At 43.8% G+C, this 72,089-nt stretch overlaps 1 protein-coding gene across 5 annotated transcripts; it reads left to right on the top strand.

The window, feature by feature from the left end:
- Nucleotides 1-34,831: 34,831 nt before the first annotated feature.
- LOC144108902 (THAP domain-containing protein 11-like) lies at nucleotides 34,832-66,868 on the top strand. Of its 5 annotated transcripts, none has more exons than XR_013309542.1 (5): nucleotides 34,834-35,092; nucleotides 35,171-35,338; nucleotides 39,450-39,594; nucleotides 63,272-63,469; nucleotides 64,183-66,868. XR_013309542.1 is itself a non-coding variant. In XM_077642136.1 (4 exons), exons 1-4 carry the CDS (start codon nucleotides 34,947-34,949, stop codon nucleotides 63,407-63,409), a joined length of 597 nt encoding a protein of 198 aa, XP_077498262.1. In that variant the 5' UTR covers nucleotides 34,833-34,946; the 3' UTR covers nucleotides 63,410-66,868. The 5 variants fall into 5 exon arrangements, 3 of the variants coding, with proteins under 3 accessions (XP_077498264.1, XP_077498262.1, XP_077498263.1); XR_013309541.1 differs by having other exon boundaries at nucleotides 34,835-35,092; nucleotides 63,272-64,326; nucleotides 66,660-66,868; XM_077642136.1 differs by having other exon boundaries at nucleotides 34,833-35,092; nucleotides 63,272-66,868.
- The last annotated feature ends 5,221 nt before the right edge of the window (nucleotides 66,869-72,089 follow it).

The raw sequence follows: 72,089 nt of genomic DNA, 5'->3' as shown, positions 1-72,089 counted from the left end.
AGGGGAGAACCTCGATGATCGACAACTGCCAGGGAAAAGGCGTCTCTGTCCGCATGTTCTGCCACGTCCACATGGGCCGTGTCTTTCTGAGCTGAAAATCTTTCGTGAAGTTTTTCTGCCCTAGCCTTATTTCTGTCCGTATCGTAGTGTGGATGCATGTTTTTGCGCAGAGGATGTACTATTAAGTGTTCGTGCACGTGCCCTGGAATTGGCAAGGTGTGTGCACGGATTCCTTCATATTGTATTCCTGCCTTCTTTAGGATGAAACGTCCCGTTTCAGTGCCTGGCAGTCTTTCCTATTGTGCGGTGAGGTGTGCTTCCATCGCTTCCGCTAAGGTGTTATGAATTCCTAACTGTAGTAGTTTTTCATTTGAGGTATGACGGGGGAGGTTGAGCGCAATTTTGTAGGATTGTCTAATTAGAGCATCCAGGTCGTCTCTTTCTCTGACTGTGAGGGTGACGTATGGTGTAGAGTAGATGACTCTGCTAAGAACGAAGGCTTGGATTAGTTTCCTGGTCTCGGCTTCTTTAACTCCTCCTCGCCTATTCGCGATGCGTCTAATAAGGAAGGAATTTGGTTGACGGTGTTTCTCAGTATCTTAATTAGTGTGTCGTTTTTTGTTTTTGTTTTTTTTTTTGGGGGGGGGGGGGCTGTCGTACGATCGTTTTAGAGCGGCTTCCGCCAGGCCCGCTTGGCGAGCGGGCCGCCCGTTTTCGGCCGCCAGGTGGACGTGAGGGGGAAAGGTGTTGTACGATCACTTTGGCGCTTGGGAGCGAGGCGCATGGTCCCAGCATACCGATTGGCGCGCCCGGCATTGCGGTCTGTCCAATAGCCTTATCTGGCAGATGGCAACCTAGCCGGCGCGAGAACGTGGTCACGTGGTACTTTTTTCTGTTCCTCGGTGATCTGCACCTAGGATGAGCCTCGGCATCGCCATGGCGTGCGTTTTGAAGTTCTTGCTGTTGTCGGCGGCTCTCGTCCGTTACCAGATGAGTAGCCCTTGTGTAGAGATTTTGCGTGGTTACATGGCCAACACAAACAGGGCGAACTGGCAATTAGTCGCACAATTCGTCGCTGCCGACGCAATCGTCCAGCTGCAGCGTAGGCATAGGCGCAAGCCTATACGACGTCTTCTGCGAGATCGGCGCCAACTGGGCGAGTACCTCACGTCCGGGACATGAGAGATGGAGATGGCACAAACTTCTTCCAGTACTTCCGGATGTCTGTGGAAAGGTACAGTGCGCAAGTCCATACCGTCCTTGCCTTTTTCGTACGTGTGTTCGCGTTGTTGTCACATGGACGCTTTCGACGGGTGCAAATGCTGATACTCGCGGTATTGCGGGAGCGGGGAAGCGCGTTTTCGCATCATGTGAACACTTTATAACAAGTAAATTTAGTGTAAAGAAGCAGGCCTAGAATGAAAAACGTGTTCACGCGCGCAAACATTTCTAATACATAGGCATTGACGTCTTGGCATCGTTAAGTTTAGTGGAGCACACACCGCGTGGGCAGGCCCGAGAGTGGTCCTCATGGAAAAAGACCAGAGTTGGCAGCGGTTCCTTAAGTTTGTTGCTTTAATTTCAAATTTTCTGGCTTGGCCGCGCTGACACGACATCATGCGTTCAGCAGTGCCGCGCGGCTTCAGCAGTAATAAATGTGGGCTGATACGCGGACGATATAGCGTGCATACCAGTGCATTAATTTCGACACTCGTTGCTGGGTGCATCATACAGTCCACATATGCGGTATTTGTCTGCAGAAAATGCTTCATTTAATCAGTTTAATTTTGCAGCCCAGTGTTTCATTCCGCTCATGTCATTGTGCAGGTTTGACCGTCTCATGGAGCTGCTTAGACCCCTAATCGAGCCACGTAGAAGCAAAGTAGTCAGTTTGTCGGCCGGAGAGAAGCTGGCATTCACATTAAGGTGGGCTAGTGTTACATTTCTTCATCCTTTTGTACAGTGCCGTGAAATATCGTGCCATGAACAGTACATATTGCATAATGAAAACTTAAGACGAAATGCACATTTCGGGCCTTTCCTGTAGTGTTCCGCATGTAGGTAAAAATTGTCATTTATTGTCCACTTCTGGCCGACAGATGACAGTAGACAATGTTTAAAATGTTTTGTTCTGCTTGCGTCCTACATACATACAGCTGGAGGTGTAGCCTTCCAATGGCAGCCGGTGTATACTTAACAACTGCATTTTTTTTTAACTGTTGCGATGTAAAAGTGCTCACAGTATGATTGTTCGAACATGCTGATGATTAGCTCCTGTGAGCTGCCTAAGTGTGCTCATTCTTCAGCCTTCCAACAGCTTTAGCTCAGAGCTAAGACTGCAGTAACACTGTTTTCAGTCAACTGCCTTCGTTTTATCATGTTTACAAACCAGTTTCTCCATCACTGTGCTCACTGCGCATTCTAAAGTGCCCTCATGTGAGGTTAACGTAGGGCTTCCTTTTCCTCACATCTGCGAGTTGTATCTGCTTCAGTCAAGGAAGTGCAGTGCTTGTGTTATCTCAACCCCTCAAAGTGGTAAATGAAATCTGATGCATGACTATTAGCACAGATATTTTTTTGAGTGATCTGTGTTTGGGCATTGAACCTTATGCATCCAATATCACTGGAAAACTTTGCTGGGTTCTCGTCCTCGACCGCTTAGCCCATGTGTGCACTGGTTTGTTCAGTAGCAGACCACTTCTGTGATGTGAGGTAGAGGTAAAGCGGGCAGCAGTGAGCTGCAAGAAGCCCAACAAATCAGTCCTATATTGCAGATCGTGACAAGGCTGCTGAAGTAGTAGTCTGGTGAATACAAGAATAATGCTGCTGGAGGTGTATTTTATGCTCATCTGACTTGTTTGAGACTCATCTGAAGGTTGGCGCCATGCATGTGCTTGTCTTGCTTACACCCTTCAACAGCATAACCTGTCCTTGTTTATTCATTTAGGGACATATGGGCTTAAATATGTGTTTAATGTAGGTTCAGTGTTTTCGATTCATCCTTCTCACTAAGCTTTCTATACTTCCAGGTACCTGGCACATGGTTCCACAATGAGGATCACAGCAAAGTCGTACAGGATCTCGGACAGCATGGCTAGCCGCATAGTGAGGCAAACCTGCCTTGCCTTGCGGCAAGTTCTCGAGCCCTTGTACCTTCCACACACAACAGCTGCCGACTGGAGACGTATAGCTGCCAAGTTTGAAAGAGAGTGGAACTTCCCAAACTGTATTGGAGCAATTGACGGCAAACACATTGATATAGAGGTGCCTAGTAACTCTGGAAGTCTATTCCATAACTACAGCGGCACTTTCAGCACAGTCTTACTTGCTGTGTGTGATGCCAAATATCGGTTCACCTTAGTAGACATTGGAGTGTGGTTCTCGTGGGGGCACTGGCTTATTCAATGATTCTGACTTTGGGAAGAAGTTAAAAGCAGGCCGCCTGTCCATAACAGAGCGAAGACAGCTCCCAGGCACTTCTTTAGCACTTCCCTATGTCATGGTCGAGGGTGAGGCCTTCCCCCTCTCTGAAAATCTCATGGGGCTTTTCCTAGGAGCAAACCTAAATTCATGAAGAAGGATATTTAACTACAGGCTTTCTCGAGCTAGGGGAATTGTAGAGAACGCATTTGGTACTTTGGCTACCCGGTGGAGGATCCTTCGTCAGGACATCAGGGCCTCTACAATATCGTTGGATGCTATAGTATATGCCGTTGTAGTTTTGCACAACTACCTGAGGACACTAGATGACGAAGAGGACACCATTTCTCAGTATTACTCTCCAGCGGATGTTGACACGGTGGGAGAGGATGGGCAAGTGATTCATGGCCAGTGGAGACCTGATGCCTACACAGGTCCCTTCTTTTCAGATGTCTGGCAGTGCGGCAGCAACATCTACACAGTTCAGGCGAAAACAGTGCGAGAGCAGTTCATGCAGTACTTTCTCAGTGATCAAGGCCGTGTACCATGGCAGGACAAAATACTCGAATCTGGCTTTGTACGTCCTAAATAGCAGGGTACACTTGCCTAGAACATGAATTCTGTTGCCGCTGCCATTTGCCGGCCTGCGCCTGGTTCAACGGGCTCTTTCAGAGGCGCTTGGATGGCCCAGGTTCAGGCCAGCCGGCCACATTTGGTGCCCTGGCCTGGCTGCAGAGCTCGCACCATGCTGTAAATAGCCATCTGCATTAGTTCTGCGTGCTGCATTTAGGAAATCAAGCAATGTCTGCTTTGCAGTGGCAGCACAGTGCTAGGACGCTACATGTGTGGAGCACTTGTAGGCTGGGTTCCCATTTCTTCAATCCTTAACGGTGCTGTTGTTCTGCTGCCGCCACCAGTTTTTGGACTGAGCCTGGTTCAACGGGTCCTTTCAGAGGTGCTCGGATGGCCCAGGTTCAGGCCTGCCAGCAACATTTGGTACCCTGGCCAGGCTGCAGAGCTCACGTCTCGTGTAGATGTGCTTATCAGTCTGTCTTGTGAAAGTTGCCTTTAGGTTTTCATCTTTTTCATGTGGCATGCCTCATAGCATCATTTCATTTGTTTCATTCCTTTGTCGGTTTGTACCTGTGTCTGTCGGTTTGTACCTCCGTTTCTTTTCGGGCTGGTGGCAAAGGTCGCTGTAAAGCTCTATGGAGGTGTTGCAGTAGACAGTGCAGCCATGTGCATATCCTTTTCGGAGATTGTTGCCAATGTATATGCCACTCCTCTTGATCTTTGGGCTTTGCCGACTATCACCTTGGCTGGCTCCATTGTTTATGTTCCATAATTATGTGTTTGTGTGCTTTACGTTTCCGCCTTCTTATCCTTTCAACGACTGGGAAACCAGACCATGCAGTGGCACTCTCGGCAGAACCTGCCTGCTAGAGAGCACAGTCCCCAGGTGGCAGATAGGGGACCTGCTGTACGGCAGTGCAGTGACAAGCACAGTCTACAGCAGCGGTGCTTGCACCTCGCGGACCAACAGGCAGAAGCAGTTTCCCTTAAGAGTGCCACAGGCAACCATCTTACGGAGTCCTCTCGCCTTACAAACTGAATAAACATGCAGTTTGCAACACTTATTGCACATGTTTCAGATTGTTTCTTCTTTATGAATGAAGCTTTGTGCTCTGGTTTGCTTTAGTGACACCCGTTTAGCGTCACATGTGCCCGTAAGCTTTGGAATACTTCGCATAGTGAAGCTTCCTTATAGTGGGTGTGTACAGCAAAAAACCAATTCAAGAGAACCTTGTAAATGCAGAACACTCCTATGAGTGTATACATAACAAGTGTTCCAAGGTTCTGCATTGTGGACTGGGCACGTTTGTGTGGCCATGAGCAGTGCATCAGCCTTTTGGTTCTTTTGACACTGCCAGCTGGGAGCCTGCTAAGGTGTTCAACTGCTATGCTCATAACGTACATAAAGCCATTGCAGTCACCTTGCACCGTGCCCTTTTCAAAAGATGCCACAGTGATGTCATTTTGCTTTATGTTGCAGTACATTTCCAGCGAGGGTAGTGACCTGAAGTTATTTGTGTGCAAACTAATGTTCTCACTCTGTAGCACCAACCACCATAGGCTGCTAATTTCTGCAACTGTAGTGTCATACCTGCGCCACCAAGCTTGGTGTTTTTGAAACCAGAAAATGTACACTACACCCCTTCCACATTTATTGAGTCTGCGAGGTGAAAGCAGATTGGCTTGGGTGTTAGCTGTTTTCATGCATGTATGAAGGTCGCACTGATAAAATGAATGGTAACAGACTACAAAGAGGTGGCACATGCAATGTATTCAGTTTTAAATTTCAGAACAGCTTTACCATATGTCAACTGAAAGGGGTGGCTTGAGCACTGCAGTGTGCCTTGGGCCTTATGTCTCGTCATGTTGACACTGTGCAGACTGGTAGAAATTTTTAAGTTCTGTTGTTATGGCTGCAACTTGGGTGGATGATTATGAGCACTTCACCTGCTATTACAAATCTACCCCACCTTGGGGGGGATTCCCCGGAAATATTGCACGAATCATGGTTTTGTGTCAATGATTCCATGTTGACAATTCTACATAGGTTCATGTTGTCTTCCGGTTTCTATTAGTAATACACATACATCATTCAGAATAATTTTAAATTCATATGGTTTCAACTGAACCTAAACTGACTTGTGATACAGCGACACTGACAGACTTGTGACATGCAAGACAATTGGTCTTTCTGCTCTCTTGGCTCTCCAATAATGGGTGAAATGCTAGAGAAAATAATTTTTCAGACATGCGAGGTCAAGAATGAGAAGCATTAGTGCAGTTATTTCCTTCAAATAACATGTACTGAAACATCTTAGCAGGCACCAACCATGTGCTCAATGCCAGTGTGATTTCAGCACCTCTTTGACAAGGCTTTCCTACGATCTCCAATGTGACCTGTTATGCATCTCTCACACTGAAGCATTTTTTGGGGCGGTATGTTCACTTCATGTACCCATGTAACAATGTAGCACCCCAGTGATATCCCAAATGCCTTCAGTGGTGGCATCGTTGTAATGGTGTTTAATGTGGCAGATGAGAGATGAGCTTTGTAAGGAAGGCAATTTGTAATTATGCTTTTGTGTACACTAATAGACAATACAGTTGCAGGACTCATTTGGCATCTTGGGTTCGGATGTGAAGGTATTCCCTGCGGACCTCCGCCTTAAGAATTTTCCAAAAAACAGACCCTATGGCATAACTAATGATTATATCTGATAAAGCTTGTGTACAAACCCAACCTGCCAGGGTCTTTCGAACAGATCCCATTAGAGGGGTTGCAGTCAGTAGATAGCACGTTGAAATATATGGCCCAGGCAGCTATGTTATGCATGTTTTGTAAGAGTAAAAGCAAAATGCTCATACACTTTCAAAATAACGACACGGGAGTGCGGAAATAGCCCACGTAGGTGATAACAGCACACAGCAAAGCATGTCAGCCATATGCAGTTCATAGACCTTTCTGCCGTTGCCTGACTGCTGCTCAGCAGCTTAAAGAAGGTTCCTATAGGTTTGCTTCTGACATATTTTGTTGTACCAAAACTGCAGATGGCGCGCTCGCTCGCACTGGTTTTCGAGAAGCCGGCTGTCTGGGCGTAAACGCATGCGAGCGTTGCATGATTACTGGGTGCAAGCCATGAATGAGTGAATAAGGAATGAGTGAGCATTGGTATTGCAGAGCCAACCACCATGCAACAGTGTATAGCACATTTCAAGGAATTAAAAAAGCCTTGTAACTGTTGTTTGAGAACATGTGCAGGAATAGTGCTATCATGACCATGAAACAGATGTGATCCGATAAGTGTTGCAGGCAACTTATCTGATAAGTGAGGAATGTACAATTTTGAATTTACTTATGAGCAAATAAATTTCGGCTAGTGGAAAATGCTAGGAGGGCTAAGAAAATCTCGGAAGCATATATTGCCGACACAAGTTCTTGCAGGCAAACTAGGGCTGTCACTCAGCAAGCAAATAATCGTCTTCATAGGCAGTCAAAAACAAATTGAGGCAGCAGATAAACATGCAAATGTGCATGGATTACATCTCTTGCTGGAGGCTTCGGTAATGCCTCATCAAATAAACTAATGCAGCTGATAGCACTAAGCGCTGCTACTGAACAACTGCTCAGCACTGACAAAATTGAGTTGGCAAACAGGCCTCCAACAAAAGGTTAGAGACAGCTTAATCCACTTTGGTACCTTTTATTTGTGGCACAGACACACATACATACAAAATGACGGTGTCCCTGAACTGACATTTGCACTGCGCACCGATTTTTTCACACAGGCTACATAATGCCGCTGGCACACTGTCTTAACCTGCGCACCCATGATCATAAAACGTACTACTGTATGGTGCACCAAGACACATAAGACTGGCGACGCTGCTGTTGACGCAGCAGAAAACACTGTGATGGCCGTGCAGCCAAGATCGTGTCAAGTCGCACACACAGCATTCTCAGGAAAGTAGGGCGCACAACGGAGCGGAGGCTGCCAGGTTTTATCTACAGCTGTACCACTTGCACCGCAGGAGGCAGCAGCTGTTCTCTATTTTCATTTCTGCTGCACTCGTGTGAAGATCAGACAAAATGCAAAAGCTAGTAATGTTCTAGGCTCTGATCTCTGCAAGCAGTTTTTTTACATCTTAATTATCACATCTGTTCGAATCGTTCAATTTGACCCAGAGTAGTGGGCTCGATCCTGGCCATGACGGTCGTATTTTGATGGAGGCGAAATACAAAAATGCTCGCGTGCTTGTGGGTCATTCCACACCAAACTTCCCAGACGTTGCGCTCGACCATCTCCAATTTATTCACAAAAATTCATAGAAACTTATCCTAATGTGTGTAATGAAAACGTGAAATATTTTTGCCGAAAAAAATTTATTCGTGAGGTGAGGGCAGTTTGAATACTTAGAAAAGGAGAGAAACCAGCTAGGCACTGCTCAATAATTAATAACAAGTTCAAATTTTAGAAAACACTTCAAAAATTTTTTCATTGACATTTGCACAGATTCTGTCTTCCGATATGATTCGGAAGGTGCAGCTTTACATCGCATAAATATTTTTTTAAAATCGAAAAATATGAAAATTTACTATTTTTCTCGTTTTTTGTTTTAAATACCAACTTGCTCTCGGAAATTCAGAACTAGCCATTTTGTTCCCCTAGATGTCTAGTACCTATAATAAATGTTATAGGTGATGACGCTGCGTACACAGAAGTAAAAAAAATACTAATGTTGCAAAAAGTGCGTTTTAAAACACTGGTTAATTTCACCCTGAGGTGGTCCAAGTAAAAATACAAATGGCGGGTGACGTAGTGCGGTTTATTACCTTTCATTTCAGAAATTTTCATCGAAGTAATTTTTGTTTAAAGCGAGAAAATAATTTTCGAAGATGAGCTCTTGCGCCGCAAGTTGCGTTTGCTTTTAACGCCTCTTCACCGCATAATACGGCAACTGGCATGGCACGACACTTATGGCCAGATAACTTCGTTTGCTGTCGTTCGCTGTCGTGCATTTTTTGGGCTGGAGCTACAGAAGATATCGCTCGACATTCGGCGGATGGTATGCAATAAACGGGATCGTTTTCGCTTTCGAAGTTCGAACAGACCCGCTTTGGTGCGGGATTGCCAAGAGAAGAAAAACAAGGGCATTCAACGTGCCGTCTCGCATCGGCCACGGGGAGAGCTGACCAGCTTGCATGGCAGGCGCATCACAAGTGCTTTATTTATATCTGAATAAGATCTCGGAAAGAGCGCGCCACGGAGCGCATGCACGTGAAGGTGCGAAGTGCACACCGTTCTGGCGAGTAACGCGAGACGCTCTGGCGGTGAACGCGGCCCGCTCGCGCGTAGGTGTCTCACATGAAGGTACTTCGCGAGCATAGTGGCAGGAGCCCCTGACAGCCACAAAGGTCAGGTACCACGTAGCGCTGCTGCGTTGCTGATTGTTTCAACACCGGATCGTTCTGGTCATTTCCAGATCGGCGTCTCACAAGCTCCTATGCTGGTGGTTACGTCTGCCATGGCGCCGACAAGAATGACTGACTGCGACAGAACCACACCGAACAACTAGCTCACTTGGGCATGAGCCGCACTATCAACGTTAAGAAAATCTTTTCCCACGAATACCTGTTCGACTACTCAACGTTCCCATGCTTGTCTGCAGTGAAAACCTCACTTAAGGACAAGAACTATAGATTTCGAGTGGCTACAGTGTCGGCAGTGTCGTGCTCTGCGGTGAAGAGGCGTTAAGAAACGACGCAATTAACTTGCGGCCTGAGAGCTCAACTTCAAAAATTCTTTTCTCTCTTTAAATAAAAATTACTTCGATAAAAAAATTCAGAAATAAAAGGCAACAAACTGTTCTACGTAACCCGCTATTGTTTGTATTTTTACTTGGATTACCTCAGGATGAAATTACCGAGTGTTTTTTGGCTCAAAACGCACTTTTTACAACTTAAGTATTTTTATTTTACTTCTGTGTGCGCAGTTTCATCACCTATAACATTTATTATAGGTACTAGACATCTAGAGAAACAAAAAGGCGGTTTCCGAATTTCCCAGATATAGTTGGTGTTTAAAACAAAAAAACGACAAAAATGACACATTTTCATACTTTTTTCATTTTTTTAAAATATTTATGCCGCGTAAAGCTGCATGCTCCGACTTATATCTAAAGACGAACTATGTGCAAATGCCAATTAAAAAATTTCTGAATTGTTTTTCTAATTTTAACTTAATTATTAAGCAGTGCCTGGTTTCTCGCGTTTTCTAAATATTCAAAGTGCCCTCACCTCACGAATAAATTTTTTTTGGCAAAAATGTTTCAGGCTTTCATTATGCACATTAAGATAGGTTTCCACGAATTTTTTAAAACAAATTGGAGATGCTCAAGCGCAACGACTGGGACGTTTGACGTGGAATGACCCTTGTGTGAAGTCAGCTCACTTTAATGACTCCCAGGTAACCTAAATTAATCTATAGCCTTCAATTTCGGCGTCTCTCATAGCCTGATGCACACGAACATTAAAATTCCATAATGCAATCTCGTGGTTCAGTTTGAACGATAGTGCAAAATTGCCTAATCAGTGCAATCTGGAACACAAATTTGGGCAAATAATGCCTTCCAGTACGCTGAAAAAGAACTGTACTTCAGTTTCGTAGGTGTTTTCTTTTTTCAGCTGTATGAGGGAGCATTTTTAAACTTCCCGTGAAACCTGTCGACGCGAAGCGATCAAGCGTCCAAACTAACATAAATTCATGATGCACCAACCTGTCTAAAAACCTTGTCTTGCAATGACCCTGTGCAGCAACAGCGGTGTTGTCCAGATTTCCCAGTATCTCCAGTTGACTTTGTAGATGCAAGCGACAGCTTTTTGAGAAGATGGCTTCCATTCTTCTGATTTTAGTTCAGACAGAGATGATTGCTCCATCCAGCCCGGAATCAACAGGTGCCCATCTACAACTTTTGTTTCCTCCATTGTCGAGATTTCTGAGCCTCTCTCTGAATGCACCGGGCATTTCTGAATGATTCCGTCCTCAGCAGCCCAGCAGTTTGCGTAATGAACAGAGTTTTCTCCAAAGTGGCAAAGGGTCGAGCTGGCACTACACTGCAGATGCCCAAAATGCTTCGCACAAGCAATAATTTTTTTTTACTAGTGCGAGAGTTTAGCACGAAGAGTTCAGTAACTTTGGATATTCGTTTCTGACTTTCTAACACATATTCTAGATTTTTCTCCTGAATTCTAGCTGAATGTGTTTAAAATTTTATGAATTTTTGTGCATCTCAAATTTCGCTGATTAGATTTTTTTCGCAAGCAGCAGATATCCTGTTCCATTCTGTGTCACTAAAAAAGGACTTTGTTAATTACACTATAATGTGCTGCAATAAAGCAGCTTTTTTATTTTATGGGTGAATAACTTTTTAGGCACAGAAACCAAAAATTTGTTTTCTTGCAGCTACTTCAAATTTTGACGCTGTTTTCATTGGCTCATTAAGATGCATCATTATAAATTTCTGTACATAACAAATAAAAACAAAAGCATGCAGTATTTTTCACTTCATTGGAGTACCTACTGTTTAGTTTGCAAGTTCTTCATATTCACAGCATAGAAAACCACAAAAATATTAATGGAATAATAAAAGCTCAAGCCACTCATGAATTTTGTAGCAAATTCTTTAGCAATGATGCATAATGCTTTAATCATTTTGCTACACACTGCAGCTGTTATTTGTACTTAATTATTTGTTCCTTTCCCTTAGAGAAAGCCGGAGCAAAAGCTAAAGGCTACCATGCCTGACAAAGCCTTTCACTTCAGGTGACGTTTAACATGCAGGTAAAGGAACGTATTAGGACAGCACTCAACAAGAGTACTTCTAAACATAAACACAGATTGACACTGGATCATACACAGAGCCACAGAATTACAAACTAAACAACTAAATAAGAAATTTAATGAGACAACATTGTGGATTGCTTTGCAATAACGAACCGTCAGAGAATAACTAAACAAAATAAAGGATCAAGCAAACATTGTAGTATAGGCGATTTTAATTTAAAAAATTAGTGGTACTTGGTAGTACAAAGAGCAATTGTCATAAAATTGTACACATTTTAATGTACAGCAAAACAGAATGAACAATGCATAAACTATACAAATGCAATATTATGCTTTAGCAATGGGACTCCAAGAAAATTTTTGGCAACTGGTTTGCAAAAATTTACAACCATATCAACACGATTCAACAAGAGTATGTGGTAATAAAGTATGATGTTGCCAGCCATAGTTTGTTCTTGTGATATGTGTCCTTCTGAGTCGTCCGCAAAGAGAATATCGAGAACTTGGCTTTGGATTTTTAGTTATATAATGCTTATTATTTCTTATGTACTGTAGGAGCAAACAATAGCCATGGGAAGTTCGCACACATGAAATCAAGTGCTTCTGTTCTATGCAGCACAAGACTAGAGCTAAATCACTATCTCAAAAAGACTAGTGCAGTAGAAAAACAATAATCTATATAGTGACCTTCATACCGAGGTATTTTTAAAATGCACTTGCATTAGACTGTAGAGAAAAAACTGAAAACAACACTGTTCACAACTCTCGCAGCATGCTCAACACAGTGATGCATTTGAAGATAAACTATCCGAGAACGAATCTGAATGGCACTCATTGCCATTCCAGGATAAATTCTGTAAAACAATCATCTGCACACCTTCAGAGCAGCCCGGATACAATATGCAGTAGCAGAATGCTCACCCAAAGAACAGCTATCACTATATGCCACTATATGTATAACTTAACCTGTTTTCTAATTAGTCACTACTTCAATAAATCATAAAATAAATCATTCAATAAATAATATGCTTGCATCAATGCTTTTTGATAACACATTCTATAAAGATTTGCCAAAAACCTTTGTGAGTGTCACCATGTCACATAGAGCTTTTTGGTGATTTGATTAAGTGCGTGCTCTTTATTTTCTGCAACTGGAAGGAATCAAAGAACACGTCACAGATACAACTTGAATAGATTATGGTATAGAGAAACTCGGTGGTTTCCATGAAGCTTAAGCAAGAACCGGCAGTCATATATGGTCCCTTCAAGTAAGTATGGAAGTTTGTACACTTATCGATTGTGAAGAAGTTGTGATGAAACGAGAGCGTGCCATCTGGGTCAGTAGAGCTTCCTCATATTCATGGCATTATTCAGCATAATGTCCTCTTTGGAATAAGAAAATTACTGCATATGAATGTGCCACACACTATAGTAGCTGCAGGTAACTTCTTGCTGATTTGCCTTTACTTATTTAAAGTGTATACGCTTGTGACGTGCCAAGTTCTGAGAGTAAGGAGTAGAATACAGGCAGAAATTGCACTTAAATGGTTTTGAACCGGTATGAATACTCTCGTGACTTTGCACGTGTTGTTTCAATTTAAACCTACGAAAGCAAAAGCTGCATTCGTATGGCCTTTCACCAGTGTGAACTCTGAGATGTTCTCTCAGATGACTAGAAGCGTCTGTAGAGTACGTGCAGAAGTTGCACTGAAACTGCACTCTTTCGCTCTCAGCTACCATGCTCTTTGGAGCTTCTCTCTGTTTTCTGGGTCTCCCTGGCTCGCTGCTGCTGCAACCATTGGCACTGGAGTCCAGGAATAAAGAGGACACTGTGGCGCTATATGGCCTCCTTTCCGGCTTTCCAGTGTTGGACTGCAACTCGTCACTTGAAATACCTGGTGGCAAGCAGGAAGCGAGTGTTTTCAAACAGTTAAAAATATTTCTCAAACCATAACTTCAATAATTGTTCTACATAACCATTCCAGCTTAGCTGTAGGTCTGCAACAGAAGCACTTCACCTGTTAGTAATTTGCTGGATGTGGTATGCACACTGTCCCAATTATGCTCAAGTTATTTACATTCGTGTATAATGCAAAAGACCTGCATGAAAAAGATACTACTAGTATACCATATAAGGCACGTAGCAACTTCTGCCAGAAGAGTCTCTAGTTTATATATCACATGTATAAGATAAACGTCAAATTGCCACAGTTTTGACAACCTGGCAAAATCAGGATAAGTGTGCGTTAGCAAAAAACACAGGTACAACTCTGCCGACTTGCAGGATCAAGTCAAACTGCATATAACATCCTTTCCAGTTGTAAACATTGATCTCAGTTCCCAAGAAATGCTAATCCTTCATGAAGCTTGAATTTCTTGCAATATACATCCAACTAAGGCTAATGAAAGCCATTTGTGTTATAAGCACCTGATCATAGTTTGTTCACCCTGTGCTCATTTTGTGATTTGAGTGAAAACAGAGCAAATGTGCTGTATTTACATGTATATAACGCAAGAGTGCAGTATGAGACCTCACAAAAATGAAAAGAAAAATATTACGATTATAACGCAATCTCAGCCTGTTATAGCCAACTACAGCCGAGAGCATGAAAAAAAAGACAAAGATGGCACGTAAAAATATGAAAGCAACAGTTACGTCAGCATCGTTTGTGAGGAAACACTTCAGAAATCTGCGCGACAATATTGAGCGCAGAAAAGCCTGCGACGTGCTAATGCACGTAGTCTCCCATGCAGCAGTGGTCGCCGTCACCGTCGTGCCACCGCTGCTTTGTACTGCCCAGTCCTGCGACCATTCCCCCTTCTTCCCTTTCCCTACTCCACTTAACTCTTTCAGTTCCTTATCCTTGGCAACGGCATGCGCCACCTACTTTCCACATACATAGCCACCCTCTGATTTCTCTACACGGCCCCCCCAAGGTTGTCAAAAAGTTGCTTCTCTTAGCAGCCCGTGAACCCCATGGCGAAGACCGCTGTTGTCATTAGCAGCGAGAAAAAACAAAATTGCATTATATTCGCATCTTGGTTCCAAATTTAACGCGAGATGCGTTCTGAAACCAGTGACTAGGAGAAAAAAAAGTATTGTTATATTCGTGTAAATATGGTTACTACTAGGACGACAAAATCAACAGGACTGAAAATAAAACGGTCACTATGCGTATTGCAAATGAAAGAAATCCAAGTATGACACATGAAAGACCAGAAATAATTTCACATAGAAAAAGCACCACCTAATGAAATTATGGTACAGAAAAAGCAGCAAGAGAGCACAATCACCACATCTGAAAAAAACCATAGATTAGAAATTTATGCACAATACTGACAGTGTAATTCCTACAGCGGCAATATGTGGACTGTCAGACTCAAACCTGACAAAAGAATAAATAATGCATACACAACATGCCACAGGGCCCTTCAATTCAAGGTTATCGCTCTCTTCCTTTTTAAATCAGGGGTTAAAAATGACATGCCATCTTTTTAAGTTGAGAGAAAGAGAAAAGGCAGGGACGTTAACTAGAATGGCATTTGTTGGCTACCTTGCACTAGGGAAACGATGTAAAACAAAAAAGGAAAAGGTAAAGAGTACAATCTGTGACACAAGCCTGATGCCCTTAATTAAAGTACTAGTGCTTTGTAGGCCATGAGATCAATTACTGTAGTCCGAGGATCTAACCCTCTATCAGAGGGTGAGAATCGAGGCAGTCCAGAGCACAGCACAGCCTGTCTTCTGGTGCTAAAAACAGGGCATTCACAGAGTAGACGTTTCACTGTCTCCACACAGCCATGCACCACAAGTAAGGCCGTCGGCTTTAGCAATGTGGATTGAGCACTGCTTTGTAAAAGCAACACCGAGCCATAGACAGCGTAGCAATGTTATTTCATGCCGCAGCAATTCAAGCAGAAGATGAAGGCGTAGTCCGGGATCCAACGTATTGAGACGACAGCTGAAAAGCTCGTCCGTGTTCCATGGGCCTAGTGTGAGCTCCCGTGCCAGCCTGCGAAGCCCGCCCACTGCGTTAACACTCCGGTTCAGAATCATATGCAAATCAGGCTTCTCAAGAACTTCACGCCTTTTGCCAATAAAAATATCTCTTAGCAATAGCTGCTATCAGATATGAAAAGGTCGATTTTAGTTTTCATAAATATAGAAAAAATAGTAGTGCACACGTCAAATCAGATATACTTTTGCTTTTTACATGAGTTCATCACAAATGGCACCCAAACAATGGTACCCATGTGCTGCATTTCCATGCCTATTGTGGGAATATGTGCTTTGCACGCATGTTTCATAAAATTCACACTAACATTCAAGCAATGCTTCAATGTAGGTAGCACTTGACTCAATGACTCTATAAGGTCGTCAGGTCAGTACCTGCATTCTGGCAACTCTCTTCAGACAGGCACTTTTCGAACTTATCCTGAGGTAATGGACACCACACATGAAAAGTGATAGACAATTGTTCACAATTAAGAACAATTATGATGATCCATAACAGCGCGACAGACGGGACAAAGAAGAGGAGACACAACAACTCTTCTTTGTCCCGTCTGTCGCGCTGTTATGGATCATCGTCTGCACCAACTCGCCCAACAACTGGTTTTGTTAAAGAACAATTAACTCGAAACACTGCCTTATGCTATTACGTTCAAAATAAGACTTCTGCATGCTGATGTGAGCATTTTTCAACGACAAGTTACATTTTCTTGCAAGTGCCTTTCAGGTAGAAGACAGTTGTAATCTGATGTTAATGTAATCTTCTTTTGGCCCAAATATCTGCTAATTTTGAGATTCATCTTAAAACAAAGGGGTCTACAAAACACATATGATGAACCAAAATGCCAAACCATACAGCACAAAAACAGATAGCCATGGGTAGAACAGAATGGCAGAAAGCAGATGTGCAAAAAGTAGACGGATTTAATCAAGCTGAATGTGATGCAGCACCAAACGGTGCACTCGGACTGTATTTGTTAGTGTATAATCCACTCAGGAACGTGAAGTGTACATTCTAGACATTTTACGCATAAACAGCTACAGAGGCAGAGCTCTTTAACTCAGTAGTCTCACATAGCGGTACTGGTTTCTCCTAGCGATCTAGCAGTACCAGCTACTCGTTTGAATATATTTTGCCTAAATAAATAATCACAAAATCCTTAATTTCCAATACTGCTGACATGTACAGGATGTGGAAAAATGGGGACACATAATTCAGGAAGCCTGTGACTAGGTTTGGCATAACGAGGCCTCAAGAATTGTACCTGCTGCAGAAAGCACTTGGTCGGCATCAATCGAAAACACACTATCAAATCTGAGCTGCTGCCATTTCATGACAGGCATCATACTAACACAGAGTCTGCCAATGCACAGCTGGACACAATATAGAGAAATTGCAACATTTTGTAAGTGAATCTGCATTTATTGCAGGCATGGCAAGGCGGTATTCTGCTGTTTACAGCCCCCTATAAACGTAAGTTCCTTTTACGCCATCATAGCTATCATCACTCTTGCTTGAAACATGATGCACCTTTTGTGCCTTAAGTTTATTTATGAGAAACTACTAATTGTCTAGAAGCAAGCACATTACTTCATAAGCTTAAACAGAGTGATAAAATGCATCACTTTAGGAGAGCTGCCCCTGTTTGGCTCCTCTGTTCTTCAGAAGAGCATCTGAAAATGAAGAACACGAGATAAGCACATTATTACTAGTGACTGTGATGTGGAGACTTGTTGCAGTTGTAGTTCAAGCCACTGTTTTCATCACAAATAGCCTTCATAGCAGCACTGTTTTATCGTCAATGTTACTCTACATAAAACAGCCAGCTATTATAACAGTATAAAATCATCAATTCTATTGCACCAATACAATATCAATACTTCCAGCATTCCTTGTGACATTCGTGGCAATTACTGCTAAAAAAAGGGTATCTTGGTGAAACAAAACCTACCTCTGCTCATACTTTGAGCATGCGTAATTTCTCTTAGCAAGCACAAAAAACCATTTCATGTTGCAACAACAGTTCACTTTTTACTCAAGAACTACGCAAAAATGGCACACCAGCAAAACTATTTCCTATAACTCACGTGGTACAGGTGTAAAATTGGAACGGACATGTAAGCTATGCCTTAAAGGTACAATGCGATAGCATAATTGATTAATTCACACATGTGCAGATCACCCTCTACTTAACATTCATAGATCCCTGGGAGTCCTCACACCACTTCTGGCACAGTGCCGCAGTAGTGAAGTGAAGCGCCAGTGCCATGAGATAGCAGGTGCTCCCAGCAGTGGGCCATGCACGACCCAGGTAGCTCTTGCCCAGCAACCAATCATTAATTTAACTGCCACCTGCTACAGTGGGCAGTTTGCTGACTACCCGGTGGGCAGTTTGTGATGAGGCCGCAACTTCACGTGACCTATAAGTGGCCCATCTGCCTCCTAGGTTGTTCTCTGGATATCACCTGCCAGAGTCATGCTCGTGATTCATTGCTCACAATGCTGATGCTAACAACTCTGACACTGGATTTTCTGGGCAATGGATCCTTTAACAGTGTCACGTTAAAATCATTATGCAAGAGATCACCTATTAGCATGCAGTCAATGCTTTTTTCTTTACAGAAGTTTTACCCTGAACACATGGTTGCCACAATGGTTTTTCAAGTTCAGTGCCTAAAGAGATGCCAATGCTTAGTGCCTATCAGGCACCTAAAGAGATACCCACAACAAATTGAAGTTGGCCTTTATTGATAGACCACCGCATTCCAACAACAAAGAGGCTACTGAAACTGAAGAAGAAGGTTTTTATAAGCTAGAAAAAGTAAAAAATTAGTCAGGTTTTGCCACTGCCAGCTATTTTCATCAGAAAACTGCTGTGATGCCAAGGCAGCTTCTTGTGTGCAGATCCCCAAGGCTGAGTTGCACTGCCATTCACTTCCAAACAGTGGCCTATTTTCAAAGTACTGACGTCATGAGTTTGGATGGAGTCGTGGGAAAAGAGGCTGCATTTTTAATCCAGTTTTGTCAGCCATAAATGTGCCAACTGTTGCAATCAAACATCCATAATAGACAAGAAGAACCAAACAATCGATTTTTGCTACGAGCATAAGTTGGATGAACTTATAGTCACTGTCACTTTAGAATACCTTCGTACCTTCTTTTCTTTTTATCCCATGAATTATAGTGTTGTCAAATTATGCTCGTAACTGGCTTTAAAGCCACAGAACCTGTCGTCAGTACCAAGATGCTAAAAAATACTCACATGATAATGTGTTTACATTCCTGAACATAACTGTAAAAAGTAACTCCCTCTCACAACGACCACTGAGACCTCTCACCGCCACAGCAGCAGTTCACCTGGCAGTGCTTCCTGTAGAAAAAAAAAGGGAAAGTAATTCACATATTAAAAACACCACACACTGACATCCCTAACACATGATAAGGTGGAGGTCTATGGTGGATGCTCAGTCATAAGAGATTAAACTCTTCATTAACGCATACAAAAATGCTCTTTTTCAGCATGGTCCTTTCTGCACTAAACATGAGGTCAGAAATATCTGCCTCTTGTGTAAAGCACTAGGATTTTTTAAGAAGTCACAGTTTATAACATTTCCTTCTTATAGGAACCTAATGACTTGTGGCAGTTTTACAATAATGTTTGCTCCTAAGAGTAAGCTGGAACAGAAAGGAATATGTATGTTCATGGAGCAATGATTTTAACTTGATGGTAGCCTTGGATATCTTGATATTTTTTAGAATACAAATTAAAGACGTTCCACAGGTTACTTTCAGCTACTGAGTAGTGTACAGCCTATGTACAGCCTATGCCAGTGTTCTCACATAAACATCCAAGTTAACAAAAGGATGCAGCTGTTAGTAGGCCTATCACTGTTTTTGCAGGTGCCACTGTCTCATTCCTCGGACTCGAAGGAGAACATGCCTTCATGAGTAACATCTGCCGCCAAATTTTATGCCACCTAAAGCTGCAGGAAAAAGTGCAAAAAGCTAGAAGGCAGGGCAGGTCAACCCAGAAATCTCCGCCAAACTGCAATTCTGCACTGATAAAAAAGCAAAGTGCACGCTGACAATGAAGACAGCTAGTGAGAATGCGCGTATCCTCTCAAGACCGGGCAATTTGCCCAAGAAAAATTTGTCCAACGTATTGGACAGTGGAAACATAGGTGCTGCAGCCATGCCCTGTAAAGTTCTTTCTCAGCTAATTATATGACCTGTGCTGCTTTATAGAGTGTACGATCAAAGTTGTACCATATCCCTCCTCTTACGAAGCTTTTGAACAAGGGGGAGTCAGTGTGAGCACATAAGGTAGCAGTAAAAAACAAAAAAAAAGAAAGCAATCAGATTCACATGGACTTCAATAGGTGGTGCAGCACTTCTTGACATTTATCAGCAGCCATAATAATGCAAGCAGAACACATAAGCATGTATTTAAGAGACGAAAGCTCTAATTTTTCGTTGCACTTCAAATATTTTATAATTTTTACCATAATGGACACTTCCCAGCACATCGCCTAAGGGTTGAAACACAGCAAAATATATGTAACCCATGATTTGGGAGCAAAATTATATCCTGACTGTTTGAAAAAAAAAAATGAGTAGCACAATTTCTTATCGAGGTCTCAGGAGACTGTCTTTGCATATTGCAGGAGGACCTTTTAGATGTTTCAAACCAACCTCTGTACCAATCTAAGGGAGTTGGCCACCATTTGCATGACCTGGTTCATCTGCGGAGCACGGAACATTTAAAACATGTCCTCTGAGCTGCATGCAGTCGGCCATGTTCTACTGCACAACTAATGCGGCCCTTTTCAGAATTTATGCGCCCTCAGTTTTTCATATCCCATTCCTGGATAAACCAAGCTGACAGGCAGTGGCATGCACCAGCATGAAATATTACACTACTTTGTTCATGAGTTTCAGGCTTCTTCAGCCATTTTTGATAATTTATTGAACCATATTCAAACATGAGAATCAAGCTGGAGTACAACAATACCGAGTGTTTAAAATGTTTTTGCACTTGCTTCGTCTAAACCACCACGGTGTATGCAGCCCGACACTTAATGTGAGCCTGGGGTTTGATCTTAAGTCGGCCATGTTAAAGTCATTGAGCTCCTGCAGTATGGGGCAGTTTAGAAACAGAGTAATAGCGACACCCGCCTTCTTTTCTCCAGACAATAAGCTAAGGGTGCATTCCAATCAGTGATCCGTAACGCATACTTTCATCACTCTGAAAATGGCAACTCATGCTTGAATGAGCATCTATAGCATCTAAAGGCAGTGCACTTGCATGGTATCTAATGGATCACCTATAAATGAGTTAATGCATAATATATGTGAGATAAAAGGGTACAAGTATAAAACTCAATGCACAACTAACGCATGTCTGCAAGGCAGCTGCTGAGGACCAATCACAGAATGTGTTGCCACATCCGTGTCACAGTAGAAAGGATGCAGGAACACTATCTATGCATATGTAATAAGCCTCGGAGAGCCCGGCCAAATGGAACACCAGAAGGCTAAGAAATCTGTACTGTTTTCATTCACAAAGTTGCCAAAATATTGAAAAACAACTCAACTTATTACACCTAGATTCCATCAAACTCTGTGCAAGAGCTAATCGCATTGGCCAATACAGGCAGTGTTACCTGAAGTACGAGCACAAAGCACTGTACTAGGGGTGTGCGAATATTCGAAATTTCGAATACGAATCTAATATGTTTCATATTCGGTTCATATTCGTATTCGAGAAATGATATTCGTGAATTTCCGAATATTCGAAAATTCCCGAATACTCGTCGGCAGCGATTGTATACCGCGCCGACTTTCGTAAATCTGGTTGTTGCAAAAGCGCAATATCTAAGCAAATTATCTGAGTATAGAGTGTAAAGTTCCAGGAAAACAATATAAAGGCCCTGTTCTCTTTCTTTTCCATCGTTTATCGCGTGGACCGATCGCATTCAGATGCCGCTAGGCTTGACCTTGTGTTCAATTCCGCAAGTGCGCTTTCCCACATACCACACGTGCTGCGAACATGGGGGACGACACGCTTCTAACAATTGCAACGCCAAAGCGCGTTTATTTTTTATCCTTCCGTAATATGTTATCTAATTAATGCCCACACCCATGGCAATCGTTCTGTCACCTTAACTCTCTGAGCGTGACCAGCGCCATCTTGTTTTGGTCAACTACGCTATGCGGAAAAGCCTACTTGCGAAATTTCGCATGAGGCTCCCGAAGGGGCGAGTCGAGGTGTCGCAACAGGGCAAGCGATCCTGTAAAAATCCCGCGTATTGCATGGCGCACTGTGACCCATGCACCTCTTAAGTGGGCCTAACGGCAGGCGTGACAATGTTCGGAGGGCCCCAGTCACTATTTCAAAAAAATAACCTGGCCGCGTAGCTTTGGTTTCTGAGCTTGGCCACTCGCCCGTTACAATGCCAACTGTCGGCCCGCGCATTCGCCATTAGTCCAATCTCAGCACCGTGCCGCTTTCAGACGCTGACTGACACGTCGCTCGTCATTTTTTTTTCCTTTTTCAGAACCAGTCTCGCCATTCTGACGTCAATGCGCGTTCTCGTCTCGCTTACGTTCGCGATGTCTTCCAGCCCGCCGAAACTCTGTGCTCGTCACGGGATTAAAGGTGTTTGCACGATAGAGCTGCCTCATAAGACTACCGCATTTTCGGTATTTTCTTTTTCGGGGCCGCGGGGCATTTTAAAAATCGACCTTCAAATAACCTGGGCATTTCTGTCGGTTCTTTGAACTCCGAATTAATGAGGTTTTACTAGCCATCATGTTATTTTTGTTTCCAGTCTTGTCATGTTATGGATTGCATTTTGCCTGACCACATTACAGGTTGGATACTGTTATGCAGTTCAATTAAGTAGTATACATTTTTGCACACATCATGTTTTTTTTTATACGGTGCTCAGGCAGTCTAGTTTTGTTTATTTCAGTTGCAAAGGCCATACACTATTTTGAAAAAAAATATAAGCAACAACTTTTGCTTGTTTATCTTTTCTGAATTTATTTTTTGTGCTGACCAGATATTCAATATTCGATTCGATATTCGAAGCCATTTTTTCTTCATATTCGTATTCGATTCGTATTCGAAAATTTCTATATTTGCACACCCCTACACTGTACTGAGGCCGATAACCTTTGAATGAAACTATATTGTGTGCTTTAGAATCCTGACTTTCTCTAATTATGCTTATGATATACTGATCCAAGGGGAAATATACAGGGTTATCCAAAAGTCACAGGAAAAGTAAAAATTCAATAATTAAAAATGTAGAGGCAGTGTGATGTGGTTTTCACAGGAATGTACACAAATACATAAACTTTATTACCCCATTTGTCACCAAAAGGTAGTGCTGCAGCACCACTGCACAAACTATACTCCACGACAACTTTTTCTGGCAATGAAGCGGGCGCTATGGAATCGAAACATGCCCTTTCTTTGTATGCAGCAGAACATAGCCCCCCTTGCAGTTATTTTAGTCTGTTTCACACACCGTAGGCAACCCTATCAAAGCTAGCGCTCTTCTTTGCACTGCCCACATCCGGACAAAATATTGTGCAAAAGCACAGTTTTTGCTGGTGGACACCACCACCACGTAACTGAAAGCCACGACTTGAGGTTTCCACTGACTCATGAAGCCATTTATTTATTTATTTACAAATATCCTCACGGCCAAAGCATTATAGATGGGAGTTGATTAATACATAATTAGAGGTGATGAAGTAAAGAGTTATACAATTCTAGCGAGTTCAATTTTGTTAAATATAGCGCAACGAAAGTTATTTATGTTAGCAATGCTTACTGTCGATGCAGGAAGGTGGTTTCAGTCACGTGATGTCTTGAAAACAAACGACATTGAGAATGAGGTAGTGTTGCCTGCTGGAACAGCTCATTTGTGATAGTGGCCACGGCAAGATGATACGTAAGCTGGTGGCGAGATGAATTTTTATGCTGGTGTGTTATGATGCACGTCTTCAACTTTTTCATTGCCAATCGTCGGTGGCCTATGCTCCAGTGCTGCATTTCTGCAGGAGTGCTGTCAACACCAATGTGTATTGCTCTGGTGCTGTGTTTCTACCACAACATTGTCTGCACCAACGCATAAAGCACACATCTTTCTCTCACTATACCGCCACATAGCTAGAAGCGTGAATATTATTTTGACAATAGTATTAGTATTAGTGGATAAAGAAGATAATGTGCGATGCAGAGCGTGAAAGTGTGTTGCAGTTTAATACAAGGTGCGTTTGATTGTGGAGAGAGCCTAGTACTAGTGCTTCAACACTGGCTGACACAACATGCTCCGGACACCTGTGTACTGCGACCATGGCAGAGGCTCTTGCTGCTGTGGAAGCCATGAAACAAGGCAACCATAATTCACCTATCGATGGTGGCGCAAGGACTTAGGATTAGTCATGACATGGCACATCAGATAATCTGGGGAATCTTTCACTAATGCAAAGTTTCCGATGGGTGGGTACCAAAAAAAAAATCACAGGGACACCTAATTCCATTATGTGTTGGCAATGCGATAGCATTAGAAGCTGTTGATGCCTTTATTCAAAGTGATGTCACTTCCTGTCTGGTGATGTCACTGCCCTCCGGCCAATGGGTGAATTTTGACTGACTGCATTTTGGCCCCATGACACTTCTAAAACAATTGCATTAAAAAAAATCACTTCCAAATGAAGGAACACCATATGAAAATATTATCACAGAAGAAAAATGCTGGGTGCATCAGTTTCAGGCAGAGAACAAATAAGAAAGCAAGGAGTGAAAACTCTGCGGCTTGTTGAGTTCTGGTGCGCTGTTTCCACTCAGTAATGCATGGGCATTCACAGCCACTGCAACTACAGAGATCGCAATTCTTCTTCTGGAGTATCTTCCGAACCCAGTGTAATCATTCAACTCAGCACCTAGTGATTACCGCATGTGCAGTGGCAGCAAGTTCAACATGGACGACAAAGAGTGTGTGTTGTATTGTGTTGGGTTTTATGGCACATAGGCAGCCATCATGCGCCAAGCTCAAGGCATAGAATAAGTTTCTTGTAGAATGTTTAGAAATGTGAAATATTGTCGATGGTGCAGATGGCCTAAAAGATTGTACTGTCTAGTAATAACAAAGGAGAAGAAATTTGGAACTGGCTAATTGTAAAAGCTTTAAAGAAGGTCAGGTAGCCTCAGCGGCTATCCTTGGCTGGGAAAGGATACTGAGGCTCCCAGCCAATCAAATAAAAAAAGAAACCTCAGTTTTATTCTCAGGAATGAGAAAGTGGTTGTGGTGTATCATGAAATGAAGTGAGCTAGTGGTTCAAAACTTGTTTCAAGAACCTGTTTCAAGTTTTTCAGGTACCTTGCTTCTTTTAAAAAGCTAAAAATAGAAGGTTTGTTAACAATGGCACTATCATTTAGGAGCAGTGTTGGATGGAAAGGAATGCATTTATTACAAAACTGAGTAAAGTACCTTTTTCTTAGTTTTTCCAGTTTCACACAAGAAAATAAAATGTGGTTAACCGTGAGTTCATCTCCGCATTCTTGGCAAACAGGTTTGTCTTGTTTTGTTAGTAGGAAATTGTGCCTAAGATGCGTGTGGCCTATTCGGAGACAGCATAAGATCACTTCCTTGAAATGTTCCTGGTGCACACGACTTAAATTCACCTAAAACTGGTTTTACCAAGTGTAGTTTATTATTTACTTCACTGTTCCAAGCCCACTACCATTTTTTCCTTAGTTTCCTTTCTACTAATTTCATGCAATCATTAAGCGGTATATTTACTTTATTTTCTTGCCACGAGCTTTAGCAGCACACAAATCTGCTCTCTCATTGCCTTTTATTCCCACATGACTCGGGACCCAGCACAGTTTTATGTTTTGTCGTTGAGCTGTGGCAGTTACTATGTTGTGTATGATGTAACCAAGCAGAGGGTGCTTGCATTTTTAGAATGGAGAGCTGTAAGTACACTTAAGGAGTCTGAGTAAATAACAGCATTTTTGAGGTTCTCACTTAGCATTTTTTCTACGGCCAGATATACTGCGTAGCACTCCACGGTGAAGATGAACACTGTGGTAGTCGTACTATTTCCTCCGAATTCTCTCGCACCACTGCGCTTCCTACATAACAATCTGTTGTCGATCCATCTGTATAAAATTCTGTAAAACTACTGTATTTTTCTTCATGGGCAAGGAATTCTTGTATTATATGTTGCTGTGGAGTTTGTTTTTTACGGAAGTGTGTAAGAGTGAGGTCACAGATTGCAGGAAAATTGCACCATGGAGGCAGTCGGCCTCGTCTTTGAGCAGTGCCAGGTAATATATCCAGTACGCCGAGGTTTTGGCACATCTCTTCAAAACGCAGGAGAACTGGCCTCATAGCTAATGGTTTCTTGTTAAATAGTGTTCTAGATGGGCACTTTGTGACTATTTGGTGACAGATATGCTGAGGTAGTGAACGGATTTTTAAAATGTACGAGCATGTGAGCATGGTTCTTCTGTCTGTAAGCGATGGTTCGTTGGTTTCCACGTAAAGACTGTTAATGGGTGACGTCCTGCATGCACCGGTGGAAAGACGCAAACTTAAATTATGTACAGGATCCAGCTGTTTAAGGTACGATTGCCTCGCTGATTCATAAACTATGCATCCATAATCTAATGTTGAGCATACTACAGCGCGATGAATCTGTAAAGACAAGTCCTATTGGAACCCGAGTGTTTTCGTGAGAGTACCTTTAGTATATTCAGAGATCTAGAAGCTTTCTTTTTGGGGATGTTTATATGTGGTAGGAATGTAAGCTTTTTGTCAAAAGTTATTCCTAGAAATTTGTTATCATCTTTAACTGGTAGGGAGGGATGAGTGTGCAGTCCTCTTCTAAGCAAGAACAGAACAGCTACTGACTTTTGCATATAAAACTTGAAACCATTTTTATCTGCCTATGTTGTTAGTTTATTTACTGTCAGCTGTATTTGCCTCTCACACGATGTAACGCAAGAGGATATGCAAGCAATCTGGAGATCGTCGACATAGACTGAATACATGATAGACTTCGGAATTATTTTTGCTAGGGAATTCATTTTTACTATAAAAAGCGTGGTGCTTAAAATTCACCCCTGAGGCACACCATTCTCTTGAATGATGTTCTTAGAAAGAGTGGCACCCAGGCATACTTCAAATGAACGGTTAGTCAAAAAGTCACTCAAGCATTTTAGCATTCTACCACAGATGCCAAGGTCTCCAAGGTCCCGCAGTATGCCAAACCTCGATGTGGTGTCATAAGCTTTCTCTAAATCGAAAAAGACCACAAGATAGTGTTGCTTGTGTATAAATTCTTCTCAGACTGGGTTTTTTAGGCGGACTAGATGGTCGGTTGTAAAGCACGCATTTTTAAACCCACACTGGTGGATGTCAAGAAGATCACGGGATTAAAATTGAAACATTAATCTAATGTTAAGGACGTTTTCAAAGGATTTGGCAAGTACACTTGTAAGGGTTATAGGCCTGTAATTGCCAGAGGAGGTGGGTACCTTTCTTGGCTTCAACAATCGTACAATAATGGCTTTTTTATAAGCCTTTGGTATCTCTCCTGATAACCATATTTTGTTAAAAAATTTCAGAAGCAAGTCTGCAGCGGGTTCAGACAGATGGGTGAGCATTTTGTAATGGACTTGATCTGGTCCTGGTGCAGTCTGTTTACCGGAAGAAAGTACGCTGTTAATTTCTTGTAGTGTAAATGGGCTATTATATGCTTCGTGAGCACTACCCGTTATCGGCAGTCTTTCTTTTTTGGCTGTGTTTTTATATTTTAAAAATGATTCTGTATAGTGAGAGGAACTAGATACAAGGGAAAAATGTTCACCTAATATGTCTGCTTGTTCTTTTATATTTGTCTGTACACAACGGGCTGTCAGAAGGGGAACTGTGAACGGAGAGTATCGACCATCCAGTTTGTGTACTGCCTCCCACATTTTTTTTCGATGACACTTGGCTATTTATCGAGAAAATGAAACTCTGTCAAGATGATTTTTCGGCATTTCGACGTATGTACCGTGCGTTAGCTCTTGCTTTTTTAAAGTTTATAAGGTTCTCCTGTGTGGGGTATCTGCGAAATATACCCCAAGCTTTATTTTGTTGTTTTTGTGGTTCTTTGCAATCTCGTGTCCACCACACTTTTTGGCTTTTGGTTGCATTGTACTATTCCTGAAGATTAGGGGATAGCCAAGTGTGCGGCAGCAAGAATACAATTTGTGAAGTTTTCATTTGTTTCATTGACATTAAGATTGTTTGACATTAAGATTTTCTAATGCAATATTTTCTAATGTGGCGTCTATTCTAAAAAGCTGCCAGTCTGCTAAATTGAGTTTCTAATGCCGTGGTTTTGTCGGGGTAACTGATGGTGGGGATGACAGGCAGATTTCAACAGGGAGATGATCACTTCCATATGGGTTGTCTAAAACATCCTATTTAAAATCACTATAAACTGATGGAGAGCTAGAAGACAAATCTAAAACACTCATTTTTCCTGAACTAGGAGAGCAATAAGTACGTTTACCGATGTTCAATAAACAAATATTGTTGGATAGTATAAAATCCTCATTGACCTGACCTCTGCTATCAGTTTTCTCACTGCCCCAGAAACAAGAATGTGCATTAAAATCGCGAACTATCAAGTATGGCTCCGGTAACTGTTATAAAGGTTCTCTAATTCATGTTGTGTTACTTCGAGATGTGGTTGGAGGTTTATGCTACAAAGTGTAATGGCTTTGTAAGCAACTACAGTGGCTGCTATGGTTTCGAATCTAGTTTTCAGTTTGATCTCACGAGCTGTTACTCTAGGTTGCACAATGATGCCTAAGCCTCCCGAGAGTCTGCTCGCCTCGTCTTAGTCCTGGCGGAAGACAGTATACTTCTTTAGCACCTTTCTGTGTTGGGGTCCTAGATTGGTTTCCTGCACACTTAAAGCAATAGGGGAAATTGTGTTTAAAATAACTTTTATGTCGTTATAGTTACTTACGAGACCTCTGCAGTTCCAGTGTATTATGAAAGCCATCTTAATGTTGTGTGCGTGTGTGCAGATAAAACTAGATCGACTTTGATTTGGCCCGGTGACTTGGAGCCTCACATTTTTTGATTGATCCAAAGAGCTCCGCTGTCCGTTCGACGTGGATGGCACGGGGCTGCCCTGGGTCGTGTCCATCACCTCTACAGAGGCGCTGGGCGACCGTGCAGGACGCACACTGACTTTTGTGTTAGACCTCGACCTGTGAGAGGAGGTCTTGAGGCCCACTGACCCGGGGTTCTGCGCAGCCTGCTTTGGGGTTGCCGGAATAGTGTTAGCTACTCCACCAGGGGCCGCGGATGGCCCTGCTATAGGCTCATTGCGTGCAGACTAGACAGGTGTCAAAGCCTGGGGTAGTGTGCCATGCCCATGCACCAAATCGGTGAAGTTTGTTTTTGCAGTGAAGGAGAATCTGTTTGTTTCGGCGTATCACCTTCTTGCTTCCTTAAAAGAAATGTTTTCAGTGGTTTTCAGAGTAATTATTTTTTCTTTCTTCCAGGACTGACAAGCCCTGGAGTATGCAGCATGGTCTCCTTTACGATTTGTGCACCGCAGGGCAGCAACACATTCATCCGACTGGTGATCCTTCGAAGAGCATTTCGCGCAAGTTTTGCGGCCACGACAACTCTGTGAGCCGTGGCCGAACCTCTGGCAATTGAAACATCTGCGTTGGTTGGGTATATATGGCCTCACATTTATTTTCAGGTACCTGACTTCAATGCTTTCAAGTAGTATGTTGGTGCTGAAAGTGAGGATCAGGTGTTTCATATCTATTTCCTTGTTATCCTTCCGGATCTTTATCCGCTGAACATTTATGACATCTTGGTCGGCAAGGCCTTCAAGCATTTCTTTTTAATAGAGGTGAACAAAATCAATTTCTGATATGACGCCTCGTACTGTGCTCAAAGATCGGTGTGACATGGTGGAGACAGGAATCTCCCCTATCGATACAATGTTTGCAAGTTTCGAGTGTTGGACGGTGTGACGTAGTTCAAGCAGTAAGTCGCCACTAGCCATTTTTGATACTTTGTACACAAGGCCCAAGGTATCTGTCAGGCACTTTGCTACCAGGAACAGGGAAATCAGTCTTGCTTGTTTTTCTTCAGCTTTGCTATAAATAGCATGAAATTTTGGGAATGACACTTCTTGTTTTTGAAAAAAATCTTCATCGTTCCACATTCTTTTTAGAGAGTGATCAGGTTTGGAATGAAGAGGAGCCAAAAAAATTTAGTTTTTCAGTCACGGTGCCAGCCACCCACCACGGAGCCCAACAAGGGGACGGGACAGGAACTTGCAAGCAAATCCTGACCACGCCAGCTGTACACCATTACTAAAACCAAATATGACGAAACCCAGAGCAGTTCACCACACAAGGTTAACCCTAGCCGCCCATGAAGAAAAGAAAAAACTGGGAAATGAGGAGGAGACAGGACAGCAGTCAGAAACAAGATAGGAAAGTAAAAGATGGAGAGGACAGGAAAAGGCGACTGCCGATTTCCCTCGGCCGGGTCAGGCCGGAGGTGCCGTCTACAGGAAGCTGGGGCCAAAGTGGTGTGCTGCCCCCACCGAGGGGCCTTAAAGGTCCAAACGCTCGGCATCGGCTCAACTACCAGGATCCCCTTTCCCCCGAACACAGCGATGCCACGCACGGCTATGCGCGGGTGCTCGGGTCCGTGGTGATGCACTGTTCACCACCATCCCCCTAAAGGGATTTTCCTGCGGATGCTCACGAACCCGTGGTGTCACCACTCACCAACGCCTGCAAGCTACAGACGGCCCCCTTTGGGGAGGACGACGAAGAGTAAGAAGCGGTATATGCATGGCTGCAGAGTCAACGTGAAGAATCCTTTTCATTTGGAATCAAGGCTTCGATGAAGCAGTGGTGCACCTGCATTGAACACGCTAGGTGCTGTTTTAAAAAATGATGAAAATGTTTAGGCCTAACTGTATTTTTTCAAAAAAATAATCATGGTTACACTTTGACTGTTCCTTGAATTGGAATGCGAATTTGAGGAGCTACCGTAAATAATCACACATGGGTAAACGGATTTTTTTTAAAATCGCATTCTCCAAACGCGGGGTCGACCAATACGTGAATCACAGCCAGGGCGGGAAGCAAACCTGGCCGCAAACTCAAAGAGGGCAAAGAGAGAAGGAAGGGCTACATCAACGATGCTATTCTCAAAAATCCCGTGTTCTGGCTGCCTCTCAGCCTTCCCAAACTATGGCAGCTGCGGCCACTATTACAGTGAGAAAGGTTTCACACTGCCTGTCTTTAAGAAAGACATGCAAAGTACTCTTAGATAAGGGTGGTACAAAGCTAAGAACTGAGCCACACCACGCTGCCCATGTTCCTTCAAAGCATCATCGTTAAAAACGAAACTTCTCTCAGTAGCTCAGCATCACAGTGAGTCATGCCTTCTGAACGTGGCTGACCATTCGCATCAGAATTGAAACAAATCATCAAAAATTGAGCAACACCCAAGATTTTGATGCAGCTAAAAAGTGATTCAATGAAAAAGCAGAGGAATTGCCTTTCCGGCTCAAAGCTTCTCACAGTGCCACTGCAGGTCCACCATGTGATGTACTGTGCCACTTGCCTGAACTGCACCTTTGCGGCTCAGAGCTTTCATCGATCCTTCCAACTTTATTTTCTTTTCTGACTCCCGAAGTTAGTGGATCAGCCTACACGATGTACCGACCAATGCGTGAGGAATTAAGGTACCAAATGCATTACAGCCCCAATTATGCAATCTTTATTCTCAAAGGGGTATAGACACCAAGTTTCTAGGGGTCTGTTTTTTTGGCTTGAAAGAGGCCTACGGGCAGTTTCGGTCTCTGTCAGCACCAGCACTGAAGTGCACCTGGACTACCACATTCCTGATGATGTCGGCGTCGCCGGCTAGCACTGGTTGTTTCTATGAACGATCACTGGATTCAGTGATGTCACAATAATATGGACTGGGGCACCTTGACATCACTTGATGCAAGTGGAAATCCCGAGTGGCTTTTCAGGCGACATTAAAAACCACATTAAGTTACAGTCCACTCAACACCTGCGACTAAAACTTGCTAAAAAGCATCTCTTTATACCCATGCAAACAAATCACGTCATTACATTTGAAATTTTGTGCCTGTACCCCTTTTCAGCAACTGCAATGTCCAACCTCCTCACTTCTTCTATGGCTGGAAACATTACCAGATGCAATAGATTTGTTTGTTTATTCATTTATCAGGTAGCCAGAATGCCCTTACGCATTACAGTGGGGCAGAACCTCATGCACTAGAAGAGACAGTGTATGCAGTATTAGCAATTTCACAGTCTAGTCATACAAACAAATGAACATGAAAAGAAGAGAACACAGTAGTGCAAATAAAAAGATAGTCAAAGTTTTAACAGTGATGCCTACTCCTCGATTCGCATGCATTGCAGATGGCAGTTACTTTGTGCCTTTCAGCAATGAAGTAGTCTTTTTTTAAGACTTCTACCTCCTATACAAATTGGTTTTATGGGGTTTAAAATCCCAAATTGACTCAGGCTATGTGGGATGCTGAAGTGGCGGGCTCTGGATAATCTCGACCACACGGGGTTCTTTAACATGCACTGACATCGCACAGTACACGGGCCTCTAACATTTTGCCTACATCGAAATGCGACCGCCTCAGCCGAGATCATGCCCGCGTCTTGGGTCAGCAGCAGGGCGCCATAACTACTGAGCCACTGCAGGGGCTCCCCTTAGGCAGACTTGAATTGCAATATAGGTGGTCAGTTTACGAAAACAAGGCTTTTCCTATGCAGTGAGAGAAAATTTCTCTATGCTGCTGCGAAATTAATTTAGAGAGCGATTGGCACCATATTTACTTTTGTGAATTTATTTATTTGAATGTGAAATTTAGTGGTTACATTCGTAGTTATGATTATAGGCAACTGCTGGGTTGCAAACTGTTTGTTCATTGTGCTTTTTTTTGCTATTTATAAGCATTAAAGCTAGAACAGATATATCAGTCACTGTATATGAACTGGTGCTTCATTAAATCATGTCATAAGCTGCAACACGCATTATCGTAGCATGTCCTTTACTTGTTTGTGTATCCTGCTCTAAAGTTTAATTAAGGTTCGATGGAAGTCCATCTGGTTGGGATTAAATGTGGTACTAGTTGGAAAATCATGTGCCTAGCATAAGTATCACAACAGTGAATTCTGCTTCTTATAACTGCCTTTTATTGGGTTTGGTAAGCTTAGTTTCGCTCAGGCTTGCAAGTGGCCTAAGAGCTCAAAAGTGAACTCTGAGCAGTACACGATGAGATAAACAGAGCGATTTTTTTCATCATGCTCTTGTATCAACTAGCCCAACTACAGACTGATGTCAACACTCAAACAAGTTCTTCACCACTGATATTCATCCCGTGCAGAATACAAGCAGGTGCAAGCAGTTGCCCTTCTTGTCCTCAACAGCGTTTCTGCAAACAAACCACTGCTGCTAAACTGGACAGCTGTCAGATCGCCAATCATGACGACACCTCAACATCATTGGAGGCAGCCTTCCATGCAACACAAGCACGGATAATATTATCCGTGCTTGTGCCACATACGCCCGAAAACTCAAGCCTAGCTATTACATGCCGTGTGTGCAGACACAATCAACGCTGCTCAGGATCCGGCATCAACGTCAGGTCAGTGATTCCACATTGGCCAGTTGGTTCTTTCCAGTTGTTGGCTAAAAATTTCCCATTTTTGCCCACAAATATATTTTTTCAAAAGATATTAATTTTAGAGGGAATACAGCCAAGGTAAGAAATATAAGAATGAGTGAAATAAAATAAATACGAAGCCCATTAATAATGAACATCAGGCCTGGATTGTTCTTGATCACATCGTCAATCAACACTTCGTTATTATTAGTTTTTGCGTCAGGACGGGGACCAGCTCGGCTACTTCCATTTCCTTTCTAGCCTCTCCTGTATTGACCGTAGAAACTTTTCGGGAATTCCTTTACAACAACAAGCGTACATAGGGGATTGTGTGACTAAAGAGATGGGAGTGGTTGCAACCAATTAATGGAAGGGTCACTACCACTACAGCTTGAAGAAATCCAAGGTCGCAGCACTCGAAGCCTGAATTAACCTGAATGGGCCAGGGCTGTGTATCCAAGGCTAGGCAGCAAATTAAAGGAAAATATCAAGCCAAATTTCTTCTCGCGACACTAGTCAGGCCGCCATGATAACGGCATTTTCCCTTCATCTCTGCACATTTTCCCGAGAATGCACATTTAGAACACCGGTATTTAGCGAAACCAAAATTTCCCACGTTTTCGGTGGGTTAGTAAACAAAATTCTCTTCTTCCCTCAGTGGCTTGATTCTCCCACGATATGGGAAATTTCCCACGATTCGGCAACACTGCGTCAGGTCTAGTTGTAGTCAGGTTCAAGAAACCACTCACCGTGCCTACTGCACCCGGGAAGACCTCGCGCGCGCGCGCGCGCCGTTTCGAGCCCTTTCCCAAGTTCTCAGCATCAATACTGGGTCGGTAATTCGAAGATTCAACTACGAAAATGGACAAACGAAATGCCCAAGCAGTTCCTGCATGCGGTTACTGCGTGCTTTAACACAATTCAACCCATAGAGTTTCTTACTAAGATAGCAAGAAACTCTATGATTCAAACAGTTCAAGCTGCCCGGTAAATCACACACGTTGGTCTTCCATGGCCGCGATGTCGGCTATCATTGGCTATATGTGTAAATTCGCACGAAACCTGCCGCTGCTACAGTGAACGTTGTTGACAGCTGCCGGTACAATGCAACTGCATTTACCAATTGACTATGTCGTTCCTGACCATGTTCAACAGTAATTTTATGTCCAGACGGGCCAACTTAATTCCAGTGCTGACGAGGGCGCCTCTAGCAGCAAAGCGCAGGTTTATCGCAGGAGATTTGCGTAGCGGTCGTGTTGGGGCGTAATTGTCAATTCCGAGTGCTTAGAAATAGTGTTTGCAAATATATAGAAATATGCCCAAGTCAAACATGAATTGCTGCGTTGTGGGCTGCAGAAGCACGTATACGAACTCACCAGGGACAAAGTTTTATAGTTTTCCCAGCAGACCTTACCAACTATCTCGGCGGCAACAATGGATAGCTCTCATTCGGCGGCAGAAGTGAGTATATCAAATACAAAATTGAGTTTCAAATAAGACGAAAAACGGCAAGCGCTCCATCGATCGTCTTTTTTGCAGCGTGAATGGCACGAACTGGAAACCCTCGGCGCACACCAGAATATGCAGCAAACATTTTGTTGGAAACAAAAAAGCGAACGAACAGGGGCACCCGGCTTATCACCCTTCCATCTTCCCGACTGTTTACAAGTCAGCACGAGGATCTCTTACTCACGGCCGACGTTCCTGGTAGGCAGTGGTTGTGCATCTGTTACTTCTTTTCATTTTCCGATTTAAGTGATGAGCGCAAGTTAACGGCTTGAGGTATGCATCGCCGACAAAACCACCGCATGTGAAATACCCGCTTGCTTTCATAAGTTCTCACTTTTCTGTGATTGCGTTCACTTGGCAGTATTGGAACCTGTTTTATCCTCTTTTATTATTCTAGGAAAAGAGATTCATAAGTGCAGTGTGCGTCTAAAAAGTGAGCTCGTGAGAAAGGTCCAGTCATACTTGCGAGCCGTTTTGTTGTAAAAGTGACAGTTGCAAGAGCACGCTGCTTGATTTTCCAGCCTTGCGACCGTGCGTGGCAAACCGCTAAACAAATCGGCAGATCTTCGGGAGTGAACGAAAATTTATTCTTGATCTGGTTTTCTATTGCTGGCGGCAAACACGCAATTGGCGGGACGACAAGATGGAGTGTTTCACTGAACTTCTCGCCAATGCTTTGAAGGAGTACCGGTTTTTATTCGAAAAACAACACGCATAGTTCAAAAATAGCAAAGAGGGACCTGGCATGAGACGAAATTTATTTATTATTGGTACCCCCAGGGCCAAAGGCATTTCAGAGGGGAGTGGTTACAAAATATGCAAAGAGAATAAAAACAAAATTCAACACAAGCATCATGTTCCTGGTTATACAATTCAGAAAAAGAAGTATAAACTGAAGTGCAAGATAAGAGAACTAACAATGGTAACTAAGGTAAACAAAGGTAATGAAGCATAATAAGTACATTTGTTGTGAGCTTTAAATACAATGTTAGCTAAACTGTTACAGAAGCGCTGGTTGTCTTGAATGCAGGCGGCCAATTCGGGAAGGTGGTTCCAATCTGCTGATGTATGGGGAATGAACTACTGTGAACAAGCTTTTGTTTCGTATCATGTTATGTCGATTTTGTGAACGTGATCTAGCCATGGAGAGATGAAAGATGGAGGAGATATGATTTCATCGCATAGATTGGGACAGTTATAAAAAATTTTATGAAATAAACAACCATGAAAATTTTCTACGGGAGGCTAAAAGTGGAAGGTTAAGCGTATTTTCATGGAGATGACAATAGCAGTACAATTAAAATTAGTAGGCTGAAACGAGCATCGTTATTTTGTACAAGCTTGAGTGCATTAATTGAATTTGCATAGCTGGGGTCCCAAATTGCAGATGCGTATTCTAGTTTGCCACAGACAAGGGTTTTATGTAACATGAGTTTTAGGAAGGTAGGAAAATTGCAGAAATTCTGGCGTAGATAGCCTAGGATGCTATTAGCATTGTTAATTATGGCGTTAATGTGGAGCGACCAATTTAGAGAGGAAGATATATGAACTCCGAAGCGATATGACGTGACGGCCTCGAGTATGGTATTATTATTTAAATAACATGCCCATGTAGTGTATGATGCGCGGGAAACACGTAAAAATTTGTGTTTGGAAGAATTAATTTCTATTAGCCATAAGTTGCATCATCCTGATATAGAAGAGAGATTGTTTTGTAGAGCCCACACATTCTTAGTGTATTTAATTTCACAAAAAATTACGCAGTCATCAGCGAACAGGTGTATGTTCAAGGATATGCAACTAGGTAGGTCGTTAATATCAATAAGAAATAAAATAGGGCCTAAAACAGATCTCTGGCACTCCAGAGCGGATGGGGGTTGATGGGGAGGTAGCATTGTTAGCAGTTACGAATTGAGAACTGTTGCAAAGAAAATATTTGAGCCAGGAAAAAAGCCTTGGACCAAGGTTTAGTTTGCTTAGCTTAAAAAGTAGTAATTTATGGCATAAATTGGCATAAATTGATCAAGATGTGCTCTAGAGTGTACACATTATTGTAACTAAAATGGCAATAGACGTGAAGTCACGTTCTGCAGGCATCTGCGTGGGCAGCCCTGAACCGTTTTAGTTCCTCCTGAGGGTGGCTGCTCATGTCTACAACAGAGCAAAATTCAGTGGCAACATTGTTTTTCTCTCCTTGTTCATGCCTGACTTGCGGAGTTGCCTTGATATATACTGTATACATTCGACGAAGAACTGCACTCGTGAATGGGTCACAGCTCCCAACTTGGGAGTGATAGGAGGAAGAAACAACTTTATTGACTCCAAGAACTGGGTCAGGTGAGGAGGAGGGGATGGAGTTGGGGAAGAGGGAGACTGTGGACCTCCAGGCCGCTCTACGTGGCCGAATGCCCCTGGGATTCTGCCCCTCATGGCCCAGCGTACGATCCGGATTTGATATTCTGGCCATGAGCTGCGCAGAGCAGCCTCCATTTGCTCCTGTTGCTCAGCCTCCTCGACCAGGGGGAGTAGGGCTGTTGGGGCAATTACCGTATGTATGAATAAAGTCTGCTCGCGGGCTCGTGCAGGGATGACAATGGGGAGAAGCATCACCTGAATGAATTAGGGAATTAAGGTAATGGGACTGCATAGTGCTCATTTGTAAGTGACGCCAAACAACTTGCTCGGCCTGGCACTGGGATTTATGAGGGGTAGTGTAGTTGAGGCGGGAATTGCAGTAGTGCAAAGTAATTTCGTGGTAGGTGAGTTGGCATTCACGTGCGCTGCGAAAGAAAGGTAGACCGTTCGCTGCCATTTGACAAGTGCTCGGGCGTGTCTATGGGAGGCTGTATTCCTGGGGTGTCCACAGTGCGCTGGAACCCATAGGATGGTGATTATGCATTAGGGAGGCAGGATGAATTGGAGGATATGGTAAGTGTGGATTTGCATAGCGCATAGCAAAGTTAAGGATCGCTGTTTTTGAGTCTGAGAAAATATATTCAGCATGCACTACCCCGACGAAGCCACCCCCAGACTGCATCAGCGACAGTCTGTGCATCCCACTGTTCCCGAAAAATACCCATCAAACCGACAATCACAACCATCAGGTGGCCAGAGCAAAGGCGCTTCATAAGCGCTACCCACCTTCGATTCATGCTGCTTATGTAGATGTGGCAGAATACTCTGGCTGCCCTGCCTTCACGGTGGCAGTCTCGGATAATGCCCACAACCTCTTTTGTTGCGCCGTTCTCGACCGGGTAGTTCAACCAGTCGAGGTGGAAGAAGCCGCCATTGCTCTGGCAATTGCTCACACTCAGGCTGAATATATTTTCTTGGGAGTGATAATTTTTAAAATAAAAAAAGTGCAAAGAGCTGCTACGTTTCATGCGTATATAAATTTCCTTACACAGCACTCTGTCAGTTTACACCTGCCTGCTGCTAGTACTGTCTTACTATTACCATCTTCCAGCATTCATTTCTATGTGGCTGTGAGCCATTTAAAACACAATTCAGATACCTGTACTCTGTGTAGATAGCAACGGCTGACCACAAAGTGACTCCGACAGGACAGTTAAAAAGAGCATAGCTTCAGCTTGTCTGCTAGTGGATGTTGAGTTTTTGGGGTGTGGTGTCCCCGAACATTGTTAGAAGTTTTAAAGTTGCAGGAATACCAAATTCAATAGATGGAACCAAAGATGACTTCATTTACAAGTGTGGTAGGAGTCTGATTCGACCAGTGGCGACAAAGCAATGATTAACTTTGAAGTAATCGGCAACTAGGTGCTAGATATAGCGACAGATTGTATGGTAGAATAAAGTAGTTCCTCTGGAATGTAGTTTGGACATAGGTGAACCCAGCATGCTGCAAATGCTTGCATGGCCACTGTGCATGTTGAAAATGCCACAATGCCTTCCTCAGGCCATCACTGTGACGAGTAGTGAGGGATGTGTGGAAATGTGGGAGATCCAGTCAAAGCAGTCAAAAAGCCCGTGAGCGCATGACCGATGTTATTACAGAGAGTTCATTTTGAACACGAACCAAATGAGCAGGCAATCTGCAGGCCACGCTTGCTAGTGTGAACGTCGGGGGCCATTGAGCTGCTCCCTGGTTGTGGCAGCTGGTCGGTTGCAGGCCTTTCGCGACTTGCAGCTGTGAATGGGCTCTGAGGCTTTTAATGTTGACATGACCATCGTCTGTCAAATGGCCATTTAGTGTCATTGCGAATTTTTACGTCGCTGTTATTATGTTCATTTCTCGTTTCTTGCAGCATTTGTGCAATTATTATTAGAGCAGAAAGAAATACTTGTGCAGGCTGGATGGCCGTGAAAGCCGAAGTGACAGCAAGGGACACGAAGCCATGAAAGGCAAGTCTATGGATGCAAGAAATAAGCACAGTTGCAGAGATGTCGGCAGAGTTGAAAATGGTATAAGTGATGAGGACCGTCGGTTTATTGACGTAAGTGAGATTTTATTGCAAAGGGTGTGTAGGTACAGTGCTCGTCATGCTTGTGCAGAGTGCTTCCAGGGTGGCATTGGGGAATGTTTAGTAGAACTAGCTGCAACATGAGCAGAAATGTAGTCAAAAGAGCACAATAACTAGGCCGTGCACTGTCCTTGTTGCATGTTTTTTTGTCTACGTTCCTGGTCATGATATCAGCTAGTTCTAGTACTAGTATGAACCAACTTGCCCAAAAGACTGCTGTGCTTCTTTGGGGAATGTTTTTTTTTAATACTAGCATTGATCAAATCATTAAATTGGTAGTGTAATTGTTTTCTAGGTGCAGCTATATTTAACAAGAAATGCATCAGGCTGCGAGGATATTCAAGAAGACCTTGGTAAGTTACCTGTATGGTGTAGGCAATGGTTGATGCAAATTAATACTGCTAAGGTCATGCACATGATCTTTTTAACTAACTCGCAAGTGCCTTTTATATAAAGCTATGCTCTCATCAGGGAGTGGCTGAAGACTGCGTCTCGGTGCAAGTACCCCAGCCAAGCAGCTAATATCTAGTGGACATGTAGTAAATATCTGCCACAAGATATATAATGTCTATATGATGTCTACAAACATCAATATTACATTGACATAAGATCCACACAATGTCCATTTTAATAAGAGTGGACATTCATAGAAAATTCGCAGCATGTCCACATATAATATTGATGCAATATGCAATGACATTAGGTAGACATTTAGGCAATATTTTTTTTAGATGCTGGGAGCTTCATAGTAGCACGTGCAAGCATATGGCTATAAAGGAAAGCTATACAGCCTTAACAGCAATTTTGGTTTAGTTCAGATGTGACACTTCTGTGAAGTCTGTATACCTCTCCTTTCTAGCCACGAGGCTGTACTTGGGTGGACATTATAATGAGATACTGCTCCCTGATTGCAAATATACTTAAGTTTCGAGGGTCTCCACCAAATCATTTTGGATAATGCTGTGTTTTATATCACCACAATACTTTGTAGTGACCAAGAAAAAACACCAAGAAAGGTTTTTCCTGTGTATAGTCAAATTTATTTCCAAATTTACATGATTTCAAAAGGTTTTAAAGGTTCAAAGAAGGGAAAAAAAGTTAAGGAAAAACACCACAGAACACGGGACGAGAAAGAACACAATGACACAACGTGCTGACTGTTTACTCCATTTTATTCTGCCAGAAGCAAAATATATTCCGCCCAAAAAAGGTATGAGAAACAACAAAAGACGAAACATTTTAGACAACCCTGATACGAGAGGTGCAATCACTGTAGGCGCCTGCTCTCTGAACACCACACTAAGCAAGCACGCCAGATTGAATAAAACAGGTACAGGCAGCAATCTAGCCATATACTGCAAGAACTGCTACCCAAAAACTGTGTACCTTTCCTGGACAACACGAGCGTAATTAAGAAATACAGAGATAGCAACGGAAATCTTGGAAGCGCTAATCTTCAGCAGAGAGACCAAAGCTGCGTCAAGAAGCCATCTGTAAAGCTGCTTGAAAACGAATGATGCTATTTCTCCTTTCGACCTGCACAGCGCACCTACGATTGCAGTTTTTGTATCAAGGTTGTCTAAAATGTTGTGTTGTTTCTCACTCTTTTTCCAGCTGCATATATTTCGCTTCTGTTAGAATAAAATTGAGTTGTTGGTCAGCGAGTTGTGTTGTCGTGTTCTTGTCCCGAGTTGTGTGCTGTTTTTCTTTCTTAAATTCCTCAAAAGGTGCCTAAACTTCATTGAGCCGGGACTGTGCACTGGTGGCCTGTGAATACAGAAACACATACACATGTATATAGTGTTAAACAGTAGTGATATCACATTTAACACATATGTCACAAATATGAAGAAAATTAAGAGGATGCCTATGAAGGAAACCATGTTCAATAAGCTACTCTGGACATCAAAAAATTAACTCATCAGCAGCAACGCAAGCAGACACCTTACAGTTGAAATAACAAGTATCAGTATTCCATGAGATACTCATGTACAAACTTTGCTTGTGGAGACTGATAGCCACTAGTTTCTTCCCAAACAGGATGTGGGCAGCACAATTACAGGCATACAAGTTTTGCCAACACCAGGTTAGGTGTGAACTTGTATTCTGTTGATCTTTACTGTGCACATAAGACTCATTCTTGAAATATGCAGCTTACCTCCTTCTTCTTGATGCGTCTCCTCCCTAAGCTTCAACCGGGGCGAAGTGTGCTGAAGCCACTTTTTAATGACCCCTTCAATTTCGCTTACTGTTGTACTAAACAGCTTATTGAACTTCACAGCATTGAAATGAATGGTCAAAATATTGCCGTCTGTCTTCTCTCGTCTCGTGAACACCATGTGACAAGTATTAGGAAACACTGTCAGAACTGCAGTGTACAGCTGCCAGTTTAGTACTGGATAAATATAAAAAATTGCAAAGCAGATACCAAAGTTATTTTACCACCATTAAGAACCTAAATTACTCAATACACTGCGCATGAAATAAAATTTAGACCCAGCTCCTTTATGAGCAGTAGGGTTCATTTCGTCTAAGGAAATGCATTGCCAGTACAGTTGAACCTCGTTTGAACAATGTCGATGGAGCACCTTAATTACTTTGTCATGTTCATTATTTCGGCATAACTTGTGTGTTATAATGAGGTTCTACTGTAGCAGAATAGGCCAGTACTAATGTGAATCTGTGAAAACTTTGCTGAAGTACTTACCCATTATCAGTGGTGTCATATTAAGGTCACAGAATTTCAGTTTCCCTTTATTCCCAATCCAACTGTAATGTTGGGCGACTCCATCATTCATCAAATAAGCCAAAATCCTTTTGGTGGCACTTGCTGCAGTAGTTCCCCCCAGGGACTGAAACCCCCGAAGCTGGAAAAAAGGAATGCAGGGGTATTTGTGTTTCATGTCAAGAATTCAACTCCTAAACAAATGGCAAGTTCATCAAGAAACTGTAGCTGGTGAAATCTGACTGAGTCAACAATTGTGGTCATATTCTGCAACTTTAAAACAGAAGTAAGAAGTATACCAGAAGTAGCCAACATGTAAAACTTTGTAGGGGGCTAGTTGGTCGTACATATTGAGACTGGGGAGTGCTATAATCAAGACAACGGACAACACCACATCAGAACACCACGAGAGACAAGCGCAAACTTTCAATTGAGTGTATTTTCGACATGGCGCATATTTATATGCGTCTAATCATGGGACACACAAACATGAAAGCATTAGAACCAGCCAAGATAGTAAAGCAATCACTTAAACCATGCGAGATATAAACTATCCTTGCAAGTCATGAATTTCACAAATGACTGTCTAAAAACAATTCTTTTTTTGTTAAAACAATAGACGTGTCGCTAACGAACCAGGCACTGTCCTTTTCGGAAGCCATGCAAAATGCTTCCCACAATTTCTTTGTGGTCTTGTCCTTCGATCTAAGAACTACCGTTCTGACCAGTTGAGGTTCGCACTTGTGCACGGCGCAGTGTGCTGCGAGGTTGCCAGGGGAACTGACCAGAGAGTTGTTGTAATTGTGCTCCCGCAACCGCTCAATTAAGCACCTTCCTGTCTGGCCAACATAGGCCCTGCTGCAAAACAGTAGTATTTTATAAACCACGCCTTCAACACATGCCACAAGCATGTTCTTGTGCCTCACGCCACAAGACCATGCGTGGCGTGGCAGGGTAAGAGCACACAAGAGAAGAGACGTGTTGTTTTGCCACATGTGCATACCTTGTCGCACAGGTTAAAAAAAATGGCAGAAAAGTATGGAGTTTCTGTTGTATTTTCCGCGCTTCAGAAACTCAAAAGCATATGTGCAAAAATCAATCCCGGCCAAGAAGAAGAGCACAATGCATGGTCTTCAGTTGCCATGAAAACGCAGACTGAAGTATTTGCACTTCCGACAATTTATCATGCAACTTCAAAAAAGACAAGCATACCACTTGTATACCTTGATACTTCAGACCCAACTTTAAGTTCCGTTCGACAAATTTGGTATTACTTGTGTCTATTGATATGCATGACACTGTATTCTGCAAGTTCCTGTCAGTGCGGAAGTATTTCCTATTTTCATACATCAAAGCACTGAGCACATTCTTACAATATAGTGAAGCATAACCAGCTTACAAATATTAATGACATCTAATCAGTGGTTTTCAACTAATAAATATTTCATTTCACAATGGCCCGAGGTCTTACCAGTTGCTCTTTGATTGCCTTGGTGTGAGCATAAAATATCTGAAACTCTTCCAAATCCTGGAATGCTCCTGACATCAAGGCAGGCATTCGCTCATTGCTGTCAGGGATGTGCACTGCTGACAGCTTGTCAAGCCGGTCTTGTACTTGTTCAATCATGTGTTGCATCACTTGCAAACTCTGCAAGACCTGCTTCTGGAACGCTAGGAGTGAACATAAGAGAACATGGGATGTAAGGCTTCTATGGATTCAATAAATATGATTACATAACCATAACGCACAAAGTAATGCTAACTCAAAAATTTACGCCACAAAGACATGGGCTGAAACATACCTGCTTCCAGGATGGCCTCTGGCACTGGTGGATGTGCTAGAGAGTACAAACAGATTAGATACCACATCTTTTTCATAAAAACAATAAAGCTAGTTTAAACTAACCTGTTACACCTGTGTCCCTTAAGGCCGCATTGCGCAGACTGGCATCTGAAAGCCAAATATCAGGTGTGTCAGCCAAGTTCACTCATACTTTCAATACCACAAAAAGCAAATACCATGTGCAAGTTCTTTTACAAAAGGCTGTGATGTGCCACCTGAAACAAAATTAAGAAGTGACCAATATTAATAAGTATTGTCCATTATTCTGGCAGGCCTATTTTGTACCAATGGAATTTGACATGCCTCAGCTCAGCAAACTAGATCATACTGACCTGATGTGCATGGTGCTGGAAATTCTGTTGGCACTGCAGGATAGCTATCAAAAGCGGGTGCTGCCTTCAAGAATCCTTCATTTTGGTGGACCCTGCTCATCCGAGTGCAATTCCACCAAAAACCGCTTTGGCTTAAATATACGCCGCCTCTTGTTTTTTTCATCACTGGATGCCAGATCTGATGTAAACTGCGCTCGATCGAGGCGTCGCCTTGCAGGTTCATAAGTTCCTAAAAACAGAAAAAAAAAGAATCTGATGCACCCTCATAAAAATAAGATGTTTTTGCAATCAAGTAGACCTCAACTAGTAATATAGCATTCTGACTTGTAAACACCAAACTGAAATTCAGTGAGGCTAACCTTTAAAGTGAATTAGTCAGCAGATATTGCAACAAAGCAAAGCTTTATTCATACCTGCAAATAGCTATGTCTCGACCCCTCCACAAACTTTTCCTTCCTTATATGTAGCAATGTGCTGGGCTCTAACAAGAAATGCAATTGAGTGAGCAGTGCTGATGGCATACACACGCCATTCTTTGCAGAGTTAAAGCCCAATGTGTCATCATTTTTACCTTTTCGTTAAATCCTGTAACGAAAAATTTCAACAAGTTAACAGCGTTTGGCAGCCGCGCATGGAGTTATGGGTTAAATTCTCGGTCGCGGCGACAGCATTTCGATGGAAGCGAAATCAATAGCAGTGGTCAAAATGTGCACAACTGCATCCGGGCTCAAATGTCACTTATTGACATGTTAAAATGCAATGACAGCTCTAAAATCAATTGCACAAGCTTCCGCCCGTGTCATGATCGCAACTTATTAAACAGAGGCAAAGAGCAAATGTGTATGTACCAATAATATTGCCGCATGCAAGAAGACGCCAAAGATGAAGACTTGGTCTACGAGCGCCAGGCAAGAAAAAGAAGAAGCTGAAGTGCGCAGGGACTTTTTCTGGTTAACCAGTAAACCGTTTTACCTTCAGCTCTCCTCGGGGGTTCTACCGAGTCCTGACACTGGTGGAGCATACTGGGTATGCACAGGACTCCTTCCGGCAGTCCACAGCGAGTCCCGGACATTGACACGCCTGTCCATCGCGCTAGCCGCCGACGTCTAGGCCTTTCCCCGGAGTACAACCATCTACCGGGCGACTCTTCAAACGTCAAACTTCGCCGGGTCTTCCAAGCCATGGCACCTCCCACCCCTACGTCGGTGACTCTTCACAACACCAAGGTACCGGAGTGCTTCCGCGGGAACGCGTTTGAAGATGTGGAAGACTGGCTCGACCAGTTTGAATGAGTGGCCAAGTTCAACCAGTTGTGCATGGACCAGAAGCTTTGCAATGTTTATTTTGCACTTCAGGATACTGCTAGAACTTGGTATGAAAACCACGAGGCCAGCTTGTCCACATGGAATGACTTCTGCCGCCAGCTGGTGGACACTTTTGCCACTACTGATCGACGAGAGAATGCGCTGCGCCTGCTTGAAGTGCACGTCCAGAAGCCAAATGAAAGCGTAGCTATGTTTGCGGAAGACATGGCTCGACTTTTTTGCCGTGCCGACCCCAATATGACTGAGCAAAGGAAGCTACATCTCATGCATGGCGTCAAGGAGCAGGTGTTTGCCAGCTTGGTGTGCAACCCACCTCAAACCGTCAGTGAGTTCGTCAAGGACGCTACAGCTATAGAGCGAGCCCTCCAAGAACGGTGCCGCCAGCACGACCGACCTTTCACCGGTGTTCCACCGACTGCGGCGGCGTTCACTGCAACCGATGGGAACACTCTTCAAGACCTCATTCGAGAAATTGTCCTTGAGGAGCTGCAGCGAATTACTGCTACGAGTGTTCAGTCACTGGAGGCCGTCGCAGCAGCCGTTAGGAAAGAGCTCCGGCATGCTCTGTCACCGTCTGCACCATACCACGAGTCTCATCCAGTTGACAGCGCGGCAGCCGTTTGCGAACCATACCACGTGCCCCAACCCAACAGCAACACGGCCGTCAACACGGCGTCTTACTATGAGCCGGAGCCGCAACCCGCGAGCTATGTGGAAGTTCTTTGTCGTCCGCCGCCAGACCACGCCCCACCGAGCTCAGCGAGCCGTCAGCAGACGCGGTTCTTCCAGGAGCCTCAGTGGGCACGTCCCGGCCGCCCTCAGCCGCGCCGAACTGACCTGTGGTGCTCTTATGACAGCCGACCACTCTGCTTCTTCTGCGGACAGCCTGGCCATGTGTATCGGTACTGCCGCTACCGCCAAGAGGGGCAGGCCTTTCCGCCTGGTTCTGCTCGACGCCATTTCGACGCTGGCCGTGCCTAACCCGAGGACCCGCTGTTCAGCAGGGAAGCCGACTCACCGGGCTTCCGCCGCCTCTCCCCATCTCCACGGTGTTATTCTTCATCGACGCGTCGACGCGTCGTAGCGATGCTGACGTTAGCGGACGGCAGACCCCGAGCCCTCGCCGGGGAAACCGCCGCAACCTCGCGAGGGGAGGTTGCAACCAGTCGAAAAGTTTCAAAGCCCTCACTACCGCTGCAACTGCCGACCGCAACCCATGATTGTGACGCCTCTGTTCACATTGACGCTGCCGCACTACCACCGAAAATGCCGCCTACATTAGCGCCGAACATGCCGAACCAGATAAGCAGCCCAGATGACAAAAATAACAGCGCCGACCTTACCGCACTTCCGCCGCAAATGCCGAGAGAGACGAGCAACCCAGACGACGTTAGCGCTGACCTCGCCGTTTGCATTGATGGGCTGGAGGTACACGCTGTGGTGGATACCGGGGCGGATTTTTCAATCATTAGTCAAAAACTGGCAGATAAGCTGCGCAAAGTAAAAACCGAATGGACTGGGCCAGTAATAAGAAGTGCTGGGGGTCAGCTATTGGCACCGACTGGGAATTGCACTGCCCGCATAGGAATTGGAAACTCAGTGTTCGTTGGCAGCTTCGTTATCCTCTCAGACTGTTGCAAAGACCTCACCTTGGGCATGGACTTTCTGCGCCTTCATGGGGCTGTGATCAGCTTTCAGGACAACGTCGTTGCCTTCACCAAAAATCATGGAGACCTTGGTTATGCGCAAGTACCACTGATGCCCTTACGAGTTGCCAATGAAGGGGTGACATTACCTCCGCAATCGTGCTCTCTTGTTGAAGTGAAGTGCGACGTGGCGCATACCGGTGATGGCGTCGCCGAACGGGCCGTCACCCTGCTACTCAGCCAAGGTGTTTCTATAGCTCGAGGACTAGTCAGTTTGACCAATGGGCACACCGAAGTGCTGCTGACAAACTTCAGCGACGAGCGTCTGAAAATTCCGAAAGGCACAACTGTGGCCTTCTTCGATAGCGTCTCAAGTCACCAAGACTATTTCGTGCTGCAACCGGAAGGATCAGTGAGCAAGGTGCCCGCACCCATAGTCGGTGTGAGCCCAAATCTGTCGTCTTCAGAACGGGAACGTCTTTTGGATCTCATAAATCACTTTCGAGACTGTTTTGCTTCAGAATCGCGGGTCTCAAACATCTTTGACCAAACATCGCATTATCACGGATGACGCGATTCGCCCGATTCGACAAAATCCTTACCATGTGGCTCCGAAAGAGCGCGAGGCTATTCAGCGTCAGGTGGCCGAAATGCTTCGAGACGACGTTATCCAGCCGTCACAGAGTCCCTGGGCTTCCCCCGTGGTACTTGTTAAAAAAAAAGGACGGCAGCTTACGATTTTGCATTGACTACCACAAGCTCAATCAAGTGACCAAAAAAGGCGTGTACCCCCTCTCTCACATCGATGATTCCCTTGATCGGCTACGAAATGCGCATTACTTCTCTTCAATGGATTTGAAAAGTGGATATTGGCAAATTGAAGTAGATGAGAGGAACCGGGAGAAGACAGCATTCATCACTCCTGACGGATTGTATGAGTAAGGTTCTTCCATTCGGTTTATGCTCGGCACCAACAACATTTCAGAGGCTGATGGACACTGTGCTCTCAGGACTCAAGTGGCAAACATGCCTGGTGTATCTTGACGATGTGATCGTGTTTTCGGCAACCTTCGAGGAGCATCTGCGCTGTTTGGTAGCTTTTTCAGGCCATACGATCTGCGGGCCTCACACTAAAACCCGAGAAGTGCCACTTTGGTTACGAGGAGCTGCAATTCTTAGGACACGTTGTTAGCCAAGAAGGTGTCCGGCCTGACCCCGAAAAGCTCTCCGCAGTCGCCATGTTCCCAACACCTACGGACAAAAAGACGCTTAGGTGCTTCTTGGGGCTTTGCGCCTATTACAGTCGATTTATTGCTGGCTTCTCACGAGTTGCCTGGCCATTAACTTCACTGACACGCGACAACACTGTCTTTCGCTGGGGTGAAGAAGAGCACCAAGCTTTTAATGAACTCCGGAGACGCCTACAGACGCCACCTGTCCTGGTGCACTTCGATGACGACACCCCTACCCTGCTTCATACCGATGCAAGCAATGTGGGTTTAGGTGCTGTATTGGTGCAGCGCCAGGATGGTGTGGAAAAAGTGATTGCTTATGCCAGCAGGACTCTGTCTAAAGCTGAAGCGAACTACTCGGCAACAAAAAAGGAATGCCTTGCAGTTGTATGGGCGGTTATGAAATTCTGCCCTTACTTGTACGCTCGCCCCTTTCAGGTCGTTAGCGACCATCACTCTCTCTGTTGGCTGACGAACTTAAAGGACCCTTCAGGGAGGCTCGCGTGCTAGAGCCTTCAGTTACAAGAGTTCGACATGACGGTCATTTACAAATCCGGAAAGAAGCATGCGGATGCTGACTGCCTTTCGCGAGCACCAGTCGGGCCCTCCACAATGACCGATGAAGACACTGCTTTTTTAGGAGTCATAGATGACGCAACTCTTGCCCAACAGCAGAGAGAGGACCAGGAATTGCTCCCTCTTATTGGTTTCTTGGAGAAGCGAACTACGGATGTGCCTAAGATTTTCGCCCGCAGCCTCTCGTCATTCTTTCTTCGCAACGACGCAATTTACAAGAAGAACTTCCGTCCTGGGGGGAACAGTCATCTACTCGTCGTCCCAACAGCTCCTCACACGGAAGTCTTGCAAGCGTGTCACGACGAGCCAACCACCGGCCACCTAGGCTACACCCACAGGTTGGCTAGAGTACAGCGCGGATACTACTGGCCGAAACTACCGGCGACAGTGAAGCACTATGTACGTACGTGCGTAGACTGCCAACGTCGTAAATCACCCCCTGAAAAACCAGCCGGTCTACTCCACCCTCTTCAAGTGCCAAAGACACCTTCCAAGCAAATTGGCATGGATCTCCTGGGACCATTTCTGACGTCTACTGCTTGGAATAAATAGATAATTGTTGCCACCGATTATCTAACTCGCTATGCGGAGACAAAGGCTCTGCCCAGGGGTACCGCCGCCGAAGCAGCTCGGTTCTTCGTTGAGAACATTGTCCTCAGGCATGGCGCTCCGGCACTCATTATAACTGACCGAGGAACTGCCTTTACGGCCGAGCTTTTGGAAACCGTTCTCCGCCTCAGCGGTACCAGTCATCGTAAAGCGACGGCCTATCACCCCCAAACCAATGGATTGACGGAATGCCTCAATAAGACAATCGCCGACATGCTTTGTATGTACGTGGACGTAGACCACAAGAATTGGGACGAAATTCTTCCCTACGTCACGTTCTCCTACAATACGGCACAACAAGACACCACTCGCATGACGCCTTTCAGCCTTCTTCATGACCGACCAGTGACAACTATGCTAGATGCCATGCTGCTCCCGTCTGCCGACGGCGACGATGTCGATCAGGACGCCGAGGAATTCGCACAGCGCACAGAGGAAGCTCGCCAACTAGCGCGTGTGCGCATCAGAACTCAGCAGGAGGCTGACGCACGACGCTACAATCTTCGCCACAGACATGTCATGTATGAACCTGGCGACAAAGTGTGGGTCTGGACGCCTATTCGTTGTCGTGGACTCTCCGAAAAATTATTACGGCGGTACTTCAGGCCCTATGTTGTGCTGCGACGTTTAACCGACGTCACGTATGAGATGGTGCCGGACGGGTTATCGACATCCAAGCGACGCCAGCAACAAGTCGACGTCGTCCATGTTGTACATATGAAGCCATACTACTCGGACCGATCTTGACCTCCTACTTCCTTTTGTTACCATCGAGACGATGCTTCCTGAGGAGGGTGGCAAATGCCGCATGCAAGAAGACGCCAAAGATGAAGACTTGGTCTACGAGCGCGAGGCAAGAAGAAGCTGAAGTGCGCAGGGACTTTTTCTGGTTAACCAGTAAACCGTTTTACCTTCAGCTCTCCTCGGGGTTCTACCGAGTCCTGACAATATTCTCTCAAAACTTACAGAAAAGGCCTTTCACTGTGGCCATGTGTGTCGCCCAGCCTGCGTCCGGTTTGGGCGCGGTTTTTACGAGCTTTTTAATTCGCTCAGTCTTTCTGCCGGGCCAGGAACAGACGTCATCAACCCATGACGACAGCACAGCTTCGACTTCTTGAGAGTTCAGAAACTCAACGATGGCAAACATCTAAAAAAAACGAATCAATGTATTTTTTATATCACATATGAGAGCAGGCTGGGACACATTTTTTGATGTTTTTTTTAGTCCCATTATATTCTACGTCACATATGGGAGGAATATGACTGCTTCTTACTCTCACAGCATGTTGAAGACACCAGAATATGTCATTGAGAACCTGAAGCAAACCTGCAGTACAACAAACTAAAAACGAGGGTCGAAAACAACAAATGAGAAGGTCGGGACAGATCCCGCAGCTTGTTGCGAGCAAATTATGAACTTGCTAGCTCAAACTCCAGTACTCTTTGTTCAATTGTTTTTGGGCCTTATTTTTCTAGTTGCCCAGCAAAATCTGATACACAAACATGACACAAGACGGCACATCACTTCGTGCCCGAGGCTAACCTTCCTTTGGTGCTAATCAAATGGCAAGAGAAAAGAATACCAACCTTTTAGCAGGACGTAGCTCTAGACTCCCGATAAAGAGCGAAGTACCCTGACACCGCCACACGGGCAAGTTGAAACGCTTGAAAGTCTCACGTGGTTAATTTGAACCTTCCAGTCGATCTCTGTTAAGGCTTGTTTTGGCTGCAATCAGCTTGTAGCGCCGTATAAGGCACAACTTTTTCAGACATCTAACAAAAGCAACAACATCTACTCCTGATTTATTTTTTTATTATTGCAAACAAATTGTTTTTTATCAATTAATAAATCTATTGTAAAAATTGTAATTTGGCAATATTTAGTCGGGTGTGTCATCAGCCAAGACGAACTGAAAGCTGAACCGAAAGATGAATTCGCAGATGTAGACAAACATGGCAGACATGCTGGGAAAGCCAAAACAAGAGTTTCAAGTTAGCTTCAACATGGTGTCAGACGTCGTTTGAACTGTAGTCGTTTCAGTGCAGCAAGATTATCTTGTCTGCCAAGGTACCGACCACTTGGTGTCTACCGGTGTCAGCTGAGTCAGCCTGCTTGACGGACTGCTGTCTATTCGTTGTATTCTTCTTTTGTGCCCTGTTGCAGCGATCAAGTCCTGTCATTGCATTATTTTCCTTTGTGTTGGTTGTGCAACTGTGTCGCGTGACTAGCTCTGTTTGTGTATGCGTGTGTGTGGCGCACACCAGACCAATAACGCTGTGAGCAGACCGAGCTTGACTGAGGAGATATGCAATTGGATAGTTATGCAGTTTTTTGACGATATTCGCAAGTGCACTATCCTGAGTTTCACTGCTGCAAGCTTAGGCAGCACAACTGCTGCTGCTAGAGATGCGTCACATGTCTTTATAAATCTATGTGGCAGTCATGCCCAAGGCGGAGAACAAATACTGGCTCACGACGTATGCGTGGTATCGAACAAAGCGTGTTTCTGCAGCACTGCAGGACCTGCAGATCCCACAAATTAAACACGATTCATCCGAAAGCCAGATTGATCAATCGAGCGAGTATTCAGGCCCTGAATTGGCTAACGCATCAAAAGCCTTTACAGAGGTTTTGGCCATTGCTATGGACCTTCTTCACCCCACGACGTCACGAGGATGCGGTGGCGCTGATGTCAGGAGCGACTTTCGCATGGTAGGCAAAACAGGTTCCTGCTGCCCATGCCTACCGCAGCGGCCTTAGCTATCGGCGGCTGCATCATGCCTGCGTACTGCAGAACCAGCATGTACTGACCAGCTGCGTCACTGTTGGATCCACGTAGTAGCATAAAAGGAAATTTAAATTAGCCCCGATATGTTTCTAGCAGATAAATGCCGCATAAGGAAACTGGCTAACAGGGAATGGGCCGCGGTAGTAAAACGCGAATTCTGGGAGTCGATCGGCACTGCCACTCAATGCACTTAATAGCATGCAAGTTACTGCGTTCATTCACCTGAACATCAGCATGTTGCGCTCATAACTGTGCAAACAAAAAAAAGCACATATGTAGCTGTGCACGTATTTATCACCTTGAGCCGGTGTGCACGGGGCGCTGGCAGGTTCACTCGTCTCCAAGGAATGCATTCTTTTGTTAATAGCACAGCATGTTTAAATGACGAGTTTTATGGCATTTAATATATGCCTGAAAATTTTTTTTATATATGACTGACGTAATTATCTGATTCGAGTTGAAAGAAGTCTGGTAAGTTCTTGCGCGGTCACGTTAGCATGCTTAGAATAACGTACCTTAAGTGTGCTAAACGCCACATGCTTTTTCATATATTGCATCACGCATGTGTCATGTTTCATGATGTGGTCCATGATCGCAAAGCTTGTTTGAAGAAGCAGGCGTGCTACTAACAGACACGTGGTGAGATTGAGAGGGGATGCGGCGATGAAGTGTTTTCGTTATTTATGCATGCGATATGTACCCAAATTTGGTGCAAATATTAAACTGCTGCGCTAGTTTCAGTAATGTGCTTTATTTTTATGTATACCTGGTGCAGTTCTTGAGTCATTATAATTAACACCCTCGTCAAGTAACCCTAAGGTCTTAAATAATTGAGTAGAAAGTGCGTTTTTTTTATGCCAGCATGTTCACAAAGCCCTGTTCTGTATGATGATGCTGTTAGCTCTTCTTTTAGATGATCATGTACTTATGCATGCATAGTTACATGAAAACGTTTCTTACAAAAATAACGAACATATATATAGTACTGCACGTGTAGGAAAAATTAAGCGATTTATTACACTTCTCAATCTCTCACTCGGAAATCATTTGCGACAAATAGAATCATTCTATTTTCCTGTGTTACGAAATTACGAAGGTGTGAGTGATGCCCAATCGCAGAAAATGTGAAAGGTCAGAAAAGGAACCTTAATGTTTAATCCCTCGTTTTTGGCCTCTTCGCTTGCGCTTTGGTCAAAGAAATGGGGCAATGAACTCAAAGAAAGCGTCAAAGAAATCAGAGAAATTACCTCACAATTTTCGAGAACACATCAAGAAAGCGTAATTTATAAATTTCTACTGAATATTTTGCTATAATTTTTTCGTCACGAAACAGATCACCCCAGGGTAAGAAAGAAAATAACTCCAGAAATAAAAAATTTTCACCAAATCGACCAGTTTAACAAGGGGAGACGGAAGTCGGCCAGGCTGGTGCGTGATCCTGCAGCTAAAAACAGCGCTTAAGTGAGCCGGAGAATTGGAGACAACGCTGTCCCCACTTTTCGCTCAGTGCGACAGGTACCTGTGTCAGCAGACGGTGAACGCAGGTCTGCTCCGCCGAAAGAACGCCAGCACTTCCCCTCGCTACTGTCCCGAAGTAACATCATTCTGGCTATAGCAGAGTGTCAAAAACTTCCTATTTTATTCAATGCCTAGCGTAGAAATCAACGGCAGAAATGCTTTCTGTTTACTAATAACCATGTATACAATACACAGTGGCAAACTATTTCTCTGACTACGCCGCACGTGGTCAACGCGAGCTCGTGTAATTCAAGAAATTACTAAGTTGAAAACATCAACCATTACTGTGATTCGCAGAAACTGGAAACGTGCCTACAAGCCTTGAAAACCCGCTCTCAACACCTATCCGCGACGCCACACCCCGACCTTTTGCCTACCACGAGCTCGCTAGCGACTGCAGCGCCACCTCGTTTGTTTACAAGCATGCAGGAGGTCTATAGACTTCTCAACTGTTCTTGGCGAGGCAGAACATCATGTACAACATGCAACTGTGCAGCCTGATGACTGGGACTTAATCACTGCTAATAATTCCGCAGGCACCAAAGGAGCCAATCAGACTAGCCATGCAGAAGAACCCGAAATAGACAATTCTGGAACCAGTATTACGAAAAGTCTTCAGAGCTGGGCTGTCTCTCACCACATCACACAGACTGCTGTAACCTCATTGCTAAAAATACTTGCATCAGTGTTTCAATGAATTTCCAAGTGATGCTCGCGCCCTTTTGAAAACCCCTAGCCGAGATTGTTGACACGGGTTCTGGCGACTACTGCCATTTTGGTTTGTTGAGAGGTTTACAGCAAGCTCTCAAAACAGTGGACAGTGTGCCATCAACCATCTCTCTGACCTTCAACATCGATGGCCTTCCTGTGTCTAAAAGTTCACGTACTCAAATTTGGCCTATATTGTGTTTGGTCACAAACTGTAAAGGACTGGACCCGTTTCCTGTTGGGGTGTTTGCAAGCGACACAAAGCCATCTGATGCAAATTAATTTCTTTCCCAGTTTGTCGATGAACTGCTGGGATTAATACAGAATGGAATTTTCATGAACAGTTTTAAGTACTGTGTGCAGATTCACAGCTTTGTTTGTGACGCTCCTGCCAGAGCTTTTGTCATGATGACAGAATCACACAAAGGCTACTCCAGTTGCCCAAGCTGCACTGCTGAATGCAAATACATAAATGGCAGGGTGGCTCTGCCACCAGTAGCTTCTGCACCGAGGACAAATTCCTCCTTTAGAGACCAAACAGATGGGGATCACCATCGTGGTGCATCAGTTTTGTTGAGACTGCCAATAGATGCAGTCAAGGATATCCCTTTTGATTATATGCATCTGGTCTGTTAAGCTGTTGTTAGGAAACTAATTCAGCTATGGCTGTGTGGGCCATTGACAACTCGTATTGGGCCCGCTTCCCGAAATGAATTGTCCGAGAAGATCTTGCATGCCCGCATGTGCCAGCAGAGTTTGTACGCAAAGGAAGGGCATTAATGGAATTCGACAGATGGAAGGCCACTGAGCTTCGACTTGTCCTGTTGTATATGGGACCCGTTGTTCTTTTTGCCAGCACCACTGTATTCAAATTTCCTTGCCTTTCACTGTGCCATTGCTGTGCTTATCAACAAGGACCGCTGCACCCAACAGGCATCGTATGCACAGCTCCTGCTAGAATGCTTTGTGGGTATCTTTGCAAAATATTATGGCCAAGAGCAAGTTTCAGTGTGCACTACCTCCTTCACCTTGAAGACGATGTTCGCCATTTTGGCCGCCTTGACAATTTTAGTGCCTTTCCTTTCGAAAATTGTCTACAACAAATTAAAAGAGAACTCTGCAAGCCAGGAGGTTTGCTACAACAGCTGTACTGTAGGATGGTCAAAAAAGAGCATGCCCAGGAAGAGTCTCAGTGGTGCAGTGTTAGTTATGAGCACAGTTTTGCAGGAGCTCATGACAAAAGGCTGCTGTTTCCGGGGTGCAAGGCACATGAATATTCAACTCTCAGAACCAGCAACTTTAGTCTGAGGTTCAGCAGTCCGGACAACTGCTGCATTATTAATGGCCATATAATTCTGGCAAAGAACTTCGCCTGTGATGAGAACACGGCCTCACCAGCTGTCATTGGGTGCGAATTCCTGAAACAAGAGAACCTTTATGTGCAACCATTACAATCATCGAGGCTTGGTATTGTTGTTGTGTCTGAGCTTTCTGAAATAAGATACTGGCCAATTAATAGCATCAAAAAAGCTGTCTTGCTGCCTTTTGTATGCAAGTCAGTTCTTCCTTTGTTACACTTGTGAGACTCTAACGTCATTATTCACAGACCCTGTGGTTCTTTAACATGAACGAGGTAAAACGTAAGTTGCCCGTGTACTATGCATTGTCAGTGTGCGTTAAAAAACCCCAGTTGATCTAAATTATCCAGAGCCCTCCATCACAGCGTTCCTCATAGCTTGAGTCGCTTTGGGAAGCTAAACAGCATAAACCATCTCTTAATACTTAATAGAAATGTTAAATGGAAATGTTTTTTACAGTCCTGTAAACTACATCTTTGTTTCCTGCTAACTCTTATATTGCTTCATATTTTATATATTGCTTCATATTTTATTATGAGCTGTGATGGGTTTGTGTCTTTTTCAATAGTGACCATGTTACAACGAAAATATACCTCTTGAAACAGGTGCACTGCTAATCAGATGCGTTTGTGGACCAAATCTTGGCCTTGCAAAGGCCATATGAGAAATGCAATGCATATAATAATGAGAAAAATTTATATTTAGTAGTGAGATGTCCGTGGAACACCTCTGCAGTATTTCCAATTCAATTCCATTAAAAGAATAGAAACCATAAATTTTAGTCTAAAACCACTGGTATCATAGACATCCACATTCATTTCATGTAACAAGTCCAGTGTGAAATATATACTAGGCAAAGATGTTCTTTTGATAATCTGATATGCACAGTATATGCAGCCACAATAGTGTGGCATAAGTAGTAATCAAAAGCATCATGTATGCACATAAAAAAGTACACACAGTACTTTCAATAAGTGGCCATAAAATAAAATGTGTTGAGCTGCGATGATGTTTCCAGCAATTTTATATTTTAGTAAAAGAACATCCTGAAATATTGTATGAATATCTACTAGTTAATATCCACATGCAGTAGTTCATACAATAGCCACAGAATATCAACAAATGACATTGGATGTTTAGACCATTTGTGGACATCCTCTGCATATTCATAGTTTACTGGGACTTGGGGATGCACTTAACTGCCACTGTATCTTGGTACATCCATATCGACAATGTGTGATCATTTGCTAACCATACCTTGGGTTTCTTTCATCAGTCACTTAACTCATTGTCTACAAAGCCCTCATTAGGCCTAAGCTAGAATATGCATCTTTAAAGCTTCTTGAGTCGCTACAGACTAAAGCAGGACCAGTACGTCCTATCTGAGTACAACCAAACATTTAATCTGTCTGACATCAAGTGAACCTTATTGCTTTTTGATGTGGCTGAGAGACATATTCAAAGTGTAATATTGCAGCGGATATTCTTGGTGAAGACGAGGTGAACGAAGTGTCTCGGAGGCGCGTGTGCTCCGTGCTTGGGTGCTCTGTGCGGGCCCTGTGCTCTTGACCTGTCTGCTGTGCCCGGGGCGTTCTTGCGTCGTTACTGTCTTGGACCACGTAACAATATTTTTGCTCAGAATAAAAGCACCTGTTTAGTTTGCCTCATACCCATTTTTCTACTAGTACCAATAACTCTTTGCTGCCACTCGTGGGTGCATTTTAGTTTTTCTTCCTCATCATTACTTGTAGCTGTCCAATCATGGAACAAGCACTCTGGCTCAGTTATTACCACAGCTAAGCCTAAAAATTTCACTTTGCGGTCACTGACTTTTTGGGCCTGGAGTGTGTCTGTTTCACTCCAGTCTGCTAGGGGTGCTGGCAGATGGTGGCTTCACACACACATACGTGCACACACACATACAGACAGAGGAGCATTTTTGTCACTAGAAGACTACGCTGCTAACAGAGTAAAACACCCTCTACATCACTAGGTTGTCACTCAACCTAGTGATGTTGAGTGATGTCACACAACTTTGTTACATAAAGCATGTATGTAATGAAGCACATAGCCTACCAGTTATCAAAATCGCTAGCCTAAACCTGGGCTGGACAGATAGATGTTGTGGACAGTGGTGGCAGTAGAAATTTACTGATTGTAGGAGTACTCGTCGTCAACATAGATTAAAATGGAGGTAAAGGATTGACTTAAAGGTGATAGTGGGTATCATGGATTGGGTTGTCTAGAGGAAGGCTGTTAAAACAGACATCCTGGATGTCTCCTGTAGAGTGCCCAGCACCTTTTGTTCATAGGCTGTCCTCTCCTGGGTGTCTCCAGTGATTGAAGCAGCATGGTGGCAGTATCATGTTGATGCCATTATGCATCAGTGGTTGCATTGCAGGTGATGGGGCTACTTAAGCAATGCACTAGCAGGTGAGCCGCTGTGGTGACTCGGTGGTGATGGCGCTTGGCTGCTAACCCGAAATGCGCGGGGTGATCCCGGCCGCGGCAGTCAAATTTCGATGGAGGCGAAATTCTAGAGGCCCGGAGCCCTCCACTACGGCGTCCCTCATAGCCGGAGTTGCTTTGGGACGTCAAACCCTCATAAACCATAAAACCAAACCAAGCACTAGCAGGTTTCGGGCCCACGGATTAGGAACGTTTTCACTGTACGTGTTTGTAACTGTCACCCGCACTGTAAGATGACCTCTACCATGGACAATGTCTAATCATAAAAAGGCGAAAAATTGTGTCACTCAGCATATGATTCAGATGTTTATGAGAGTTTGCAGGTGCTACAATTGGCGTTGAGAACGGAATGCTTGGGTCTGACCGAATGCAAAGGTTGCTTCTGAAAGCCGAGTGCTGGGTAATGTTATCTGAATGAAGCTCAGAAGATTGACGGCAAGAGATCTACAAGCAAATCTTAGGAAGAGAATAGTTGCCTGGGAAAACCAGCTTGAAACTTAAATTTGGCCAGGACTCTTGTTGCCGTATTTCAGGCCAAATAAGATCTGTTTCTACTTTCATTTGAGTCCACAGCTTATACCTCTTAACGGTGTGCTGTGCCATGAATTTATTTAAGAGGTACTGTACTGTTGTGAGATGCAGTGTGCAACATGCGAGTTCCAAATAACCTCATTTTATTGCGATGTAGTAGCCAAGCTTGGTATCTATACAGTCTAAGGAGGGGATTTGTTTCTCTGAATGCATGGCTGTTTCCTCCTTCTGATCTGTCACTCTGACTTATTGGAAACACTGAAAGCTTGGTGCTATCACATAAAGGACTTAGGTTTTTTTGAGCAAATTATGATTACTGCATAATTTTAATTCGACAGTCATGATAATTCTTGTTTGTCAAAGGATGATAAAGTTCTGCACATAAGATAACATGCAAAAAATCAACTGCAGAATACAGAACTGTTCTATTGCCTTTCAAAGCTGCAGTACAGACTGGTTTATCGTGAGTGCCGCCATCTCGGGATAGTGGCACCATCTAATGTCTAAGCCGGTAATGACCGCCATGCTGGTGTGTGCAATTTTATAAAAGCTTTGCACTATCGCACTCAGTATGAGCTACTCCGCGAGAGTGCATGGCCAAGCGCTCTGTAAAGTTTTACTGCGGCACCGATCATGACGTGTTTCCGAGTCATCGGGAAAGAGTTTGGCTGTTCCAGCAAGCGCGCTGGAACCCCTTGGCCTCGTTTATCTGAAAGACATTGCTGTTTTTTTTCTTGTTCATTTTGTTTGTGCTGAAGAAGAAACTGCAAGATGGTACAGCATTTTTGCCTCTGTCCAGACATGGCGTGCGAATATTACAAGGAATGAGCACTTCTTTCGTGCAAGAAGGGCTATGCCATTGCTCTATACATTATTTCAGCACTGACGGAGCGCGTTAGCCTCCAGCGTGAAGGCAGAAACAACCATGACCCGGGCCATGCAGTATTTTTCACAGGGTGTTAGTGCTGATATGGCAACGCGTCACCATTTTTACTGCCGCCGGCCTCTGTAGCAGCATTTCGCTTATGGCTGTGGCAGCCTACTTTGCTCATTTACTGCAACTCCTGTGACAGTGCATGTCGTCACCTTCATCAACTTCCCCCCATGAGCAATCGCTCCAGAACATACCGCTACCAAAATGCCCTCTTAAATGCATTAAGTGGTTCAAAAATTTCATAGTGCACTACCACTAAGGTTCCGAAACCCGGATTTTGCCAATGTTTGTCTGTATTACCAGAATTCACTAGTCCCTAGTCGGTTTATTCATAGAAGCACCAAAAAATACTTTTCTTGGATACGTCAAGCAAGCACATGTGCAGGGTATTCTTGACTATGTATGTAATAAGCTTTCCTAAAAGTCGTGTGATCTTAGAGAGACGGATTCAGCTCAAATGAAAAAGTTATGGATAGCACTAAGACAGCTTGCATGCTTTGAATGCGAAATCCTGAGGTGCAATAAGGAGTGGATTAATGTGGAATGCAAGGTAGTTTAATGTAGATTACTAGTAGTCACATGTATATACTGCAATGGCTATCTACAGGACCAGTACGACCACGTGACTCCTAATGACGTCACGCCAATTTATCGGGAGCACATTTCTCTGGACACCCCCGCCTCCGCCTCCGCCTTGTCAAAGTAAATATCGAACACAGTGTGAATAATGCATGCGAATTGCATTAGAGCAACATGAAAGGCATCAAAGAACGTACAAATTGTGCGTGATAATAAAAGTTAACAAATTGTAAACAAATACTAAAGATTAGAAGCAAATAAATTGGAACTGCATGGCGTTTATAAAGCATTGAAGCGAATATAATACAAGCTATTGACTTTGATAGTTGCATGTGCAAAATGAAAGGAAATCAAAAAGATAAAAAATACGAGCATCTAAAAAGGAAAAAGAGCGGTTGTCACCCTTTAGTAGCGGGTCACGGCCCCTTGGACGATGATGACTTTCTGCATCCTCAACAAAAGTGATGCATACAGATTTTTGATAAAATTTGCTTCATTTTTGATGCGCATTCATTCTACCGCACTCCATAGCTCACCAGTGGATGAACTGTGCAATCCTTTTTTGCAGAACCTGACTTTCATTCTTCCCCTTACATTCTCAATAATGTTGAGGTCTGCTCCTGTGGGCACGTAGTGGAGGCACTGCACTCCTCGTTCGTTTAGGAGCTCCTCAAGAACCTTTGCTGTGTGGACAGGTGACAGGTCATGTTGGTAAAGGAAATCTCCATCGGGAAAAGGGCCATCCAAAGCGTAAGGAATCATGACATAGTCAAGAATGTCACAATACCTTATTGATGTCAGGTGTCTTTCAGTGTGATGCAAGACACCAAGTCCATCTCGGGACACAGCTCCCTACACATTGACAATAGTGCGGCCACTCGATGCCACATCCTTCACATAAAGGGGATCGTGGCGCCTGTTGACAGGGCGCCACACTCTTTGCTTTTGATTCCAGTAGATTGTGAAGGTGAACTCGTTGGAGAATATTACACTTTTCCAGTCATCCGTGGCCCAGCTAGCATGCTCATTGGCTAATTTAAGTCGGGCTGCCATGTTTCCGTCCGACAGGAGTGGCTTCTGTGCCGCCACATGGCTCTTGAGGTTTCCTTCCGCCAGCCATCATTTCAGCCTTGACATGCTCGGAGACACACCGGCGGCAGCACCTATTTCCTTGGCAGTGCTGAAGGGACTCGCCCACACGGCGTCATGAATTTTCTTGTCCTGAGCAGCAGTTGTTGCTCAAGGGTGACGTTGATGAGGAGTGTCGCTGATGCGGCCTCCATCCGTATAAGCCTGGATGATGCGGCTGACAGTCTTATTTAACCTCCCAGTCATTTCAGCTATTTGGTGTTGGGCATACTGCTTTAACGACAGTTCAACTATCCATATTCACTCGCTATTGGGCACCCGGGACATCCTGTGAGCTGATGAACATATTGCTCTTTGTTCTGGTCACTACAAGCAGCCACTTTCATGCATATCAGTCTGCAGCGCTTCTGTCCAGCATTCCCCATTCAGTAAAATGATGAACCACAAAGTGGCGTACTAAATATCACCAATTGTGTGAATTGAGATGGGCCTGAACACGAAGCTTGGGCATCAATTGATGGCTACCGTTATCATTTTCGAAACTGATGTCACAACAAGACTAATTGAGGGTGAAGGTGGAAGCAAGCAAGTGGACGTGATGTGCCCTTGCAAGAACAATTACACTGTCTCCAGATAACTCGAAAACACGGCACGATTGGCGCCACTACAACCTTGCAGAGTGCCCGGCCACGCGCTCGTGCGATGTAGCTCGTACTGAGCGTGATAGTACACAGCAGACAGGACTCGGATGGCACAAACTGGCATTTCAAAGCTTCTGCATTTATTTCTTCATATTCTAAAAGCTTCTGGCTGACAAAGCATTAACCGATGATTACGCTTCTTGGTAAGGCGATTTTTGTATGCAGCTGCTGTGGTACTTGAACCGTGACTGCACAAGGAACATGCAATGCTGAATGGAAGCGGCTTTGAGTTTCGATTTGGGCAGCGCACAGAGCGTTCTGCCAGCAATGAGCTTTGCCTTGGGCGGGCGGTATCGCATGCACCAAGTTCAAGCTATTTTCCTCCTTTCCGGAGAAACATCACATTAGTACATAAATTTTTGACTATTAGGGTTAGCTTTTGCAATGACTAATTTTCTAGCAATCCTCTTGCATATCAGGTACTTAGCCATGATTTGACCGAAATGTCATGACAGGCTATTTTCACAATATTGTGAATAATTGATACACATATTTGGGCTCAAATGAAGGCTGGCCACGTCTTTGCTGTATGTATTGCATATGATACGTTCGGCATTACAGCACTGACAAGTGTTCGCTGAAATTTAACCTGCACTCTCTTCTGTACTCTTGCCTGCTTCTCATCAGCTATTCTGTGGCAGAAATGCTAGATTTCACTGTATCTTTTCTTTGTGTCCTTTTTGCAGGCTGCAACCATGACTGAGGGCTTTGATGATACTTCCTTCAGCATGGGCTTCATCTTTACATCAGAACTGTCTGATGGCAATGCTTCATCATTCATCAGTCACCAGGAAACCCGTACTACTGACCTGGGAAGTTCATGACATCTTGGCTCATACAGCTGAACCTTCTTGTTGATGCGCAGGCATGTTTATCCTTAAAGGGTGCAAATATTTTTAGTAAAAACGACACCATCATTTGACAGCGATGAACATTTTCACTTGCTCATACTGTTAGGACATTGCTACCTGCTTCAGGGAATATGAAGGAGCTTCTAATAGTAGTTTGTTCTGATTTTGTTGGCTGAAGGCAAGCATTCATCTTTATGAATCATGCTTTTAACCAAAGTACTAGCTTTTTGTGTTCTTACAGTCCCATTTAGTGTGCACAAATTAACTGCAGCTTTTGTATTGAGTGATATTCTCAAGTTGCATGCTGCTCTCAGGAACATTGCTCTCATTTGGGCATTGAGAAAACTGATTTCGGCCACCTTGCTATTCTTATCAGTATACTCCTTTAGGAAATCTATAATGAGATATATCCCTGAGGTTCAATGTTGCTAGCTGAATGCCGGTTCAATTAAGCATACAGCATTTCAGTACATCCTTCACATTCTGTACAGCTTGCTCTGCAAGGCCATTGAGTCTAGGATACCACTGACTAGGAATAATTTTTTGAAACTGCTAGCCGTCTTGGAACGTGTAGAGTTCCTGGGCTGTGAAGCAGGTCCCCCTGTCCATCTATACAACTCTTGGTAGACGCTGTATATAGTAAACCAGCATTTCGTTCTGCAGTTACCTGTGCTGCTTTTGCACTCTTTGGCACCAGGGTGGCTGTACATTACTGTAATGTATCGTTTGTCTTTTTTTTTTTCAAGCAAACCTATGGCCACCCATTACCAATGCCGCTTTGGAACCTATTTTTGTTGAAGTGCTGCTCTTGGTGGCCGTCTTTGTGATGCTTTGAAAACAAACGCTGCACCTCTACCTTTGAATGAGATCTCCGTTTTCTGGCATATGAGGTTGGTACACTGTCTTTGTTGTTCATCCAAAAATGCTGTTTGCACTCATATGACAAGTAGATATGCCCTTCAGCACTGTCTTTTTTCATGTCTTGGGTATGACCATATGGTCACCAAGAAACTACAGGCCTTTGTTTGTTGACAATTCATACATATAGGCGCGAAGGGTTTCTACCTCACTACTTTTGAATCTAAGTCAGCAATCATGGAACAGCTTGAGTTGTTTTGCAGTGCTTTGTGATGCATTCTTTTTTTGCTGTGCTACTTGTTTGCCTCACACAGATCTATGATGGCCTTGTCAAGGTACTGTTTTTGAAAAGTAACCAGGCAATGGGGTTAGCTTCTTAGCCGTGTAACGGAGTGCTCTTGGCATGTCTTAAGCTCTAAATCTGTGTCAGGTAAGGAGAAACCTCATCCTCACCTTTTGAAACCTTTTGATCTTTAAGAATGCTGTAAGAGTTCTACTTGGTGGCTGAGAAGCAAACCCCTTTTGTTGGGTTACTTTAGGCCAAGACATGAAGTCTCACAGTAGGTTTTTATCAGGTTGCCAACGTTGTACCTGTTAGCTCACAAGTTTGCTGCCAGTGTCACTTAACTGGTGACGATTTTTCTTCTGAACCATTCAGTTCAGCTTGTACCATTCGTGCACTTGGTTGACAAGCATGTGGTTGATGTACCCATGGTCATACACATAGTTGAAGGCTGATGCATGAACCGTGTGACAAACTTTTATTGTGCTCAAGTTCTTCCCCATTTAACAAAGTTGTCCAGTACATTTTCCATGCTTTGTGTTCTATTAAACATATATGTGTGGCTGCTTACACTTTAGCTGGCTTCTGCTGCAGCTGTGTGGTTCTGTGCCATTTGTAAACTGGAGCCAGTCCTGCGCTGTGGTGTTATTTTTTGTTGTCACTGTGGTGTTTCAGAGATCAGAGCAGGACTACGGTGCTATCACTTGGTGCGGTTGCTTCTGACACCTCTTTTCAATGGTAGTGGCCGACTTGAACTTTATGAACAGCTGGTATGCAGACAGATGTGTAGTAACTGCCAAGCATGATGTCCTGGCGCTTCCTGTCGGGGGAAGGAGGTGATGTCTGGAGAAATGGGGCTAGGCTGCAGTAGCTGTCATCTACTATCACAATAGGCAACAACTTGCGGCACAGAATGGCAGAGGGGCCATCCTTCAAGCTCACCCAGTCTGCTCAGTGACGGCATAGGAGTAGGGGACGCGCGGTAAGGTGTGTCGCCCCAATCTTTTGCAAGCTATTGTGAGCACCGATTTTTTAAATTTATGATTTATAGCGTCTATGCAGAGCTTTCAAATTTGACTTGAATACCCACAAAGACCACGTCTACAGATCTACACTAGAATATGCCCATCAAAATCATTTCAGGACCTTTTTAACTTGTACCTGACTATAGTGATATCACTAAATTGAGGCAGGAGTGGTAGCCTCCACCCCCAAAATTTTAGGAGTGCTTCCTTTAGCCCGTGGCAAGAAGTCTATTTTTTTATTGCAGCCCATATTAGGCCCTCTAACTTGTAAGCCAGTACGTGAAGCTCTCGCAACTGCACTTCATTCATTTTATTTACTAATGTGTCAGCATTAGAATACCAGTTATCGCCAAAAATGTCTCGCTTTGGTGTGTTAACCCTTGGTTGTCAGGAGGAGAGGATGATGTTCAGGGGAGAGGAGGACGGGAGAGAGTGGGAAGCGATGGGTGGGAGTCACCGCCGTCGCCAATCAAAGTCGAGGGGAAAGTATAGTGGAGAGAGGTACGATGTGTCACACTGATTGCTGGATTGGATCAGGAGAGTAGAGCTGAAGTGCAGCATGCCACACGGTGATTGATGGAGTGGATCATGCCATTTGCTCGCACGATCTGAGTCCGTCAGTGGCAGTGGTTGCTCCGTCTGTGGCAAACACTAATGCTAACGCATACTCAGCCGCATACGAATGGCATGGACAGTCTGCGAATTTTATGTCATAACAAGCAGTCCCATAGACACCATGCCTACACAAAATTTGACCTGCCCCCCCCCCCCCCCCCCCCCCCTGCCCTACTTCGCACCACATTACTATGAACATGCTGCCGCCGTCCCCACTGTCGACACAGTTGCCATCTGTTTACAGGCAGCTTTTTCAGTTCTATTCATCAAAGCCAAAAGCAACTGTGGTAGATTTTAAAAAAATGATTGTGTTGCACTTGACGACAAACCTTCTGCTTAAGGAGTTATCCCATTGGCATTTCTTCAAAACTCGTCAATGTACTCAGCTCGAGACATGCATCGTTCTTTACTTGTTTGTTATTCTGCTTATGACACTTGACAGATGCCAACTGATGCAGCTGCATTAGTTGAGATTGTGACATTGAACAATTCCATGGTACGATGTTTGACCTTTTATAGAAGAGAAACAGGAAATGGAAATCTGCTGTCATTCGCATCAAGCAACCATGAACAAGGATGAACTAAAAAGCAAAGACCTGTCGGGCTCTTTTGTATGCACTTTTTGTAGATAAATGCCGTTCATGATTTGCCCTTGTGCAATACTTTTCAAATTCGCTGTCGTTATTGCATGGCCAGCATCGAAGTGAGCTCTGTTTAGAGCCCAATTAGGTGAAATATTCAAACTTCATCAAATTCTTTTTTCTGCGTTCTTATCACACGAGGAACATAAGGAATGTTCTCATTAGGCTGTCATTTTTTTCGTTGTGGGCATTAAATGCTCTAAAAGGAAAAGCTATGGTGACAGATAGAAACAGAGTTAAGATTTGGGCCGGCTGTTTAGTCTTGAAAACCCTGAAAATATTGCAAATATCCGAACCCTAAAACTGTCTTTTTTTATTTCATAAAAGGAATACACGCAAAACTTATTGGATCGACAACCTTTATGAATAGTCATCGGTACAAATGCAAAATAAATAATAGAAATGGCAGACCCTACAGCAGTAAGATACAAACAGATGCAAATACTTGATCTTCTAATTACAATAAAGCACAAAAATGAGCACAACTCTAGTGAGGACAGTAGGCATCGAATGCATGGCAGGGTGGAGCACTTTAAAGTAAACAAAATAAAGGGCATAAATTGTGTGGAATGCGAAATTGTCATGTTGGTTGTGGGCCATACTGAAAACATGTTGAAATGTCCGTTTAAAGGGGTCATGACACCATTTTTCAGAACTGCCACGCTCGCGATCCACGACGCATGTTTGCTTGCGACTGAACAACTGAACTGCACACTTTGTGTAGTGAGCATAGGGGAGCGGGTTGTTTGTTGTTTGGGCTAGGGTGTGGAGGGGTGAACATGGGAGCTCGCAACAGGAGGACACAGGCTACAAAGGCCTGTGGCCTTCCCTTCTGTCTCGACGACTTCAGCACAGTGGGCCACAGCTGGACTCGAGTGTAGGCGCGCTCGGCTCCGCATCGACCTAAAACACAGACCATGCGCTTGGCAGTTTCATAGCAGACGATGGCACTGTCGGTTTACGACGTCACTCAGGCTACTTCAACATGACCGTCATTACCAGGTCGAAGAGGCTTAGAGCCGATAACTTCAAATTGCAATTTCTAGTTTAAATTCGTGCGTAGCGCTACTTCTTTTTTAAGTACGCATGACAACGTTGTGGCTAGTACGATTTCTGGTAGGCCATCACATGACCATTTCAACGTTTACATGAAACGCTCCATCATGTGCCTCGTGATCAATTTGATTATCTCCATGTGAACCCAAGCAGGTAAAAATACTGAGCACAAAAACCGGGTCTACTGTCAATCAAGGGTGGAGACATTGGAATTCTTGATAGCACCAAATGATAAGATGATAAGGAAATTTGGGGGAGAGTCACTTTAGTTCACTGACCAATATTTCGATAAAGGGAAATGTCTGACAGAAACAACACTGGTTCTCCAACCGTTCGTTCTGAAAACACTTCCACCCCTTGTTGGCGCTCCTAGTACAGCATAGGCCTGACATATACATAGAGATGGCCAATGACTGGGTGAAATCTTAAAAACAAAAACCACGCAAGGATCAAGGCTTAGGAAAGAAGTAGATGGGACAAATGCTTACTAGCAACTGTTTCCGCATCCTGTAAGCTATCCTGTCTGCCTACTAACCAACAAAGATGCACGAAGGAAAGCAGGTTGTGGCACCAACCACAGAATAAGGTTCATGCCCTGCTGAATGGAAGTGGCATACGAGATCCCGTTCAGCTGCAGTTCATTTTATGCGGGGCAAACAGGACGCTGCATTAATAAGAGTCTACAAGAGGACAGTAACTCTTTGGGTTTGCACAACAAAAAGTGCATGTCCCTTTTCTAGCATACCAAGATAATTGGCACTGCAAAAGACACAGCGAATTTTCGAAGCCTTGCAGGTAGAAAGATATGGCACTGTAAAGTTTGTTAGCTAGGTTCAATTCACTTGTACCAGAAGGAACTGAAGTTTTTGAAGGAACTGAAGGAAAGAGGCATTTCAGTTAACAGTTGCAAGTCCGCGCTTCCGTCTACTTCTTTCCTGAGTCTTGTCGCTTGCGTATTCAGTTTTTAAAATTTCATGTATCTCCCCATCGTGCACTCCTGGACGGGGCGAAGTCAGTCAACCAGCTTGGGGATCCACGCTGGTCGTTATCTATGAAATTTTACATCTCGGAGATTATTTTCTGGAAAACACAGAGGGTGACTTGAGTTTTCATTTTCTTTTGCTAGAAAATAGGGGAGTTATCAATATCTGATACACAAGATTTGGAGTTCCCTGCATATTATTTATTCTGTTGTCACTTTCAGGTAACCATCGTCTGATACACAGGTATGAATGCCACGAAAAGAAGCCCTATTAAACAACTAGCTGCAGTATATTGCTTGGCTATTCATAATTTAAAATGCATACAAGCGGACATTGCTAGTTTCATGCCTTACTACAGCGCGCTCTATATTTTTTTGGCAAGGGAAATTAAGAATGCTCATTGCAAGGGATTTGGGACAAGTGCTTTAAGACCGTTTGGCTGCTATTGCATGCCGCATGGCTTTAAACATACAAAAATAGCACGTTGATATCATCCTTGACGTAAGAAAAAAAGGGAATGATAGAGTGGCTGTTGAACAGAACGTGATTGGCTGCTAGGCTTGGCGGCACTAGCTGAGTGCTGCCCCGAATTCCGGGTAATGCTTTTGACGTCCGCACTGTTTCTGTATATAAATACGTACACGTACGAAGAAAGCCAATAGCCACTGAAACCAAGGAGCACAGAGGAATATTTTTTTTTCTCTTGTAGTGCTGATCAATACTAAATTAATGGTGCTTGTATATTATTGCTTAAAGACAATGAATTATAATGTAGAAAAAGTACACAAATGCACACACATATATAAGTAAAGTGTTGTTGTACACTTCTTGAAGAAACATTTAATATAGCAACGGTTTTGGACGGTGTCTCATCTTACCCTGATGGAGGACAGTCCACCGTCCGAAACCATTGCTATAATAAATGTACCTTCAAGAAGTGTACTTCTACTCTACTTATGTCATCAGCAGTCCCCAGACAACACAAATACATCATCAGGACATTCTGAGGATTAATTTTGGAGGACATTCTGTTGTCTCGAGGGCGTCCTCCACTGATCCTCAAAAAGTCCTCACGTAGACCTGTAGTCCTGCCTCAGTATGTCCTCAGGATGTCACCAAATTTCATCTCGAGGATCATCTTAGTATGTTTTCAGGACGTTAGATGAGGATGTAGTCCAGAGAATGTGGGTCATTATATTGCTAAATATTGTTGGCAGTGTGCACTAAGGCTTTGGAACATTTTTTTTGCTTAATTTGTTTTGGATTTTAGCAAACAAATTATGCAAAAGTTTTGCCATGCTCTAAAATGTGCTTACCGCATCTGTTGGTACATACAGGTTGTTCTTCGTGCAATATTTTCATACAGCGACGACTACAACTCTTTTAGGAGTTGAACTCTGCCACCATAATGCAAAAGCTACTTAGACTAATGGCCCAAAATCTAAACAGTCTAACCCCATCAGAAGCATACAGTACATAAGAACTGCCCTCAGGGCACATATTTTTTTCAGTCACAATGGTTTTTTCATTATGTCGCTAATGTACACAAGTGTTTTCAATAAACCTGCAGTTTTTAATGAATGAAAGCCGAGTGTGAGGGCTAAAGCTTGTTTTATCTCAGTTGAATGCCATTATTTCGTCCTGCGATAGGACGTTTATAGGGCATTTTAAAAATATTTATCGTCGAGTCATCCTGCGAAGTACAAACTGAAGACATCTTTAGAAGGACGTTTGGTCTTGATGCACTCAAAAAGTACTTAAAATGTCCTGTTTGGAGGACATTTTTTGTTGTCTGGGTCCAGTGAATTTTTCATCATATTATATATCTATATATATATAGTATATGCTTCGTTAAAGGATACTTTATTTGACTCGGCATTTCGATCGGAGGACCGATCTCAAGATCGGTCCTCCGACTTTTATGAAAGATCATTCCTTTGATTCAAATGTCGAGTCAAATAAAAATGTTTCCTTTTACGAAGCATATACTTCGCTATATAGTTGAAAGAAAACATTTGACAGAAGGCTGGGAAATTTAATTTTAGGAGAAAGATGACTGACACCAACTAAGTTCGTTTTGCAGAAAAAACAACATTTTGGCACTGGCTCATTTCCTTCTTCATGGAGTGACTACGGGCAAGGCGCAGCTTGGCTTCTTAAGCCCTCATGTGGAAGACCTCCAGGTCAGTGGCCACAAACCATGGATGTAAGAAGAGGGAAGTGTCCCCAGGGAGCGATTAACATTCTCCCATGTGTTGCATGTGTCACGACTCTAGTAAAAGCCTCCTGTGCAGGTTAGCTTTGGTTTGTACCGTCAAATTCAATTCAATGGTCGCATGCCTTGCAGTGTTCGGCCACAGTGCTGCATTGATGGTTCATCTGTCGGACGTCCGCTTTGTGCTGACTCATTTTTTCCGTGAAGTTCTTTGTTTCTCTTACGGACGAGGCCAGGCAGACCGAGCACGGGATTTTGTACACTGCGCCTTGGGCTTTTTCTTTAGGCTGATGGTCCTTCGGGTGGGAGATATACTTTTTTAAGCAGTCAAGTACGTCATGCACTCAAAAACTATATATATATCTCCGGTAGGAGATCAGATACTCAACATAGAAGGAACGGCATGTGCTGTAACAGCATTGGCTGAATAACTTACCCAATTCCTAGGCTAGAGGAGACCTTCATGTATTTTAACAAGAGGAAAATAGGAAAACTTTCGGTTTTACTTTCAGGCTTGTGGTTCCTACCTCTTACCAAAATGACCTGCCAGTACACCGTCGTTCTCTTGCGATAATATATTCTACAGCACTATCCATTTCTGATCCGGAGCGCTCCATTACACCGTCTCTCGTAGCCCATGTGTCACATCGAGACGTTAAATACCACAATTTAGCATTTTTTTTAGCTTTGGCATGTTAGCACTGAAAAAGACAATAATCTTTACCACTCTTGGCACCCTACCATATCTGAGCGCTGGCTGCACATGCGCAGTACTGTCCTGGAAGGAGGTACTTTAACAGAATAGCACTCAAAGAGACTTGTATTGCTTACGAGATGTTTCCTGAGAGGTGCACAGTCAGCAGCAATTAAGAGCTTGCCTTTACCCAGGTTTGGCATATTTTAAACCTGCATGTTTCAGTTTGGCCATTTTCTTCTCCGTTCTGTTGCTATTTGCTGCAGTTTGCTGCCGGTCACTT

This window comes from Amblyomma americanum, chromosome 10 (genome assembly GCF_052857255.1).
Source record: "Amblyomma americanum isolate KBUSLIRL-KWMA chromosome 10, ASM5285725v1, whole genome shotgun sequence".
NCBI lineage: Eukaryota > Metazoa > Arthropoda > Arachnida > Ixodida > Ixodidae > Amblyomma > Amblyomma americanum.
Note: the sequence above shows the minus strand (reverse complement) of the source record. Positions and strands in the feature narration are given on the sequence as shown.

What these genes read in the sequence shown, in the direction of transcription:
- LOC144108902 (XM_077642136.1), top strand. Translation starts at nt 34,947, where the DNA reads ATGCCCAAGTCAAACATGAATTGCTGCGTTGTGGGCTGCAGAAGCACG. An exon ending in GCTCTCATTCGGCGGCAGAA is followed by an intron (nt 35,093 to 35,170) that starts GTGAGTATATCA and finishes TCTTTTTTGCAG; the next exon opens with CGTGAATGGCACGAACTGGA. An exon ending in AGGACCGTCGGTTTATTGAC is followed by an intron (nt 39,595 to 63,271) that starts GTAAGTGAGATT and finishes TCCTTTTTGCAG; the next exon opens with GCTGCAACCATGACTGAGGG.